The sequence below is a fragment of the Lissotriton helveticus genome, chromosome 3_1 (assembly GCF_964261635.1).
Source record: "Lissotriton helveticus chromosome 3_1, aLisHel1.1, whole genome shotgun sequence".
Classification (NCBI taxonomy): domain Eukaryota; kingdom Metazoa; phylum Chordata; class Amphibia; order Caudata; family Salamandridae; genus Lissotriton; species Lissotriton helveticus.
Genome location: NC_136061.1, coordinates 2,062,635,310 through 2,062,707,398, shown reverse-complemented (window position 1 = coordinate 2,062,707,398; position 72,089 = coordinate 2,062,635,310).

The following is a 72,089-nucleotide window of genomic DNA, read 5'->3' as shown; positions in this document are numbered from 1 at the left end:
CAAGGCTTGTTTGCTCCAAACCGGAAGCCGACTGCACCGACGGTGAGAGCCTGCGTGGGACAGATCGTGACCTGCTCCTGGACGTCGCAGATGCCCCAGAGCCCACGTGACAGCGAAGAGAAGCGCCTCGACGACCACCTGATTGCGCCCGACATTGCCTGGTTCCGTCCTGGTTCCACCCTGGTCACTGCTGAGTGACCCAGACTCTGTCCCCTCTGCTTTCAGGTACTCTACAACTTGAGTCCACCCTTGGACTCCACCGGACACTTCGTCTTCACCCTGCCTGCAGCCCTTTCAGCTTCAAGCACCAAGAGCCTGCGTGTCAAAACCCGACGCCACTTCGACCCTGTGCACCCACTTCCTGTGGGTGAGGTAACTTTGCTCCGCCGGTGTTCCCACACTGGTGCACACCTCTAGGGTCTGTGTGTTAAGTTTTGTTCCTCTAGGTTCAGCGGAAGTGTCCTTAAACTTTAACTATTTGACTTTTACGCACCATTGGTTAACATTGGTGCATGCGTGCGCTTTCCGCACATCTCCCGAATCCCGAGGGCCATTCCCGACTTCAGCATTGCTTGTCCTGACTGCTCCCAGCGATTCCCTAGGCCTTAGGCCTAACCACTGTTCGAGTGGCCGCTCTTATACCACTTGTTTAGTATATGGTTTGAGTGGCCCCCTGCCCTCATCCATAATTGTGCAACTTCGTATGTTTAAACAGTGCTTTTGATTTAACGCTTGTGCCCCTTTATTCATAAAGAATACTGGGGATTGTTTTTAGTAATAAACACATATATTTTTATAATATATACTTGTGTGGTGTCCTTTCATTTGGTATTACAGGATTGTATGTGGTAAAACAGCTCGCTTAACACGACCTCTTAAGTTAAGCCTTTAGGCTGCTTAGTCCATGCTACCACTAGGATAGCTTGTCTAATAAGGTTGACTTACAACCAGACACCATAAGGGGATTGTTTGGTCAGGTAGTAGGTGGTTCCAGAATTGGAAACATCCCCTACCAGGCCAACTTCTCACACTAACTCAGGGGTATATTAGGATGGCGGTCACAAAATCACCCTGACCGCCATGGTAGCGGGATATACCACCCGCTGGTTCCGCGGCAAAACCGGTGGTATGATTAGGATCAACCGCCCCAAAAATCTGACCACAGCGGAACGGGGCCACCAAAGACCACCCATAGCAGGCGGAGCAGGTGGAAATCCATCCACGGTGTTCGTAATCGCGGGAGAAACACACCAAACGTCTGCAAGGCCAGCAGAGAGACCGCACGTAAAATTAGGATTCCCCCGCTGTGACAGCTTGACAATCCGCTGTTTCCGACTGCCGCGGTCGCAAACAGTGATGAATGGGAGAGCCGGTGGAAGGGCTGTTGCAAAGCCACCGACGCAGACGCTCAGTGACAAATATGGCAGTCGTCCCAAAAACACACAACAAGGCCACCAAGTGCACACAGCAAACTAGCCCTGCCCGCAAAAACACCTAACACATCCCAATGACACACCCCGATGGCAACTTAAAAAATACAAATCCCAGGACAACCCACACAACACACCTGGCAGCAATATTCCATTTTGACACACCCACATTGCTGAGTATAAAACCAGCCCCTTCCCTGACCAGAATCCTTTGCACTACTCCAGCACTGAAGGAACCAAACCCTGCAGCCCATTGTATAGGCAAAACACCACAAATCTCACCTGTACAACAGCACACACCCCCCCACCTACACCACCCCCACCAACCCTCACAACTGCACCTCAACACATTAGCACATCACACACCATGGAACCACAGAAAATGCCCAAATTCACAGAGAGTGAGTTGTCAGTCATGGTAAAGGAGATAATCAGAGTAGAACCAAAAGTGTTTGGTCACCTGGTACAACAGACACCATTAACCCCAAGAGCACAAATGTGGGCAAGGATAGTCGACAAGGTCAATGCAGTAGGGAACACCCAGCGCTCCAGAAATGAAATCATGAAGTGGTGGCATGACCTGAAGAGGGTTGTGAAACAAAAGAGGAAAAAGAACTGTGAGCTGGCTCAGAGGACTGGTATTGCCCTCCCATCTCACCAAAAACATTCACTGTATGGGAGGAGAAGATACTTGCCATACTGCATCCATACAGTCTCACATGAATAACCAGGGGAGTGCAGGCTGGTAAGGAAAAACAAATGTCTACCATTAAAATGCCATGTACTGTCTTACACAACTCCAAAGCTACACCTCCTAGGCCCAAACCCATACATCTGAACCACCATACCCAACACAGGTCACACAGATATAACATTCACCCCATCTGATTCACCCCAAAGGTAGCCAGCTACATTTTCAGGGTTGTATATGTACAGGCAGCCAACACTACTACTCCCACCAGGCCCCCAGTCCCACACCATAGCAGAATGGAGTACTCCCTCACACCCAGAAGCATGTGGCAGCCATTGTACTGTTTACCTTCACCTAACAGGTAGGTAGCCATCTTCCCAGGGAGGGGTGTGTGTGTGTGGAAGGCCAGCACTTCAACTCCCACCAGGCACCCCTGTCCCACCCCTGAGCAGAATGGAGCACTCCCTCCCACCCAGAAGCTTGTGGCAGTGATTGCATTGTTCACCCTCATCTAACAGGTAGGTAGCCTTCTTCCCAGGTTGTGCTGTATGGGGTGGTAGGCCTACAATACTACTCCCACCATGCCCTCTTGTTCCCCATCTTACCAAGATGGAGCATTCCCCACCCACCCAGAAGCATGTGGTAGCAATTGCATTGTTCACCTTCACCTAACAGGTAGTTAGCCATTTTCACAAGGATGGCTGTTTGGGGTGGGAGGCCTGCACTACAACTCCCACCATGCACCCCTGTCTTACCCCTGAGCAGGATGGAGCACTCCATCACACCCAGAAGCATGTGGAAGCCATTGCATTGTTCACCTTCACCGAACAGGTAGGTAGCCATTTACACAAGAAGGGCTGTTTGGGGGTGGCAGGCCTACACTACAACTCCTACCAGGCCCCCTCGTTCCACAGCTCTGCACCATGGATCACTCCCCCCCAGCCAGAAGCATGTTGCAGCCAGTGTATTACAACAACCAAACTTACAGGTAGGTAGCCATCTACACAGGGAGGTACATTTGGGGGTAGGAGGCCTGCACTACAACTCTCGCCAGGCCCCCTTGTTCCACAGCTCTGCACCATGGAACTCTCTCCCCAGCCAGAAGCATGTTGCATCCATTGTATTACAACAGCCCAACTTACATGTAGGTAGCCATCTCCACAGGGAGCTGTGTTTGGGGGTGGAGGCCTGCACTACAACTCCCACCAGGACCCCTTGTTCTACAGCTCTGCACCATGGAGCACCCCCCCCCCACCCCCCAGCCAGAAGCATGGTGTAGCCATTATAGTACAACAACCAAACTTACATGTAGGCAGCCATCTACACAGGGAGGAACATTTGGGGGTAGGAGGCCTGCACTACAATTCCCACCAGGCACCCTTGTTCCACAGCTCTGCACCATGGAGCACTCCCCCCAGCCAGAAGCATGTTGCAGTCATTGTATTACAACAACCAAACTTACAGGTAGGTAGCCATCTCCACAGGGAGGTGTGTTTGGGGGTGGGAGGCCTGCATTACAACTCCCACCAGGCAGCCCTGTCCTGAGCAGGATGGAGCACTCAAACACACACACAGAAGCATGTGCCAGAAAGTCCACCCAAATGTGACAACAGAACAGGTAAGTAGACAGTGCATGCACCCCATCATTCCTCTAAAAAAGCATGAAGCCATATGACAACACAAGCCCTCACATCCCACCAAAATTGACACAGATACAATATCAATTTACAGTGTGCAGACAGTTAGGTGTATGTAACTTTCACAGAAACAGAAATTTGACTCACCAAATCCCAGGTTGCAGCAAATCAGGGCACACACATGCCCAGCACTGAATGCTATTTGTAACTTCCATGGGGGCTGCGCTTGAAGGACCATATGAAAACTAAACAAGCATGGCCTGTCAAACAAATAAATCAAAGCACAGGACAGGACAGGACATGACAAAGGTATGCATGAGATGACAATGGCTAGTTCATGCGCAGATGTAACGCCTGCCAGACAGAGTAATCAGCAAAGATACTTCACATCAAGTTGTATTGCTACGAGTTGTCAGATGACAACCTTTCATCATAATCACAAAATCTTCACGTGGGGCATGGTATCCATTGACATGTCACACCATGTAAAAATAATGTATGTATCTTCACATCATGTCGTGATGCACATTACTGTGCAGACATACAATGTACACAATAGTCAAATGTGTGTTGCATAACCTGTAAATAAGATACATCATATACCAAGCTTGAGGGGTGCACGTCAATGACCATTTCCCCTCTGTCCCACAGGAGACCAAAAACTGACTGCAGAGGACCACAACATCAACCTGCAGAGCCAGTCTCCACCCCCGGAAATTGGACTCTCTGATGAGGACTCCCAGGATTTTGAGGATGCAGAGGTTGAAGCCGGCCCATCTGGCATGCCAGGGCACAACAGGTCCCAGGACCCCACTGCCCCCCCCCCCATCACCACACCAGCAACAACAACAACTATGCTGACCCCAGCTGGAACAACCTGTGCAGCCTCCACCACCACCAGTGCTGCCTGCAAAACTCTTCCTGTCCCAGAGGATACTCACCCCATACCACCAACTGAGGAGGGCAGGGAGAGTAGGCAGGTCCGTGACAGCAGGGTAGGTGGAAGGGTAATGGGGAGTCGAAGCCAACAGGACACTGGGACCGAAGTCCTGGCCACCATCACCAGAGTCCTTGGAACCTATTAGCGGGTCCAGGGAAAAACGGGCCAGGCTCAGGAAGATGCCCATAAGCTCCGTCTGCTGCTGAGATCCATAGGCACCCGCATGGGCTAAATTTTGGACCTCTTGGGCCAGCTAGTGGCGGTTCTGAGGGACAGGCCCGCAGCACAAACAACACCTCCACCTCCCTCTGGTGGCAGAATGACATTTCCACATCCTCCCCTGTGGCCAATGAGAGGGGGGACTCCTCAGACCCCACTCGCCCCGTAGCAGAGGCCCCCCCTGCCAAATGACCAAGGGGCCGTCCAAAGAAATCCAAGGGAGGAACCCATGGCAAAGCACCTGCCAAATGCCAGTCTAGGAGCCAGCCATGATGGCAACCCTCTTCACCTTCCCATTGACTTTGTTGACTGTCCTTCAACACGCTGCCTTGTTGATGGCATCCGTCTGTTGGACTGGGTCACCACATCAATGTGGTGACTACTCGATTGTGAACAACAGCTAGTGGGGAAACCACTGGTATACCAAACGCACAGCAGAATTTAGAGTATGACAATGAAATCACATGAAACTTAGCTTATTGCTTTAACAAAAACCAATAAAGGATTCACTTTTGAGACCAACGTGATTCAACTTCTGTATTCATTTTCATTTTCATGAGATACAGGAGGAATTAGATAAACTGCAAGACCTTTCTTATACTACAAAAAAGTCTTCCCCGTATTGTTATTTATTGACAATATGAACATTACTGTCTATTTACAAAACAATCAATCTTGAATGCATTGTGTAAATTACACAACCAAAAATTCGATGAAAAAGCCCAATGCATTTCGGGTAGATCCCTTCTTCAGGGGCACTGTGGAAAGATAACAGTGGAAAACAAAGAAACAGCAATAAATAGTTTGCCCAAAGTTCATATGTGTAACTATTATCAATGACATGTAATTCACAAGAATATTTACAACAAGGGGTGGTGAGGGACAGAGTCTCTGAATTAAGCAGAATACTCTCACCCAGTCAAGTGATCAGGGCTAGATCCAACACCGTTTTTTAGCTCATTGCACCATCCCAGTTTCAGAACCTGGCTGTATGCAAATTAGTCTGTCCCTGGCCCAGTGCATCATGGGAACAGGGCAGACCAGACTACAAAAGCCAATTCTTACACTGGGAAGGTGTGGAAAAGTAAATTTTGCCATGTTCTGTGTCCCTACGTGTCATCCATCATATGTTATGTGTGCATGATTAAATATGCATATGCATTCCCCATGTTTGATTAAAGACGCAATTACAGTTGTGTCCATCTCTAGTATGCCAGTTTCCAGTCCTCGTGAATAATACGAATATCAGGCCTATGTAAAGCTACGTTGCCACGTTTCTCAGTGTGCACGTTATTCCATTATAAAGTCCCCGTTTCTAGGCCTCAAAAGGGCCCGGACACCAGATTCAGCTCCTGTCTCCTGAAGCCTCGCTGAGGAGGGATACAGCCCCCACCTGTATCCTCGACCCTTCACTTACTTCCTGCCTCGCAGTGCCCGGCCCAGCCTGGCTCAGTCTCTGAGTCTGCCAAGAATATGTTATAGTTCCAGTTATCAGTTCAGTCCTCCTTCTCTGCATTCCTAAGCTACTGAACTGTATCAATAGTTTCCGTCATTGTCTAGCCTTCACGTCTCCACGTTAGAGAAATACTGCATTTAATGGTCATTTAATATTCTTCATCACGCACTACATGTAGAATAATGCATGGTCCAGTCTCAGAATCACGTTAGCCTTTCCTCTCCTGACTTATAGTTTATATCAACATGTTCTCTAAACATCAGATACTAGATACTGTTTAGGTACATGTCGCCCTGACTCTCCAGACTTCAGTCTCTGCTCCTAGCACAGAGTTCATAGCCCCCAGCTTCTCCTAGTGATACGTCATTGCCAGTTTGCGCGCACCACTAGGTTAGAGGTCCCGGCTCCTTAGGTAGCCCCCTCCATGGTTTCCGCCCCATTCATGACATATCCTGTTACGTTTGCATCACATGTCTATGTATACGCCCAGTTACACCTACTTTTACCCTTATCTTTCGCGACTGCTACGCGTCACGCCTTCTGTTCCACCCACTGCTACGCCTACTGCAATGTAATGCTATGTGTTTGCGTTATGTATATATGCTCATGTATTGTTATTAAAAGGTTATCCTTCCTAGCGCGCTCATCCCAGATCCAGCCCCAGCAGCTGCTGGGTCCTGCCATTCTATTCCCATGCAGGTTGTCCTGTTCCTGTCCTTATGCTGTATTAAACCTGCAAAACTCCTACTACCTCGAATCTTGACTCTTATTTATTGAGCTATCTGTTACGATATATGTCTAGTCAAAAATAGGGTATTATTTATTTATTTACCACATAATGGCGCCCGAATAGGGACTTGCCCTTTCCCCACGCGTCGGTGAAGCCACGCCGACCCCCTGACCCTCTGCAGTCGTGACGGAACTCTTCTGCGCAGTGGCAGATATTTCTGCTCAAGTATCCCTCAGGCCCACGGAGGAGACCGAGGAGGCGGTCCAGCATCCAGACGAGACGGTGGAGGAACGCGGCGAGTCCCGACCAGAGCCCAAGCCAAGAGTCCAAGGTCCGAGGTATCCGGAGGTCCACCCGTAACTGAAGTCCGAAGTCCGAAGTTCGTCGTCCGTCGTCGTAGCAGTCCAGTCCAGTCTGAGGCTTTCCGTTCTTGCTGCCCGGTGAGTACCGTTACTGGGGTGGTATCTAGACAGGGTCAATTTAATTGACTCTGGTCTGTGGGTTGGTGGTACACAGTCCCACAAACGAAGTGTCCACTTCGGTGGATGCGGGTCCTGACGTGTCTCTTTATGAGACCGGTAAGTTTCGTACTGTTTCAGCAGTGCATCTAGTTTCTGTTCTAGTCAGTTTCTGTTCTCGAGAAAATTTATGTGTTCTGTTTTCAGTATTTCCAGGTAGTATTCTGTTCGAACTGTTATTTTTAAATGTTTTTCATGTATTTCAATGTTGTGGTATGAATGGGGAATAAGTATCGTGTTCATTGTGTATTGTATTGTGTCTAGATTACAGTTCAGTCATGCCCATATTTTCCAAGTTACGTCAGTTAAAAACTAGAAAGGGTCTGCTGGAAGCAGCAGTTCCCGTCCCGCCCAGGGACAGTCCAGGTCACTTTATGTATCAGAAACATGGCATAAGTGCCATATTGTATCTAGATTTATGGGTAGAGTATACCAAACAGTTAGAAGAAAAGTATAGATGGCCCGTATCGGGTACATGGGATGCTGAGTGCATCATGCGAGTAGAAGAAGCATTATGGAAAAAGAAAGCCAGACAGTCACAGAAAGATGCCATTGAGTTATGGCGCAAAGAAGCTCATAGAAGAACTGAAAAAGAAATCAGAAAGTCAGAATTAAGTAGAGAATCCTTAGAGCGAGCCCAAGAAAAAGAATTAATCGAGATAGGTGAACAAGTCAAAGCCGAACAGTCAGACAGACGGAGGCATGCCCTTATTAAGGGTATGTATCCTCTTCTTGCCGAGGGCTTGCCAAAAGCGACCCCAGAGGCATCCAGTAATTTCCCGCCACCACTAGTTCCGACCAAGCTACGTCACAAACCGACCGCAGCTGATATTTTTATTTCGTCCTATTTGGACGACACAGTCCCTGAATATGCAAATCCTGTTCGCGCTCCGCCAGTCCCTGTAAATCAGGCACATCCTGCTCCTCCAGACACCGGGGCACCCCATGCAGTACCTGCTACGGTACCCCCGGTCCAGCCAGCATTTCAATTTCCCGCTCCGCCACGAAGAATATCAGTCGACGATTCTAGTCTAGGGGCCGCAGGAGGAGGTCCTCCTCAAACCCCGCCGCCACGCAAGCGTTTATCAGCACTCGAATTACATGCTCAAGCATCACAGCGTACTCCTAAGAGTAATAAGTCTGTTGCAGAAATCAGGCAAGCCCTTGGCGAATGTGCCTATGACCCAGTCCCAGGCGAGAATAATATGGTTTTATATTCAGTACGCGTAAGGAGGGTGACCGAGTATCTAGTCACCCTACCCAATATGAAAGAAGATCTAGACAGAATATATCGTTTCATCCGTACAGGGGATGATCCAGAAAGTATTAGTGATGCCATGTCTCAAAGGAAAGCTGAGATCCAGCGTATGATATTAAAGTTTTTAATTAACTGTCTAATAAGAGAACAAGATTACCCGTCTAAAGATCAGGCCGAAATGAAAATCCTGACAAAGTGGAGTGATAATATAGCCGAGGGTAAGCACAATACCATTAGTGCCATGGAGAGTATGTACAAGAAAATCCGTAGAGAAATAATAAAGATACACGAACAACGTAAAGCAGCACAAGTAAGCGAGAAAGAAAGTAACTCTGATCCTGAAGAGATAGACGACGAGAATACCGCCAGAATAGCGTATGTAGGAAAATCTAGATTTCCAGATCGCCATTTACGCCTAGAACACAAGTCAATTTTCCATCATTCAGCACCAGAACAAGGTTCCCTAGAACAAGTGTTCCAAGCTACCGATTACATTCTGAAATCACGAATCGGTTACAGTGAGTTAAGTACCATGCATGAACAGGAACTAGCCCGATCAGCAGTCCGATGGATTACTGATTCTACCACTTTTCCAGACGAAATAGTGGCACAAATGTTTCTGAAATTGCCCCCAGCCGAGCAACGACTGGTGGGTATGTATATGATCCAGCACCTCATTGCTCTGTATGAGGGTCAGCACTCTGATCCAGGTCCGTTACATGATGTCCTGAGCGAGTTACTCCAGTATAGATGGAGAGGTTTAGGTACCGATTTAATTAGTGTCATTCTAGAACAGCGCCACAAATATAGAATGTTTCTGAACCCGCAATTTGTTCATGTCTCACCCCCAGAAAGTAAACCATTTTACATGGAAAGACAGAACCCGTTACGAGAAGTGCATCCAGTTAAGACAGAGGACGGTGAAATGCAACGAGTGTTTGTATACACTCCAATAACAAAGATGGAACTCCTCGAAATGAAGAAATTAATTCCCTGTCATGATAAAGATCCAGCAGGGTTCCATAGAGAATTAAAAGACATGCTCCGTATGGGAGAATACACTTACCCAGATATCATTAAAATGTTAAAGGTCCTGTTGCCCGCAGGGGTGTATGAAAAGCTAAAGGAAAAAGAATGGGAGGTAGGAGAGAAAAAGATCGATTGGGCAGTTCTAGAAGCTGAAGACAAGGCACGAGTACCAGGTACTGGTCTAGGAGAGAAATGTAAAGAATTACCAGAATTATTGATTCAAGTTTTACCCAGATTATTGACAACTAGAAAAGAAGACTGGGATGCAATCTCAGCCTGTAAACAAAAGCAAGATGAAGATATTAGTGATTTTTATTCTAGGTTTGAAAAATGCTTTAGCATCAATAGTGGCCTCAAGACAAGTAGTGAGTCATACCCTCATCTTTTTGTTACTAAATTAGTCGAGAATTCAAGCCCACAAATTAAAAATCGAGTTCTGAAAGTCGAAAGTACCTGGCAAGCTAATACCCCGTCCCAGATGCTCCAGATGCTCCAGTACCACCAGAATAGAATCAGGGAAGAACAAGAACACGAGAGAAAACGTATGAAAGACACGAAAATGAAAGTACTAGTTGCACAATCTGTTCCTCAAGACAGTCAGAAGAGGGGTCCGAATCAAGCCAGTCATCCTGCAGCTCCCGTTAAAGGGAACTGCAACTATTGTAAACAGCCAGGTCATTTTATAAACGAGTGTGCAGTTCTGAAACACAACATAGCTACCGGTAAAACAAAAGAAAGACCACGTCCGCCTAGACAAGAGCAAGTTTCACAGACTCCTCAGCCACAGAATGCACAACAGACAGTTACCGCACCGCAGCCCATCGCTGCAACACAGCATGTTACATCGCAGATGTACCAGTATGCACAGTCTGAGTATCCAGAGTACCAGCAGTATTCATGAAACAGCCTAGAGAGGGAGGTAGGCTTGCCTCTCATCGAGATACCTGTAGATCAAGAAGGTCCCTATGTTCACAGTCAAGTATTAGGGAAAGACAGAAAGTTTTTGATTGATACAGGGGCAAGTAGGACCACAATTAGTCATGCCGAAGTTCCAGGGGCTCCGCTCTCAGGCTCAAGAAATGTTTCCCTTGGATTTTCAGGAAAACCTATCGTAAATGAGATTTCAAAGCCAGTTACTCTAGAAGTAGGTCCATTGTCCCGTACTACTGATCTGTTACTTACTAAGTCATGTCCAGAAAATCTATTAGGCATTAAGACACTGAAAGAGTTAGGCGCAGTTATATGCTGTTCCCCAGAGGGAATACGATTGTTCCTACGTGACTTTAAGGGTCACTATGTATTACGTGATTTTGATCCAAGACTGTCTAATGTTCCACAGCATTTATGGGCGCAAGGTCCAACTGATGTAGGTTATATGCAAATCACACCCTATCGTGTGACTCTCAAACCAGGTGTAGTGTTACCACGAATCAGACAGTACAGATTGCCACCCGAGGCTGTAGCAGCCTTATCCAAAATTATTGACGAGCTCATCGCTCAAGGAGTAGTTGTAGAAACTGACTCCAATGTATGCAACTCTCCGATCATTCCAGTCATGAAACGTACTGATCCAAATGCACCCCCAGTATATCGATTAGTGATCGACCTACGAGAGCTTAATAAATGTATTATTCCGCAGTACCCAGTTGTCCCAGACATCTCTTCTCTATTGACAGCTATTGATTCCGAAGCCATGTTCTTTACTGTCATAGACCTCAAGAACGCATTTTTTAGTGTTCCAATTCATCCAGACAGCCAGTTTCTTTTCGGATTCTGTTTAAATGGAAGGAGCTATATGTTTACACGAGCTCCTCAAGGTTTCACAGAAAGTCCTAGTATTTACAGTCAAGCACTCAAGAGACAACTAGACAACATTCACATGCCAACTGACACTGCCCTGCTCCAGTATGTAGATGATCTACTGATCACAGCCCGTTCCGAACGTGCTTGCGAGCAAGCATCCCTTACAGTGTTGTATTTCCTAGCCGAGATGGGGCACAAGGTGTCCCCTTCGAAGCTTCAATTCTGTGTCCAGCAAGTGGTCTACTTAGGACACTTACTGTCCAAGAGGGGTAGGCAGTTGACACCCGATCGCATCCAGTTGATAGCGAGTCTTCCTCAGCCCAAGACCCAGAAGGAGGTACGTGCTTTTATCGGCCTTACTTCTTACTGTAGACAATGGATTCCTCAGTATGCATTTCTAGCCAAACCACTGATACAGTTAACGACACAGGAGGCAGCCGTATCGACTGTCCTCCCTTGGACATCTGAACATACACTTAGTTTCAACGAGTTAAAGAAAGCCTTATGTCAAGCTCCAGTTCTAGCAACACCGAACTACAGTAAGCCTTTTACACTTTTCGTCACAGAACGTGAAGGTACAGCATTATCTGTTCTCACACAAGATCAAGCAGGACAATACAAGCCCTGTGCTTATTTTTCGAGCACATTAGATCCAGTCGCCCAGGCGTTGCCTGCGTGCCTCAAGTCAGTTGCAGCCACAGCACTAGCTATCAGACAAAGTGATTCCATAGTTTTAGGACACTCTCTGACAGTACAAGTTCCACACTCTGTGGAAGTTCTTCTGAACCGAACACAAACTCAGCACTTGACAATTGCACGTTTAACAGGTCATGAATTGACACTGTTCCAGCCACACATAGAAATCAGACGCTGCAACATCCTGAACCCTGCTACACTGTTACCATCAGTTAATTCAAATTCTGCCACACATGATTGTGTGGAAGTAGTTAACATTACGACAAAGCCAAGACAAGATCTGACAGATATTCCGTTACCAGACCCCGACCTGACACTTTATGTGGATGGTTCATGTATGAGAACTAGTACAGGAGAACTAGTCGCCGCGTATGCAGTGACTACTGACACTGAAGTTATTGAAACACACCGTATTGATACCCTGTCCGCTCAAGCAGCAGAGCTAGTTGCTCTGACACAAGCCTGCATACACGCCAAGAACTTGAAAGTTAATGTTTACACAGATTCACGCTACGCATTTGGAGTTGTACACGACTTCGGAGTGCTCTGGCAGGAGAGAGGTTTCATGACTTCTCATGGAACCAAGATTCAGCATGGTCTCCTTATTCAAGCTCTGTTAGATGCCATACACTTACCGACATCTATTGCTATCATGAAATGCAAAGCACATACGAAAGTCACTGATATTATTTCCCAAGGTAATGATCTAGCAGATCGCACAGCCAAGCTTACAGCGCAGACTCCAGACATTCAAGTTAATCCGACACAGACACATACTCCAGATCCGATTACATGTATGACAGTTAAGGACCCTACACAAGATGTCATAGATATCCAGTTACATGCTACTCCCGATGAAATCAAGAAATGGTCCGAACAAGGAGGGGTCCAGACAGATCAAGGATGGTTAACGAAGGGTAGAGCCACATGGTTTCTCCCCGACTCTATGGTTCAAGTTATTATTAATACCGCACATAGTCCAGCACATTTAGGAGAAAAAGCTATGTTAGACAGTATCCAGAACATTTGGTTCAACAAGCATTTACGAGCTGCAGCTAAGCAGAAAGTCCGTACCTGTATGATATGTTGTCAGTTCAATCCAGGTAAAAGTGTCCCGGTGGATCAAGGTGGTTTCCAGCCCCCTGACCACCCTTTTGAAGTCCTCCAGATGGATTATATTCAGATGGAGCGATGTCGAGGTTTCAAGTATGTCCTTGTAGTTGTATGCGCTTCGTCCAGGTGGACAGAAGCATATCCAGTCCCAGATTACACAGCCGCGACCACTGCCAAGCAGTTGGTTCGTGAATTCTTCCCTCGTTATGGACTCCCTAGAGTCGTATATTCTGATAACGGCCAGCCATTCTCCTCAGAGTTAATGAAGCACGTTTCCCTTTTGTTAGGGTACCAGTGGAAGTTCCATTGTGTACGCCATCCTGAAGCAGCCGGTCTCGTTGAGAGACATAACCAAACCCTGAAAATCCGCATCGCCAAAGTCTGTCAAGACAAAGGTGTGGACTGGCTAGTAGCTCTACCAGTCGCTTTATTTTATATGCGCATGGTCGCACATTCCAGATCAGGTCTGTCCCCGTATGAGGTCGTTTTCGGCCGCCCCCCTAACATGTGGGGTACTCCCAGACCCCGAAGTATTACCGATGTTTCAAGTAATATGCTGACAGATTACCTAGCTTCCTTGATGTCTGCCCTCAACTCATGTCGTTCACAGGTTGCCGCCGCATTTCCAGACAATACCGAGGTGGCACCGCATGAAATCGTTCCAGGATCGATGGTGATGGTCCGCAACTTTGACAGATCAAGTCCGCTGGAGCCTCGTTGGAAAGAGCCCCGACAGGTCCTCCTCACCACCCGTACAGCCGTGAAGTTGGAAGGACGCAAGGGCTGGGTGCACCTTTCTCATGTTAAACTTTTTAAAGGACTGAAACCCGTCTTTAAGAACATTTCCCAGGATTTGAAGGATTGCCCGAATATTGTTCTCAAGGACTGTCCCGCAAAAGACATTGCTACAACCCCTCCCCTGTTAGAGAAAACTCCACAACAGGAGTATAAATTCAAGTTAAGGTCTAGTAAAATAAGTCAGCCAGTTTGATTGTCTAAGTCCTCCCCTAGGTGAAACGGTTAGACTGTTTCTGACATGTATAAAATAGACCCCCATAGTGAGAGAGTCAGTCAAAACTCAATCCGATGTATCGTTTTTCTATGTTTTATATTGTTTTCCAGCCTTATGATTTCCTGCACCAGTTATGCATTTTACCTATGTTTCCCAGTTTCACATGTAAATAAGTCTGCTAATGCTACAGTAGAGCACGCGTTTAGTGATCTGCCTCCTCATGAACTGTCCTACCGCCTCGCTATGCGTAATAACTCATTTATCCGCATGTTACATTACTCACACCAGACCAGCAATGCCACTAATTGTTGGGTGTGTGGTCGACTCCCCCCTTTCCAGACACCGAAGGGAGTTCTGCCACTTTTTCCTTATCCATTTTCACATAATGGTTCGTGTGGAGCATGGTCCACGTTAACGTCATCCTCAACAGATATGTCTTTTCTTAACAGTACATGTTTCCCAGACAAGCAAGGTTTCCCTCACCGAACAGGTTTAGATCTAGAAAATGAAGTGTATAATTTAGGTAATTATTCGTCGAATTTTATGGTCCTGAATGTTCAGTCTGATACTACTCCAGACTTACCTGCTATTTCAGTACTACCAGTCAAAGGCGAATTATGTGTCCGAAATAATGGTTCCGTACATGTAGGACATAGTGAATGTACTACTGTTGTCAAGTATAGTGACAGTGGGAAATCTATTTTCAAAGCTTCACGTCATTCATATTTTATTTGTGGTCAAACCGCATATGTTCGTCTGCCCCTCGATTGGGAGGGAACCTGTTACATTGCCTTCCTACTGCCACCAGTTTTCCTAGCCCCACCTGATTATCATAGAAACACACATCTAGTACACATTAGACATAGAAGGGAGTCCCCAATTGTCGATTATACTGAAACTACTCTAGAACAATATACCGATTTCAATAAAGGTTTCTTCTTCTTTATAGGCCCTGTCCAGAATAGTAAGTTAATCCGTAGATTAACCAGAACTCTTGAAGCTGTAGTAAATGAGACGGCCTCTGCTCTAGGTAACCTAACCGAAGAGCAATCTGCTATGAGATTTGTCGTTTTACAGAATCGTCTCGTCCTTGACGTCATACTGGCCGATAGGGGCGGGGCTTGTAGAGTCATCGGATCTAGTTGCTGCATTTTCATTCCAAATAACGCGCCGTCTGTTTATTCAGCTATAACCAGACTCCATAAAATTGCCCATCTGATACACCAAGATCCAGGCACCTGGACATGGTCCGGTTGGTTCTGGAATATAATTTCCGCATGGGGATGGAAAATATTGTCCTTTGTAGGTATTGCAGTAGCGATCATATTTAGCTGCTGCCTCTGTATACAATGTGGCCCTGCGATTTGCGGCATTTGTGCTACCTCTTGTATTCCTAGTCCCAAGCCCCGTTCTAAATCCCGTTCTAGGATAATTCGAGACGAGCAAATGATACTGTATGAAATGATAGATGGTATCATGAATATTGATGTTTCCTGATGGAAACGTAGTGACAAGGAGGGAATGTGGAAAAGTAAATTTTGCCATGTTCTGTGTCCCTACGTGTCATCCATCATATGTTATGTGTGCATGATTAAATATGCATATGCATTCCCCATGTTTGATTAAAGACGCAATTACAGTTGTGTCCATCTCTAGTATGCCAGTTTCCAGTCCTCGTGAATAATACGAATATCAGGCCTATGTAAAGCTACGTTGCCACGTTTCTCAGTGTGCACGTTATTCCATTATAAAGTCCCCGTTTCTAGGCCTCAAAAGGGCCCGGACACCAGATTCAGCTCCTGTCTCCTGAAGCCTCGCTGAGGAGGGATACAGCCCCCACCTGTATCCTCGACCCTTCACTTACTTCCTGCCTCGCAGTGCCCGGCCCAGCCTGGCTCAGTCTCTGAGTCTGCCAAGAATATGTTATAGTTCCAGTTATCAGTTCAGTCCTCCTTCTCTGCATTCCTAAGCTACTGAACTGTATCAATAGTTTCCGTCATTGTCTAGCCTTCACGTCTCCACGTTAGAGAAATACTGCATTTAATGGTCATTTAATATTCTTCATCACGCACTACATGTAGAATAATGCATGATCCAGTCTCAGAATCACGTTAGCCTTTCCTCTCCTGACTTATAGTTTATATCAACATGTTCTCTAAACATCAGATACTAGATACTGTTTAGGTACATGTCGCCCTGACTCTCCAGACTTCAGTCTCTGCTCCTAGCACAGAGTTCATAGCCCCCAGCTTCTCCTAGTGATACGTCATTGCCAGTTTGCGCGCACCACTAGGTTAGAGGTCCCGGCTCCTTAGGTAGCCCCCTCCATGGTTTCCGCCCCATTCATGACATATCCTGTTACGTTTGCATCACATGTCTATGTATACGCCCAGTTACACCTACTTTTACCCTTATCTTTCGCGACTGCTACGCGTCACGCCTTCTGTTCCACCCACTGCTACGCCTACTGCAATGTAATGCTATGTGTTTGCGTTATGTATATATGCTCATGTATTGTTATTAAAAGGTTATCCTTCCTAGCGCGCTCATCCCAGATCCAGCCCCAGCAGCTGCTGGGTCCTGCCATTCTATTCCCATGCAGGTTGTCCTGTTCCTGTCCTTATGCTGTATTAAACCTGCAAAACTCCTACTACCTCGAATCTTGACTCTTATTTATTGAGCTATCTGTTACGATATATGTCTAGTCAAAAATAGGGTATTATTTATTTATTTACCACAAAGGAAACAAGCTTCCGGGGACCGGTTTCTGGCATTACAGCCGTCTTCGGCCCGGCTTGCTTGAATCCTGATGGTGCAATGAGCAAGGGACTCATGTCTGAGTATACCCTTCCACGCTTAGGGTGGACAAAAATATTTACAACAAGGGGTGGTGAGGGACAGAGTCTCTGAATTAAGCAGAATACTCTCACCCAGTCAAGTGATCAGGGCTAGATCCAACACCGTTTTTTAGCTCATTGCACCATCCCAGTTTCAGAACCTGGCTGTATGCAAATTAGTCTGTCCCTGGCCCAGTGCATCATGGGAACAGGGCAGACCAGACTACAAAAGCCAATTCTTACACTGGGAAGGAAACAAGCTTCCGGGGACCGGTTTCTAGCATTACAGCCGTCTTCGGCCCGGCTTGCTTGAATCCTGATGGTGCAATGAGCAAGGGACTCATGTCTGAGTATACCCTTCCACGCTCAGGGTGGACAAAAATATTTACAACAAGGGGTGGTGAGGGACAGAGTCTCTGAATTAAGGAGAATACTCTCACCCAGTCAAGTGATCAGGGCTAGATCCAACACCGTTTTTTAGCTCATTGCACCATCCCAGTTTCAGAACCTGGCTGTATGCAAATTAGTCTGTCCCTGGCCCAGTGCATCATGGGAACAGGGCAGACAAGACTACAAAAGCCAATTCTTACACTGGGAAGGAAACAAGCTTCCGGGGACCGGTTTCTGGCATTACAGCCGTCTTCGGCCCGGCTTGCTTGAATCCTGATGGTGCAATGAGCAAGGGACTCATGTCTGAGTATACCCTTCCACGCTTAGGGTGGACAAAAATATTTACAACAAGGGGTGGTGAGGGACAGAGTCTCTGAATTAAGCAGAATACTCTCACCCAGTCAAGTGATCAGGGCTAGATCCAACACCGTTTTTTAGCTCATTGCACCATCCCAGTTTCAGAACCTGGCTGTATGCAAATTAGTCTGTCCCTGGCCCAGTGCATCATGGGAACAGGGCAGACCAGACTACAAAAGCCAATTCTTACACTGGGAAGGAAACAAGCTTCCGGGGACCGGTTTCTGGCATTACAGCCGTCTTCGGCCCGGCTTGCTTGAATCCTGATGGTGCAATGAGCAAGGGACTCATGTCTGAGTATACCCTTCCACGCTTAGGGTGGACAAAAATATTTACAACAAGGGGTGGTGAGGGACAGAGTCTCTGAATTAAGCAGAATACTCTCACCCAGTCAAGTGATCAGGGCTAGATCCAACACCGTTTTTTAGCTCATTGCACCATCCCAGTTTCAGAACCTGGCTGTATGCAAATTAGTCTGTCCCTGGCCCAGTGCATCATGGGAACAGGGCAGACCAGACTACAAAAGCCAATGACGCCTGAAATGGCAGAAATCGGTCCCCGGAAGCTTGTTTCCTTCCCAGTACAGAATTGGCTTGGTAGTTTGGTTTGCCCTGTTCCCATCATGCACTGGGACAGGAACAGACTAATTTGAATATAGCCAAGTTCTGAGCTGGGATGGTGCAGTGAGCTAAAAAACGGTGATGGATCAAGCCCTGATCTTTGGACTGGGTAAGAGTGGTCTGCTTAATTCAGGCACTCTGTTCATCACCACCCCCTTTTCTGAATCATTTTGTCCACCATAAGCGTGGAAGGGTATACTCAGATGTGAGTCCCTTGCTCATTGCACCATCAGGATTCAAGCAAGCCGGGCCGACGACGCCTGAAATGGCAGAAACCGGTCCCCGGAAGCTTGTTTCCTTCCCAGTACAAGAATTGGCTTGGTAGTTTGGTTTGCCCTGTTCCCATCATGCACTGGGACAGGAACAGACTAATTTGCATATAGCCAAGTTCTGAGCTGGGATGGTGCAGTGAGCTAAAAAACGGTTATGGATCAAGCCCTGATCTTTGGACTGGGTAAAAGTGGTCTGCTTAATTCAGGCACTCTGTTCATCACCACCCCCTTTTCTGAATCATGTAATTCACAAGAAGCGTACTCATACAATGTCCAGTAAGCGTATGGCAGTATAAAGCAAAAATATCTTATGTGTTATCTCAAGGTCAACAAAAAGGGAAACAAGGGTGCATCCAGAAAAGCCGCCACCGGATGTGTTTTTTGTAAAAAATGCTGGTTGTTGTCTATACATACAAAAACCTTATAAGTGATGCAGACCGTGCATTGTAAACCACTAAACTATCAACCACAACTTCTTGTTAAAAGAAAAAAGAAACTCACTGCGGTATTCAGTTGTGTAGTACCTATTTCAGAGAAAGCCTCAAAGAAAATGTAGGTCGCGTTACTCTGTGTGTACACGAAAATGAAGGTAGTGAGCTCTCTTAAACATTAGGGTTTCAAGACCTAAACCACCAGTCGATGTCTCTGAATAAACAACCAGGACATGAACACTTACGGTAATGAGTATGACTGAGGGGACCTTCATGTAGTAGTATGTATGTATGTATTGCATTCTTATATAGCGCAACATTGTCACCCAAAGGGTATCCTGGTGCTTTGACTGAACATAACTGACACACACTCACAGGGGTCACACTACTCTTGGAAATAAGTAGGTCTTTAAACTTCTCTTAAAAGATGGAAATTCGCCCTGGCTCCTCAGTGGGAATCGGAGCGAATTCCAGAGTGTAGCAGCGGAAAAGCTGAAAGAGCGACCTCCCATCCTTGCCCTCTGAAACCTGGGGACCGTTACCAAGCATGCAGAGGAGGAGCGCAGAGTTCGAGGAGTAGAATACCACGAAAAAAGATTCTGCAGCAGAGCAGGCCCCTGTCCATGCAAGGCTTTAAAAACCAAACACGATGCCTTAAAATAAATCCGTTGCTGGACAGGCAGCCAATGAAGATCAAGCAGCGCTGAGGTAGAAGAGGAAGAGCGCGGACGGGAGAGTGCCAGCTTGGCAGCCATATTTTGTATGCGTTGCAGCTTACCAACCAGAGTTTTAGGTGCTCCCAGAAGCAGTGCGTTGCAGTAATCCAACCTGCTTAGAATAATCCCCCGCACGACCTCAGGTCTAGCCTATACTGGGAGCATAGGAAGGACTTTGCGTAGCATACGAAGCAACATCATACATGTAGCTACGGTCTTATTAGCGAAGGCATCCAGTTGTAAATTGGGGCCAAACATGACCCCCAAGTTACGGGCAGACTCCGCTGCCGTCACTGCCCCCGAAAAGGAAGAGGGACAAAAACCCTCTGGCAAGGAGCGTGGAACGCGATCGTTAGAGCAGTACAACACCTCCGTTTTGGACCCATTGAACTGGAGTGAATTGGAGCACAACCAGTCCGCTGTAGCTGTCATACAGCGGTGAAAGGTCTCTAAGGAAACGGCCTCTTTACCTTCCAAAGAGAAGACTAATTGAGTGTCGTCGGCATAATTAAATACCGAGATACCAAAAGAACTTATCAATTGGATTAAGGGGCGGAGGTACAGATTGAATAGTATTGGGCTGATGGCCGAGCCCTGGGGCACCCCCTGCCCTACTTTCCGCACACCTGATCTAAAAGGTGGCAATGCCACCACCTGCTGCCTATTATGAAGGTACAAGACTAACCAGTCCCGTGCCAGCACCGTTACCCCAGCCTCCTCCAGTCTCCTAATGAGGGTCGAGTGGCTGACCGTGTCGAACGCGGCCGACATGTCGAGCAGCACTAAAAAGGCTGCCCGACCAGTGTCGACCCGCGAACGAAGTTTGGCCAACACGACCACCAGCGCGGACTCCGTACCATGCGCTGGCCGGAAACCGAACTGGGCCACGTCCAAACAGGTGTTATCTTCCAGACATCTGGACAGAGACTGGGTAACCAACTTCTCCATGATCTTAACCGGAAAAGGGAGCAGTGAAATAGGCCTGTAGTTCGCCGAGCAGGTGGGGTCTAGTGTGGGCTTCTTCAGGAAGGGGGACACCACCGCCAGCTTACAACACTCGGGAACCGTAGCGGTTTCAAAGGACTGGAGACAGATGGAATACAGTGGACGAAAGAGTTCCTCCTGGAAAAGTTTCCAGAATTTGTGAGGAAGAGGGTTCATTGGGGAACCCGAAGACACAGACTGTGCCAGTCTGCAAAAATCATCGAAAAGTGGAGCAGAAAAGCAACTCATCTGAGGCCGGTTCAGATAGAAGCTACTGTATTCTCAGATGCTGCGCTGTAGCTAACTCTACTCCAGACCTAAAACAACAACGTGGCTTTCCTTTAGTAAAGATGAAACATTCAGAAATACGAACCAGCTCTAAATAAATACAACCAGTTTTCAAAAAGCCACAGACTCACCGTATCTGAATACAATAAACGAGTAGCCGGTCCGTTTCGATTCAATCACAAGAGTGTTGTATCACTTTGTTCACAATCTGTAATGCAATAAATATGAAACCTTTAGCGTGTGCCTGCACACAGTAGATTGTAACATTCGTTATATCAACTACCATGTATCTTAACAAATACCATGAGATGTATGGAAGTTCGCCGCGTGGTGAGGGTGTATATAAAACCTTGAGCGTGTTGCCTACTTACTAGGTAGTAACGGTCGTTCTGTCATCTATCAGATGTCTAAGTAAATACACGGGGATGTTTAAAAACTCTCCACGTGGTGAGGATAAATGTGAAACCTTAGCGTGTGCCTAGACGAGATATGTTGTATCAATCGTACTAGCTTCTATAATACGTCTCAACAAAAACACGAAGGTGTTAGGAAGCTCACCATGTAGAGGGGAACCATGCACTTGTCATCCGTGAAACTTCCCAGGAACAGAAATTCAAACGCTGCTGAACGCCGCAGGATAGTAAATCGGTGAGGCAATACTGAGCATAAAAATAGGACTGGCAAGATCCGCCATATTGGAATGGTATAACCAACTCACTAACATACATACTCGGTAAATTAATGATTACCACGATAAATGCTGCTGCAAAACAGAAGAGAACTTGCCAACACGACAATGTGGTTTACCCAACACGTAAACAATGAAAACCACTTGTAAGAATTATAGTAATTAGCTGGACTAAGGTAACCCCGCGCCGTAGGCTAATAAACCGGCGAAGCAATACTAAACAGGAAATGTAGGCCTGGCAGGATCCGCCATGTAGCAATGCTGTAATCAACTCGCTCACTTACATGCTCGGCAAATTAATAATTGCCACAATAAATGCTGCTACAAAGCGGAAGAGAACTTGCCAACACCCCAAAGTGGTTTGACAAGCGCGTGTACAATGAAAAACACATGTAAAAAGTAGAGATTTAGTTGGACTGGCGTAACCCAATTGTTGACCAATCGCTGAGATTGTACTAAATCGAACTCACTCTCATGCATGTAGTGTGGATTGGTGATCGCCATAATAAAACGACAGCTGTCAAACACAATGAAGTTTATTACCACCGCGTGATGACGGGACTGGTGTGAACACGATAACCAGAGTGTCTAAAGTGTCTGAGGGACAGCTACCAGCGAATAGCTCTTGCTGTGTACGTAGACCATAAATCCCAGTTGTGCTCCTAGGAATAAATGTAAGTGTGAAAAAGAAGCACGACACTGCAAAAACATGAAAAATTGTCAAATCAGAAGGGAAAAAATGATCTAGAACACCCAAGAAAGAAGACCAGAGGGAAAGGAATAGTGATAGAGACGTTAACCAAAGAATTAGTAAAAACATACTGATGTAGTGAATGTGTTGACCAAAAGAAAACACATTTACAACACTGTATACAGTAGTAAGGAGCATTCATAAAAAACATTGAAGTTCAATCCTGTCATTGAGCCCACCTGGAACCAAAGTTTGCAAATACTTAATCCACCAAGCTTCTCTTTGTGCAAGTAGTGTAGTGTAATTCTGATCAGATCGCAGAGTTAAAGACTCCAAGATGGTAAATCTCATTTGAGCGTTAGTATGCTGATGTTCTAACCAATGTACAGAAAAATACGATTTGGTTGACTTAGTGCGGAACGTACTTTTGTGCTCAGTAATGAGTATTTTTATTTTTCTTGAGGTTTTGCCCACATATAGTAGTCCGCAGGGACATTTGATCGCATAAATAACATTGGTGGAATTGCAGTCCCCGTTATATCTCAGTGAAATTGCTTTTCCTGAGTGTGGGTGATGCATCGTATTGCCAGTCATCACATTGTTACAATGCACGCAGTTAAAGCATTTGCGCATTCCGTGAAATTGTTGTTCAGTCTCCGCTTTGGTTGCCAGGATTTCCTTGATATTTTCACTGAGAGTATAAGCAAACAATGGTTCCTCATCAAATAACCCTTTAAAGTCTGGTTCCTGTCTCAGTAATTCCCATCTTGATTTGATAATGCCTTTGATCGCGTGTGATCTGGTAGAGTACTTTGAAACAAAGACGTGACGTTTGGATTGGCTTTTGGTCTTGGGAATCAGTAGAGTCTCCCGTTCTTTTGTTTGCGTTTTATTTAATGCTTCAGTCAAAATCCCAGGGGGATAACCCCGCTCACTGAATTTGACTTGCTGTTTTTGTAAAGCCTCTAGCAAGGTAGTGTTGTTGGAGGTTATGCGTTTGACTCTCAACATCTGAGAGTATGGAAGGTTTCTGATTAGTGATGGTGGATGGAAACTTGAGTACAATAGAAGATTGTTTCTATCTGTAGGTTTCGTGAAAATTGACGTCTCAAGCATGTTATTTTGTTTGGTAATCAAGACATATAGGTAATTAATGCTTTGATGGCTGATGACATGCGTGAATTTGATTCGCTCGTGTTTGTTATTCAGATCAAAAATGACCTGTTCCAATGAATCTTTCGTATTATTCCATACAAGGAAAATGTCATCTATGAATCTTACATAGAATACCAGATTCTTGATTCATGTCTCCTGGCTGTAAATGTTGTTGTTTTCAAATTGCGCCATGAACGTATTAGCGTAGGCGGGAGCCCCCGAAAAACCCATGGAGGTTCCGCTTGCTTTCAGGTAGAAGTCTTCTTGCCATTTCAGGTAGCTGTGTTGGAGCTAAAAGATAAGTAACTCCAATAGTAGAACTTTATTTACTGCTAATTCTGGCAATTGTAATAGAGCCTATTCACAGGCCTCAACTCCCTCTTTTAGTGGAATAGATGTGTACAATGATGTGACATCAATAGTACACATCAGCCAGGCTGGGTTGCAATCATTTTGTACCTGTTGCAATAGGTTTAGAAAGTGCGTGGTATCTTTGACGTAGCTCCGCCATGATTGCACACATTTTTGGAGAAAATAATCAATGAGTTGTCCTGCTGGTGCAAAGATTGACTCACAGCCAGATACTATTGGTCGGAACGGAGGATTGATAAGGCTTTTGTGTACCTTTGAGAGCATGTACAGTCTGGGTCTTCTCGGGTATTGCACCGTCAGAAAATTGCGTAGTGGTAATGTAATCCAGGACATTTGTTCTGCTTTGTCAAGTATTTGATTGAGGGTACCCATGAATCTAGTTGTTGGATCCTCATCCAATTTGATGTATGTTGCAGTATCTGCTAGGTGTTCAATAACTTTATTGACATAAAAGCTTGTGTCCATTATAACCGGGGCTCCGCCCTTATCCGCCACTTGAAAGGTTATTTGTTCGTCAACACTTAATTGACGGAGAACGTCCATTTCATCTTTCCTCAGATTGGGTGTAACTCGAGGACATAGATTCAATTTAGAAAGGTCATGTCGTACCAATGACTCAAAGGTATCTAGGATTTTGTGTGATACCGGCGACATGAATATGCTTTTGGGTTTAAAAGCTCTTAATTCAGGGTCTTCTGGATCAAAATCAGGTGTAGATGTTTCTGAAGTGGGTACTACGTTTGTAAAAAAAAATGTTAACCTCAGGTTTCTTAAGAAACGAAAAGTTGATACTTCAACTTCTAGTTTGTTCGTGTGCTATACTGGTACAAACGAAGTTCCTTTGTTTAGCACAAGTTCTTGTGTTCTGGTTAATTGTTTGGTGGAGATATTGATTACGAGGGTTTGCCCTTGCTTCTCAAACTCAGCGCCTCTGCATCCCGTTTATTGGCTTCCTTTTCCTTTGCTTCCTTCTCTTTGTCTTTTGCCCCTCCTTGTTTTTAGGTCTCGCGACCTATCAATGCGCGCAAGCGCATTGAGCGGAGCGAGAATTCATGTCGGCAAAATCCTCTTCAAACCACGGGCTTTCAGCCGCGGTTTTCTTTACGTTGACGTGAATCACGTGATTAAACATGCACGCGCATCGGCAGCATTTCTCCAGCACAAGGCTCGCAAAAGGCTCTCCTCCCTCCCCACATCAAAGGCATCAATCACCCTCCCACAGGCTTCCCCAGCGCTGCCCCGCCCCCTGCTTCACGGCCAGGCCATCTGTTCCCTGCCAGACCTCTCACACCTCCGTCACAGCATGCCTTTCAGACACGCAACGCACATGCCTGTGTACTTCAAAGGCTTATCACTTCACACTGCCGCAGGCCGTGCAACCAGAGCACTTCAGTTGGTGCGCAGCCCCCCTCCCAGCACTGCCTTGTTACTCTCGGCAGCCGTGACTCCCTAAACACTTTTTATATTTAATTAGCAGCAGCAGCATTTCTCCTGCGCCAGGCCACATCAAAGGCTCTGTGCCACTTTCACCCACACAGCACCACTTTCAGACACGCAACGCCACTCACACCCACGCAAGCCCACTATCACCCACGCAACACCACACTCACCCATGCAACGCCACTCACCCAAGCAACACCACTCACACACGCAACGCAACTCATCCACGCAACCCCACTCATCCACGCAACCCCACTCATCCACGCAACCCCACTCATCCACGCAACGCCACTCATCCACGCAACGCCACTCACACATGCAACGCCACTCACCCACGCAACACCACTCACACATGCAACGCCACTCACACATGCAACGCCACTCACCCACGCAACGCCACTCACTCACTCACTCACGTAAAGCCACTCACACCCACGCAGTGCCACTTTCACCCACACAGCACCACTTTCAGACACGCAACGCCACTCACACCCACGCAAGCCCACTATCACCGACGCAATGCCACACTCACCCAAGCAACGCCACTCACCCAAGCAACACCACTCACACACGCAACACAACTCACCCACGCAACCCCACTCATCCACGCAACGCCACTCATCCACGCAACGCCACTCATCTATGCAACGCCACTCATCCACGCAACGCCACTCATCCATGTAATGCCACTCATCCACGCAATGCCACTCATCCACGCAACGCCACTCACACACGCAACGCCACTCACACATGCAACGCCACTCACACATGCAACGCCACTCACACATGGAACGCCACTCACACATGCAACGCCACTCACACATGCAACGCCACTCACACATGCAACACCACTCACCCACGCAACGCCACTCACCCACGCAATGCCACTCACCCACGCAACGCCACTCACCCATGCAACGCCACTCACCCACGCAACGCCACTCACCCACGCAATGCCACTCACTCACACAAATCCACTCACACCCACGCAGTGCCACTTTTACCCACACAGCACCACTTTCAGACACACAACGCCACTCACACCCACGCAACACCACTCACACATGCAACGCCACTCACACATGCAATGCAACTCACCCACGCAACGCCACTCACCCACGCAACGCCACTCACACATGCAACGCCAATCATCCACGCAACACCACTCACACATGCAACGCCACTCACACATGCAACGCAACTCACCCACGCAACCCCACTCATCCACGCAACGCCACTCACACATGCAACGCCACTCACACATGCAACGCCACTCACACATGCAACGCCACTCACACATGCAACACCACTCACACATGCAACGCCACTTACACATGCAACACCACTCACACATGCAACACCACTCACCCACGCAATGCCACTCACCCACGCAACGCCACTCACACATGCAACGCCACTCACCCACGCAACGCCACTCACTCAAAGCAACACCACTCACACGCGCAACGCAACTCACTCACGCAACACCACTCACACACGCAACGCCACTCATCCACGCAACCCCACTCATCCATGCAACGCCACTCACACACGCAACGCCACTCACACATGCAACGCCACTCACACATGCAACGCCACTCACACGCAACACCACTAACACATGCAACGCCACTCACACATGCAACGCCACTCACACATACAACGCCACTCACACATGCAACGCCACTCACACATGCAACGCCACTCACACATGCAACGCCACTCACTCAAAGCAACACCACTCACACACGCAACGCAACTCACTCACGCAACGCCACTCACACACGCAACGCCACTCATCCACGCAACCCCACTCATCCACGCAACACCACTCACACACGCAATGCCACTCACACATGCAACGCCACTCACACACGCAACCCCACTCACACATGCAACACCACTCACACATGCAACGCCACTCACACATGCAACGCCACTCACACATGCAACGCCACTCACACATGCAACGCCACTCACACATGCAACGCCACTCACTCAAAGCAACACCACTCACACACGCAACGCAACTCACTCACGCAACGCCACTCACACACGCAACGCCACTCATCCACGCAACCCCACTCATCCACGCAACACCACTCACACACGCAATGCCACTCACACATGCAACGCCACTCACACATGCAACGCCACTCACACATGCAACGCCACTCACACATGCAACGCCACTCACACATGCAACGCCACTCACACATGCAACGCCACTCACACATGCAACGCCACTCACACATGCAACGCCACTCGCACACGCAACGCCACTCACCCACGCAACGCCACTCACTCAAAGCAACACCACTCACACACGCAACGCAACTCACTCACGCAACACCACTCACACACGCAACGCCACTCATCCACGCAACCCCACTCATCCATGCAACGCCACTCACACACGCAACGCCACTCACACATGCAACGCCACTCACACATGCAACGCCACTCACACGCAACACCACTCACACATGCAACGCCACTCACACATGCAACGCCACTCACACATACAACACCACTCAAACATGCAACGCCACTCACACATGCAACGCCACTCACACATGCAACGCCACTCACACATGCAACGCCACTCACACATGCAACTCCACTCACACATGCAACGCCACTCACTCACTCACTCACGCAAAGCCACTCACACACACGCAGTGCCACTTTCACCCACACAGCACCACTTTCAGACACGCAACGCCACTCACACCCACGCAATGCCACTCACACCCACGCAAGCCCACTATCACCCACGCAATGCCACACTCACCCACGCAATGCCACACTCACCCACGCAACGCCACTCACCCAAGCAACACCACTCACACATGCAACACCACTCACACGCAACACCACTCACATGCAACGCCACTCATCCACGCAACGCCACTCACCCACGCAACGCCACTCACCCATGCAACACCACTCACCCACGCAACGCCACTCACCCATGCAACAACACTCACACATGCAACCCCACGCAATGCCACTCACTCAAAGCAACACCACTCACACACGCAACGCAACTCACTCACGCAACGCAACTCACTCACGCAACGCCACTCACACACGCAACCCCACTCATCCACGCAACGCCACTCACACATGCAACGCCACTCACACATGCAACACCACTCACACATGCAACGCCACTCACACATGCAATGCCACTCACACATGCAACGCCACTCACTCAAAGCAACGCCACTCACACATGCAACACAACTCACTCACGCAACGCCACTCACACACGCAACGCCACTCATCCACGCAACCCCACTCATCCACGCAACACCACTCACACACGCAATGCCACTCACACATGCAACGCCACTCACAAATGCAACGCCACTCACACATGCAACGCCACTCACACATGCAACGCCACTCACACATGCAACACCACTCACACATGCAACGCCACTCACACATGCAACGCCACTCACACATGCAATGCCACTCACACATGCAACGCCACTCGCACATGCAACGCCACTCGCACACGCAACGCCACTCACCCACGCAACGCCACTCACACACGCAATGCCACTCACCCACGCAACGCCACTCACACATGCACACCACTCATCCACGCAACCCCACTCATCCACGCAACGCCACTCACACACGCAACGCCACTCACACATGCAACGCCACTCACACAAGCAACGCCATTCACACATGCAACGCCACTCACACATGCAACGCCACTCACACATGCAATGCCACTCACACATGCAACGCCACTCACACATGCAACGCCACTCACACATGCAACGCCACTCACACATGCAACGCCACTCGCACATGCAACGCCACTTGCACATGCAACGCCACTCGCACATGCAAAGCCACTCGCACATGCAACGCCACTCGCACACGCAACGCCACTCACCCACGCAACGCCACTCACACACGCAACGCCACTCACCCACGCAACGCCACTCACTCATGCAAATCCACTCAAACCCACGCAGTGCCACTTTTACCCACACAGCACCACTTTCAGACACACAACGCCACTCACACCCACGCAAGCCCACTCTCACGCACGCAACGCCACACTCACCCATGCAATGCCACTCACACACGCAACGCAACTCACACACGCAACGCCACTCACCCACGCAACGCCACTCACCCACGCAACGCCACTCACCCACGCAACGCCACTCACCCACGCAACGCCACTCACCCACGCAACAACACTCACACATGCAACGCCACTCACCCACGCAATGCCACTCACTCAAAGCCACTCACACCCACGCAGTGCCACTTTCACCCACACTGTGCAGTGCACAATAGGTCTCGCAGGACGATGTTTGGCATACACCAGGTATGCCAAACGTCGTCCTTATCAGAAACCAAACAATTAACCAGAACACAAGAACTTGTGCTAAACAAAGGAACTTCGTTTGTACCAGTATACCACACGAACAAACTAGAAGTTGAAGTATCAACTTTTCATTTCTTAAGAAACCTGAGGTTAAAATTTTTTTTTACAAACGTAGTACCCACTTCAGAAACATCTACACCTGATTTTGATCCTGAAGACCCTGAATTAAGAGCTTTTAAACCTAAAAGCATATTCATGTCGCCGGTATCACACAAAATCCTAGATACCTTTGATTCATTGGTACGACATGACCTTTCTAAATTGAATCTACGTCGAGTTACACCCAATCTGAGGAAAGATGAAATGCACGTTCTCCGTCAATTAAGTGTTGATGAACAAATAACCTTTCAAGTGGCGGATAAGGGCGGAGCCCCGGTTATAATGGACACAAGCTTTTAAGTCAATAAAGTTATTGAACACCTAGCAGATACTACAACATACATCAAATTTGATGAGGATCTCATGGATACCCTCAATCAAATACTTGACAAAGCAGAACAAATGTCCTGGATTACATTACCACTACGCAATTTTCTGACGGTGCAATACCCGAGAAGGCCCAGACTGTACTTGCTCCCAAAGGTACACAAAAGCCTTATCAATCCTCCGTTCCGGCCAATAGTATCTGGCTGTGAGTCAATCTTTGCACCAGCAGGACAACTCATTGATTATTTTCTCCAAAAATGTGTGCAATCATGGCGGAGCTACGTCAAAGATACCACGCACTTTCTAAACCTATTGCAACAGGTACAAAATGATTGCAACCCAGCCTGGCTGATGTGTACTATTGATGTCACATCATTGTACACATCTATTCCACTAAAAGAGGGAGTTGAGGCCTGTGAATGGGCCCTATTACAATTGCCAGAATTAGCAGTAAATAAAGTTCTACTATTGGAGTTACTTATCTTTTGCCTCCAACACAGCTACCTGAAATGGCAAGAAGACTTCTACTTGCAAGTAAGCGGAACCTCCATGGGTTTTTCGGGAGCTCCCGCCTACGCTAATACGTTCATGGCGCAATTTGAAAACAACAACATTTACAGCCAGGAGACATGGAGCAAGAATCTGGTATTCTATGTAAGATTCATAGATGACATTTTCCTTATATGGAATATTACGAAAGATTCATTGGAACAGGTCATTTGTGATCTAAATAACAAACACGAGCGAATCAAATTCACGCATGTCATCAGCCATCAAAGCATTAATTACCTAGATGTCTTGATTACCAAACAAAATAATATGCTTGAGACGTCAATTTTCACGAAACCTACAGATAGAAACAATCTTCTATTGTACTCAAGTTTCCATCCACCATCACTAATCAGAAATCTTCCATACTCTCAGATGTTGAGAGTCAAACGCATAACCTCCAACAACACTACCTTGTTAGAGGCTTTACAAAAACAGCAAGTCAAATTCAGTGAGCGGGGTTATCCCCCTGGGATTTTGACTGAAGCATTAAATAAAACTCAAACAAAAGAACGGGAGACTCTACTGATTCCCAAGACCAAAAGCCAATCCAAACATCACGTCTTTGTTTCAAAGTACTCTACCAGATCACACGCGATCAAAGGCATTATCAAATCAAGATGGGAATTACTGAGACAGGAACCAGACTTTAAAGGGTTATTTGATGAGGAGCCATTGTTTGCGTATACTCGCAGTAAAAATATCAAGGAAATCCTGGCAACCAAAGCGGAGACTGAACAACAATTTCACAGAATGCGCAAATGCTTTAACTGCGTGCATTGTAACAATGTGATGACTGGCAATACGATGCATCACCCACACTCAGGAAAAGCAATTTCACTGAGATATAACAGGGACTGCAATTCCTCCAATGTTATTTATGCGATCAAATGTCCCTGCGGACTACTATATGTGGGAAAAACCTAAATAAAAATAAAAATAGGCATTACTGAGCACAAAAGTACGTTCCGCACTAAGTCAACCAAATCGTATTTTTCTTTACATTGGTTAGAACATCAGCATACTAACGCTCAAATGAGATTTACAATCTTGGAGTCTTTAACTCCGCGATCTGATCAGAATTACACTACACTACTTGCACAAAGAGAAGCTTGGTGGATTAAGTATTTGCAAACTTTGGTTCCAGGTGGGCTCAATCACAGGATTGAACTTCAATGTTTTTTATGAATGCTCCTTACTACTGTATACAGTGTTGTAAATGTGTTTTTTTTGGTCAAAACATTCACTACATCAGTATGTTTTTACTAATTCTTTGGTTAACGTCTATATCACTATTCCTTTCCCTCTGGTCTTCTTTCTTGGGTGTTCTAGATCATTTTTTCCCTTCTGATTTGACAATTTTTCATGTTTTTTCAGTGTTGTGCTTCTTTTTCACACTTACATTTATTCCTAGGAGCACAACTGGGATTTATGGTCTACGTACACAGCAAGAGCTATTCGATGGTAGCTGTCCCTCAGACACTTTAGACACTCTGGTTATCGTGTTCACGCCGGTCCCGTCATCACGCGGTGGTAATAAACGTCATTGTGTTTGACAGCTGTCGTTTTATTATGGCGATCACGAATCCACACTACATGCATGAGAGTGAGTTCGATTTAGCACAATCTCAGCGATTGGTCAACTATTGGGTTACGCCAGTCCAACTAAATCTCTACTTTTTACATGTGTTTTTCATTGTACACGCGCTGGTCAAACCACTTTGGGGTGTTGGCAAGTTCTCTTCCGCTTTGTAGCAGCATTTATTGTGGCAATTATTAATTTGCCGAGCATGTAAGTGAGCGAGTTGATTACACCATTCCTACATGGCGGATCCTGCCAGGCCTACATTTTCTGTTTAGTATTGCTTCGCCGGTTTATTAGCCTATGGCGCGGGGTTTCCTTAGTCCAGCTAATTACTATAATTCTTACAAGTGGTTTTCATTGTTTACGTGTTGGGTAAACCACAATTGTCGTGTTGGCACGTTCTCTTCTGTTTTGCAGCAGCATTTATCGTGGTAATCATTAATTTACCGAGTATGTATGTTAGGGAGTTGGTTATACCATTCCAATATGGCGGATCTCACCAGTCCTATTTTTATGCTCAGTATTGCCTCGCCGATTTACTAGCCTACGGCGTTCATCAGCGTTTGAATTTCTGTTACTGGGAAGTTTCACGGATGACAAGCGCATGGTTCCCCTCTATATGGTGAGCTTCCTAACACCCTCGTGTTTTTGTTGAGACGTATTATAGAAGCTAGTACGATTGATACAACATATCTCGTGTAGGCACACGCTAAGGTTTCACATTTATCCTCACCACGTGGAGAGTTTTTAAACATCCCCGTGTATTTACTTAGACATCTGATAGATGACAGAACGAACGTTACTACCTAGTGCGTTTAGGCAACACGCTCAAGGTTTTATATACACCCTCACCACGCGGCGAGCTTCCATACATCTCATGGTATTTGTTAAGACACATGGTAGTTGATATAACGAATGTTACGATCTACTGCGTGCAGGCACACGCTAAAGGTTTCATATTTATTGCATTACAGATTGTGAACAAAGTGATACAACACTCTTGTGATTGAATCGAAATGTTTAGGAGAGCTCACTACCTTCATTTTCGTGTACAGACAGAGTGACGCGACCTAGATTTTCTTTGAGGCTGTCTATGAAATAAGTACTGCACAACTGAATACCGCAGTGAGTTTATTTTTTCTTTTAACAAGAAGTTGTGGTTGATAGTTTAGGGGTTTACAATGCACGGTCTGCATCACTTATAAGGTTTTTGTATGTATAGACAACAACCAGCATTTTTTACAAAAAACACATCTGGTGGCGGCTTTTCTGGATGCACCCTTGTTTCCCTTTTTGTTGACCTTGAGATAACACACAAGATATTTTTGCTTTATACTGCCATACGCTTACTGGACATTGTATGAGTATGCTTCTTGTGAATTACATGTCATTGATAATAGTTACACATATGAACTTTGGGCAAACTATTTATTGCTGTTTCTTTGTTTTCCACTGTTATCTTTCCACAGTGCCCCTGAAGAAGGGATCTACCCGAAATGCATTGGGCTTTTTCATCGAGTTTTTGGTTGTGTAATTTACACAATGCATTCATGATTGATTGTTTTGTAAATAGACAGTAATGTTCATATTGTCTATAAATAAAAATATGGTGAAGACTTTTTTGTAGTATAAGAAAGGTCTTGCAGTTTATCTAATTCCTCATGTATCTCATGAAAATGAAAATGAATACAGAAGTTGAATCACGTTGGTCTCAAAAGTGAATCCTTTATTGGTTTTTGTTAAAGCAATAAGCTAAGTTTCATGTGATTTCATTGTCATACTCTAAATTCTGCTGTGCGTTTCGTATACCAGTGGTTTCCCCACTAGCTGTTGTTCATGTAACTGGGCTGGCTGCCCTTCCACCAAACAGCACGCATGCTTAGTTAAAGAAGCAGGCATTGTTTATTCAGTACTAAGTAGGGTGTGCACAGTTAAACATCTCGACTACTCGATTGTCTCGTCTACCATCATTGACAACTCATTGCTTCACAATTCACCTTTTTGTAAATATTCACTCCCCTCTTACATGTACCCATTGTAAATAAACACAACTTACACACCTATGTTGTTGTGTCTGCTCCCTGTTTATCAAAGGATGTGCAATGTTCACTATGATTACAGTGTACCAGGAGCACGGATTGTCTGTAGGCAAGGAGAGGCTGAAGGGACCTAGGAAAACACAGCAGAACAATATTCACAAGGCAGGCGGTGGCCTCACAGCCATCACACAACACATGTCATTAAGGTACTCCAATCTGCCCACATTACAATGAGCAACTGTACAGACATAGTCTTTCTGTATCTGTACCAAACTACCCTGTCCCAGAAACATTGGCAGCTAGCACTGAGTCAACAACGGGCTGCAGTCACAAAGCTCACATAGACCTTTTCACCAACAATGACATCAGCAGACAAGGGCCCTGTGGTACATTGTCACTCACCTTCAAGTTAAGTAGTGGTTGATGAGCTGTTGACACAGGTTGACACCTTCCTCCTCTCCACTTTCCTCGTCACTGGACATGGGTTTGTTTGTAGACGGGTACCTAGGCTGCTCATCAGATTCCAGGAGCATAGGGAACTCCTTGCGCAAGGACAGGTTGTGGAGAATGCAGCATGCAACTGCAATCTGACACACCTTTTTGCGTGAGTACATTAGTGCACCTCCGGTCTTGTCCAGGCAGCGGAAACATGACTTCAGGACACTGAAAGTACGCTCCACTACACGACAGGTCCTCCCATGGGCATCACTGTTGCGGACTTCCCTTTGGGTCCTGGGATTCCTCAGTGGGCTCAGCAACCAAGGACAGTTGGGATATGCAGATACGCAGACCAACTTTGTAATATAACTGTGGCAGAGGACAGCATGTCACACACACAGCACGCTATTTGACCCTGCGTACTCACCCACAATCCATGCATGCTCCAGAAGCAGATAAGCCATCGCCTGTGGCACATTGCTGTTACGCATGATATACAAGTCATGGGCCGAGTCAGGGAATTAGGCACAGACATGTGAGATGATCATATCCGCCTGGCACACCACTTGCACATTGATGGACTGGAAATGTTTTCTGTTCCTGTAGATGTGCTCACGTACTTGTGGTTGAACCAGGCCAACATGTGTGCAGTCAATGGCACCAACAACATTGAGGATATGCCCAAGGGGCATAAAAATCACTCTTCACACCCGCCAATTTATGTCCCCTGAGGAAATGGATATATCTGTCCTTGTAGATCATCATAGCGGACAAGACATCACATAGCACCATGCTGAACATAGGTTGCGACTAAGCATGGGCTGAAAATTCGTTCCGCTTGCGGAATTTGCGGATTTTCCGCGATTTTGCGACATGCAAATCTCACGAAATCGCGGTAAAATCCGTGAATCAGCGGGGACGAATTTTCAGCCAAGCACCTTCAGGGTTACAGCAGCTGGTGCAAAAGTTGAAGCTAATTTTTTGTAACCTTTTACAAAAGGGTTACAAAGAAATTAACTTCAACTTGGGCACCTGCTGCTGTAAGCCTGTAAGTGCTTCCTGGGGCCTTGTTGCCTACTTGCAACTATTCTCTGACCCTGCTCTGACCCTTGAAGCAGGGTCAGAGAATAGTTACAAGTAGGCAATGAGGCGCCTGTCACGAAAGTTAAACCTCAACAGGAAGCACTGACAGATATAAAAACAAGCATTCGCAATGCAATATGTCTCGCATTAGGAAAGTTTGAGCTATTGGTCTTGTAAATGACAATTTTTTTTATTTATGTGTTGGTTTTGAAAATAGCTAAATTAATAGCTTTGTCATTTTCAATGCCATTAGTTATAACTTTCGCAAATGTGACACCTATAGCATTTGTAATGCAACATGTTTTGTATTTACATGACTTAGATGTATTGATATTACTAATTACAATGGCTTTTAATTTTTTTAAATAATTAATACTTAAATAAAAGTGATTTCAATTTATAATGGCAATAGCTTAAACTTTTGTAAATAACTTTTGTGATGATTATGATCAGTGTATTTTATTGTGACGAAAATCCAAGAACAGAAGTGAAATATTAACAACTTTTTGTGACATTTGTAATAAAGCTTGAAACATTGAGAGAACATATTTGAACCAGTTGTTGAATGGTTGCGCAGATTGATGCTGGGGTGGCGCTGAGTGGTGCTGTGGTGGTGCTGAGTGGTGCTGTGGTGATGCTGAGTGGTGCTGTGGTGGTGCTGAGGGATACTGGGATGGTGCTGAGTGATGCTGGGGTGGTGCTGAGTGGTGATGTGGTGGTGCTGAGAGATGCTGTGGTGGTGCTGAGTGATGCTGTGGTGGTGCTGAGTGGTGCTGTGGTGGTGCTGAGTGATGCTGTGGTAGCGCTGAGTGGTGCTGTGGTGGTGCTGATTGGTGCTGTGGTGGTGCTGAGTGATGCTGTGGTGGTGCTGAGTGATGCTGTGGTGGTGCTGAGTGGTGCTGTGGTGGTGCTGAGTGATAATGTGGTGTCGCTGAGTGATGCTGTGGTGGCACTGAGTGATGCTGTGGTGGCACTGAGTGGTGCTGTGGTAGTGCTGAGTGGTGCTGTGGTGGTGCGGTGGCACTGAGTGATGCTGTGGTGGCACTGAGTGGTGCTGTGGTAGTGCTGAGTGGTGCTGTGGTGGTGCTGAGTGATGCTGTGGTGGTGCTGAGTGGTGCTGTGGTGGTGCTGAGTGATGCTGTGGTAGTGCTGAGTGATGCTGTGGTGGTGCTGAGTAGTGCTGTGGTGGTGCTGAGTGATAATGTGGTGGTGCTGAGTGATGCTGTGGCGGTGCTGAGTAAATTGATACTTGTATAGCGCACTACTCACACACAAGGGTCTCAAAGTGCTTGTACGAATACCGCTGTGGAACCCATCCTGGCTTTCCCTGTGAGGCGTCTACTCCTGGGCACCCCCAAGGTGGAGGCCAGGCATCCTTAGCATTGTGGGGGCCGTTGTGGAGATTAAGCAAGCTATTGCCCAGAGTTGCAGAGTGGGACTCCATGATTGGAATAGGCACCGAGGCGAGAATTATCAGGTCCGTGGAATTTTTGAGCCCAAGACCCGACGAGGTGGGGAATTGAACCCTGGTCCCGGGCTAGACCTCTGCATCAGTGTCTGCCGCTCTAACCATTGAGCCACACTTCTCCATCTCCATCTCTGAGTGATGCTGTGGTGGCACTGAGTGGTGCTGTGGTGGTGCTGAGTGGTGCTGTGGTGGTGCTGAGTGATGCTGTGGTGGTGCTGAGTGGTGCTGTGGTGGTGCTGAGTGATAATGTGGTGGTGCTGAGTGATGCTGGGGTGGTGCTGAGTGGTGCTGTGGTGGTGCTGAGTGATGCTGTGGTAGTGCTGAGTGGTGCTGTGGTGGTGCTGAGTGGTGCTGTGGTGGTGCTGAGTGATAATGTGGTGGCGCTGAGTGATGCTGTGGTGGCACTGAGTGATGCTGTGGTGGCACTGAGTGGTGCTGTGGTAGTGTTGAGTGGTGCTGTGGTGGTGCTGAGTGATGCTGTGGTGGTGCTGTGGTGGTGCTGAGTGATGCTGTGGTAGTGCTGAGTGATGCTGTGGTGGTGCTGAGTAGTGCTGTGTTGGTGCTGAGTGATAATGTGGTGGTGCTGAGTGATGCTGTGGTGGTGCTGAGTGGTGCTGTGGTGGCACTGAGTGGTGCTGTGGTGGTGCTGAGTGGTGCTGTGGTGGTGCTGAGTGATGCTGTGGTGGTGCTGTGGTGGTGCTGAGTGATAATGTGGTGGTGCTGAGTGATGCTGGGGTAGCGCTGAGTGATGATGTGGTGATGCAGAGGGCAGAAAGGCACAAAAAGCAGTCTAACAAAGAGAATAAGGGCAGAAAAACAAGGGAAAAACGAGTCTAGCAGAGGGCACAATGGCACAAAAAAACAGTCTAACAGAGGACAGAAGGGCAGAAAAACAAGGGAAAAACGAGTCTAATAGAGGGCAGAAGGGCACAAAAAACGAGTCCAACAGGGGGCAGAAAGGCACAAAAACGAGTCTAACAGAGGGCAGAAGGGCACAAATAACGAGTCTAACAGAGGGCAGAAGGGCACAAAAACAAGGGAATAACAGAGGGCAGAAGGGCACAAAAAACGAGTCTAACAGAGGGCAGAAGGGCAGAAACACAAGGGAAAAATTAGTCTAACAGGGGGCAGAAGGGCACAAAAAACGAGTCTAACAGGGGGCAGAAGGGCAGAAAACGAGGGAAAAACAAGTCTAACAGAGGGCAGAAAAACAAGGGAAAAACGAGTCTAACAGAGGGCAGAAGGGCACAAAAAACGAGTCTAACAGGGGGCAGAATGAATCCGGCCCTGCGTGTTTGTCCACGAAGATGCCACCTTTTTGTGCAATACCTCTACTAAACTGGAGTACTTTCTACTGTCTAATCAGTAAGTGCTCCCTCGTTGGCTAAATGTATAGGGGCAGATTTACAATAACTGGCGCATCCCCAGGGATGCGCCAGTTATTGTGCGCCGCAGCTCCGCCACCCATGGTGCGCCGCATTTACAATGCGGCGCACCATGTGGCAAAAACGGCACAGATGCATCACGCATCTGTGCCTTAAAAGCAGCGCATTGCTGGAGCTGCGTCGCAAGCCTCCAGCAATGCTCTGGGGTGCCCTATCTCCCCAATGCTGCATCAAGCCTTGCGCCTGCTTCAAGCAGGCGCAGGGTTTTGATGCAGCATTGGCCTAAAAGTGACTGAGTGAAATGTTGTAGATTTCACTCAGCCACTTTTAGGAGGCGTTCCTGCGCAGGAACACCCTCCCCTGCGCCTGAACGCCTCCTGATGGCGCAGGGCTTTACAACGTGACGCATCTCTCAGATGCGTCACGTTGTTAATACCCAGCACCATGGCGCGTCTTTTGTGCTGCCGCTGCGTCACAAAAGTGATGCAACTGCGGCGCAAAAGAGGCGCAAGCAGCTTGGAAATCTGCCCCATAGTGCTTTTACTACACTGTAGCTGCGTAAAGGGCCAGAAGATGTGTCTGCAGTGACCATGTGTGCCTGTGTTACAGGCAAACATGATCACTGGAGACCCATCTTCTGGCCCTTTACGCAGCTGCAGTGTAGTAAAAGCACTATACATTTACCCAAAGAGGGAGCACTTACTGGATTAGCCAGTAGAAAGTAATCCAGGGCAAATCGCAAAAAAATCCGCGATTTCGCGGGAAAATTTGCTAATTCGTGGATTTTTTTGCGATTTCGTGGGGAAAGTCTCGAATTCGCAGAACGCGAATTCGCAAATTTCGCCCATGCTTAGTTGCGACATCCCACCTGCGCTGGACACCGTGTACTGGAAAGATGCAGTAGCAACAAACATGCAGGGCTGCCATCACCTTAGACGTTGGTGTGAAAGCCGTCGGATATGTTCTGTGAGGCCGCAGGTGGGGCTTCAACATAGCACACAGGTCTTGTAGAGTGGGTCGATCCAGATGTAATTTCCGTATGACCTCCTCATCCTCAAAGTCTGCCTGCACTGAGAAGGGACGATGCACATTTGGTCTCCTCCTAGCTGAGATGAAAGGGGACACATGATAATGCAATCCACCATGCTATGTGTCCGACAGCTTACGATTTTACTGACACAAAGCCAACAATGACTGGCATCACTGTTAAGCTTACAGCCCAACTTACATGTAGGGACACCTTTAGCTACACCAGTCGTACACCAGTCCACTTTTCACACAGCTAGCACCTCCAAAACAAATCTGACCACGTGAATGCCCAAAGGGATATGGCCACATCTTGCACGGGCAGCCCTGAAGGTGGGATATACAACATATGTGTGAAACTGCAACACTACTGTCTCATACCTAGCTGCTGTACCTGCCACACCTTCTTGCGTAAGTCTAACAGGGCACACATCAACAACACAATGAGCACAGTCTGTGCGTTAACAACAAATATGTGCATGAGCAAAGAAAAGTAGACAGTGCATAATGTGTAGTCAGACATTCATCACTGTGTGAGTTGCTCAGCCCGATCACATATTGACATGTGTACCCATTGGAGAGTTCATCACAACACTGTTCTGTGTACATGCTCACTAATATCACAAGTGACATGGGAGGGAGAACATGCCAATGTTTCAAATCATATACACCAACATGGCATGTGCAGTCAGCAGTGGGCTAAATGTTACATTGGCAGTGTGTGCACAATCTTGTGCCATGAATCATGTGTCTACTGTGCACTGTTGAGAACTGGCCATTGGGCCATTCACACAGCATGGTGTGTCCATAGGTGCTGTCAAAGTGCTCCAGCACCCAAATCACGGTAATTCTTTGCAATGTATGGCACCCATATTGCGGTAGCGACCGCTTGGCCACACCGGTGTATCACTGCCAATGCCAAAGCCACACTTGGGGTAGTGATATATATACACACATGGTCAAATGGTGGTTGGCATGCTCTGCCACACAAATCACGGTCATTCTCTGCAATATATTACACCCATATCGCGGTAGTGACTACCTAGCCCCAGCTGTGTGTCACTGCCAAGGCCTAAGCCACACTCACTGGACTGATAGATACACAATCATGGTCAAATGACGGTTGGCATGCTCCGCCACACAAATCACAGTCCTTCTTAGCCATGTATGGCACCCATATCGCGATAGCGACCGCCTGGCCCCTGCAGTGTGTCACTGCCAATGCCTAAGCCACACTCGTGGTAGTGATAGATATACACTCATGGGCAAATGGCGGTTGGCATGCTCCGCCACACATAAATCACGGACATTCTTAGCAATGTATGGCACCCATATCGCGGTAGCGACCGCCTGGCCACCGCCAATGCCCAAGCCCTTACAGCCAACGCAGTAGCCTAATGCAATTTTTAAAATCGTGGTAGGCGTGCTCCGCCACCGCGGAGCCGGTCATTGGATGCAATAGAAAAATGCACGATCGAGGTAGTGACCGACTGGCCCCTGCGGTGTGTCACCGCCAATGCCCAAGACCTTACAGACAATGGGAACCACAATCACTGTAGCCTAATAAAATTTTGAAAACCGCGGTTAGTGTGCTCGCCACCGTGGAGCTGGTAATTGGATACATTTGAAAAAGGCTGACCTGGAACACCAATTGCAGCAGCTTAGAACCACTGAAACTACCCCTGTGGGCTATATATGTGTGTGAGAGAACCTCACATTTCCACTGCTTCCAGAGCCTTCTGCCTGACACCACTCACCACCAACTACTGCTGCTCCTGTCTCCAGAGCGTGCTCCCTGACACCCCTCACCAACAACTGCTGCTGCTCCTGACTCCAGACCCTGCTGCCTGACTCCCCCACCACCAACTGCTGCTGCTCTTGTTTCCTGAGTCCAGTGATGTCGAGGACTGAGAAGATCAGAGCCCGTTCCTTCACCACCGAGTAGCCGGAGGTCCTGGTGGACGAGGTGCTCACACAGTATGGGAGGCTATATGGTGCTCCAGATGTCATGGTAAGTGTTTCAGAGTGGATGTGAGAGTGCAGGAAGTGCACACATGACGTGGATCTGCTAGAGTATGTGCCTGAGAGTGTGGGTTTGTGTCATACACTGCCTAGCATCATCATGCTAGGCAGTGTATGACACAAACCCACACTCTCCAGGGGAAAGGGGCGTGTAGACTATTTCACACATTTCCCTGCCTGCACATCAAAATTGGAGGCACGTGTATTGTTTTTTTCAGTCATACAGTGATGCAGCAAGTTGGTTATGCAGGAGCCAGGACACATATTGTGTGGGTCCCTGATGTTCTTCACAGGCTCATCTGTGGCTTTACCAAGGGTTTACGTCCAAAGGGTACTGATGGAAGTGTGTTTGAGTCAAAATTGCCATCATATATGGGTCAGCACTATACTCAGGACTTAAATGCCAGAGGGTGACACTCATATTGTTGTACATTTGGAAAGAGCCACTTCCATTTCCACCAGCATGTGTAATAACTCGCATGTGTGGGCACTGTTTAATCTTTCAATTTGTCCCTTCATGTGACATTTCTGATGCCCCATGTTGGACCTCAGTGTGAGCCCACCTGGCCTGCACAGTCACTGCCCACTCTGACAAGGACACATCACTGAATGTACAGAGTGAAACATATGGGTTGTCTGCTAGACTTCCCATCAAAGAGCCATCTCAGCCCTGTACATTGCACACAACAGGCCTTGTGAGAAGGGTGTGACATTGTAAGATCCTGTCCCCAAATGTGACCTCCATGGCACAGTGAGCCACAGTGAAAGAGACAACATATGCTGCATAGTTTTGATGTGTGTTGCACGGGGAGCTGCTAATGAATTTCATCTTGCGCTTTTTACACATAGCCTAGGAAAATCATTTTTAATTACCAGATATTTTTAAAATTGTAGTGCATGTTTCATAAGTGTGCTACTTACTATTAGACCTCGGTTTTGCCCTGATTCTAGCCCAAAGCTACAAAGGGGGCAATTAAGTATAAGTTTTAGTCATATAGCACAGAAAGGGACAAGGGAGACCCAGGCGTGGTGGAAGTGTTGTTATTCGCAAATAGAAGCACAAAATACAGCTAAATTGCAGTAACCATGCCAACCAGATGTGCACTGGTAGTGACGTGATTGGTGAACGGCGCAGTAACACATGTGATTAAGCAACAACGTGGAGCGGCGAAGAAACAATATACAGTGGGGGTCAAACAAAAGTATTTACAATCACAAACATAGTTCCATTATTTGTGAATGACCCTTTGGATGCCGCAATTGGCGTTCTAGACCTCTATAGCTTGAGGTCATCATCAGGACAATGGTTGCTTGATTCAAAAAGTGCTCTATAAGATCGGGAGGGAAGGGGTGGGGAAAAAAGATCAGTAGGAGTGGGACCCGGAGGAACCTGAATGAAGCAGAAGGAAAGGAAGGAAAACATCGGGAGGGTAGGGTGAAAGTTACCTGGTGCAATAGATTTGGGGAGGGATGAAGGTGTCCAGAGCATGGGCTTGCTGGTGGTGGGCGCGGAGAGGCTTAGCTGGAGTGTGCAGACAGGTTGCAGGAAGCAGCCTTGGCAGGGAAGGAAGGATGAAGGAAGATTAAGTTAACATGAACACGGGCCCTGGTCAAGGTGGAGGACAAGGGAGACAAGCGGCGTGAGGATCTTACCGCTAATGGTGGTTCTTGTGGTGTGGGACTGCCGCGCAGGACCGAATTGGTAGCTCTCTGAAAGGAGAAGGAATGGGCATGATTAGACCTGGGGTGGAGGGCCGGTATGATGAGCAGTTGATAAGCGGTGGAAATCAGACTGTGAGGGCGGCATTGAGCTTACCTGAAGCGTAGGTCGGAAGGCTTGTGGGAGTAGGGTCCGGCTGTAATAGGTAAATGGTACAATCCAGGACAGGATTCCGGGGCAAGTCCGGCCGTGGGAACGAGTGAATCTTCAAAACCCTGATAACGAGTGAAGCATCTCAGGCGTGCTGCTCTGTATAACCCAGATTAATGTTAACCTGCAGTATCACGTGAGAGTGCGGGGACCGGTCAAGCCCAGAGGAACCAAGTGCGAGGACTAGAGCGGGGAGGCGTGGGGCGGGTGCCCCGGGGGGACGATGAAGAATATAACGTCACTACAGTAATGGCCGAAGGGGAAAAAAAATACCGAAAGGTGCACAGTTCAATTACAATCGGGATAACACTTCGATTGTTAAGTGCAAGGAAAAACATATGAATAATTTAGGAAAACAATGAGCAGTCAACACAAGACTAACATCCAGAACTGGTACATGTATCGAATAAACATGGATAAGGAATAAAAAGAAGACATACAGTTACGTTGTAACAAACACAGAGCAGTTGCGTGATAATGTAATTGGGTAGTGTCATTAATCATCAAGGGATCAACAGTGCATGATAATGTAATTGGGTAGTGTCATGATACATCAAGGGACCAAGGGCACAACAATTGAAAATAATTGGATATGCATGGTGACGGCAATCCAGGACAGGAAAAGGTGAAGTCATCAGTACACGGTGGTTAGATGGTTGGAGGTTAAAAACAATTTAAACAAGAACATAAATGGTTGAAGGTTGGAGGTTAAAAACTTACACAACAACATTCATGGCTGAGGAAGTTCTACGTGTTAGTGATTACTGTATTCCACTCATCGAGCGAGTTGAGTCCCTCGGCCACGAAGTTACAGCCAAAGAAAGAAATGACCAATCAGTGACATCCATGTGGGGTCTCCCACCCATCATAGGCCATTTCAAATGCCAGAATTGTAATGTCTGCAACCTTACCAACAACACCAGAGTGTTTGTTACCACTGACCGTACCTACCACCTCAAACAATTTTCGAACTGTCGCACCAACAATGTCATCTACACTATCCTTTGTCCTTGTGATTTACTTTACATAGGACAGACCACCCAAATGGTCAAGCAACGCATTTCACAGCACAAGTGTCGCATCAGATGCAATGTGATTACCGCACCACTGGTAACACATTACAAAGAACACAACCACTCTTAGACCGGCATGACATTGCAGGATATCGACCGCCCACAACTCCCCATCCGTGGTGGGAATCTTCAACTCCTACTAAACAAATGCGAATGTAGATGGATAACACGCTGCAACTCTGTGGCTAAGGGACTCAACTAGCTCGATGAGTGGAATACAGTAATCACTAACACGTAGATCTTCCTCAGCCATGAATGTTGTTGTTTAGGTTTTTAACCTCCAACCTTCAGCCATTTATGTTCTTGTTTAAATTGTTTTTAACCTCCAACCCTCTTTCCACAGTGACTTGACCTATTCCTGACCTGGATTGCCGTCACCATGTATATCCAAATATTTTCAATTGTTGTGCCCTTGGTCCCTTGATGTATCATGACACTACCCAATTACATTATCTTGCAACTGTTGATCCCTTGATGTGTAATGACACTACCCAATTACATATTCACGCAACTGATATGTGTTTGTTACAACGTAACTGTATGTCTTCTTTTCATTCCTTATCCATGTTTATTCGATACATGTACCAGTTCCAGACGTTATTCTTGTATTGACTGCTCATGGTTTTCCGATATTGTTCATATGTATTAAAACCTTGCACTTTACAATCTAAGTGCTATCCCAATTGTAACTGAACTGTGCACCTTTTGGTGTTTTCTTTCCTCTTCTGGAGTGCCATTATATTCTTCATCATCCCCCCAGGGCACCCGCCCCACGCCTCCCCGCTCTAGTCCTCGCCCTTTGTTCCTCTGGGCTTGACCTGCCCCTGCACTCTCACGTGATACTGCTGGTTAACATTAATCCGGGTTGTACCGAGCAGCACGCTTGAGAAGCTTCACTCGTTATCAGGGTGTTGAAGATTCACTTGTTTTCACCGCCGGACTTGCCCCGGAATCCTGTTTTGGATTGTACCATTTACCTATCACAGCCGGACCCTACTCCCACGAGCCTTCCGACCTACGCTACAGGTAAGCTCAATGCTGCCCTCGCAGTCTGATTTCCACCGCTTATCGACGGCTCATCATACCGGCCCTCCACCCCAGGTCTAATCATGCCCATTCCTTCTCCTTTCAGAACGCTACCAATTCGGTCGTATGCCGCAGTCCCACACCACAAGAACCATCATTAGAGGTAAGATCCTCACACCGCTTGTCTCCCTTGTCCTCCACCTTGACCAGGGCCCGTGTTCATGTTAACTTAATCTTCCTTCATCCTTCCTTCCCCGCCAAGGATGCTTCCTGCAACCTGTCTGCATGCTCGAGCTATGCCTCTCTGCGCCCACCACCAGCAAGCCCATGCTCCGGACACTTCATCCCTCCCCAAATCTATTGCATCAGGTAACTTTCACCCTACCCTCCCGATGTTTTCCTTCCTTTCCGTCTGCTTCATTCAGGTTCCTCCGGGTCCCACTCCTACTGATCTTTTTTCCCCATCCCCTTCCCTCCCAATCTTATAGAGCACTTTTTGAATCAAGTAACCATTGTCCTGATGATGACCTCAAGCTGTAGAGGTTGAAACACCGTCGACTCTACAACGCCAATGGCGGCATCCAAAGGGTCATTCACAAATAATGGAACTATGTTTTTGATTGTAAATACTTTTGTTTGACCCCCACGGTATATTGTTTCTTTGCCGCTCCACGTTGTTGCTTCATCACATGTGTCACTGCGCCATTCACCAATCACGTCACTACCAGTGCGCATCTTGTTGTTATGGTTACTGCAATTTAGCTGTATTTTGTGCTTCTATTTGCGAATAACAACCCTTCCACCACACCTGGGTCTCCCTTGTCCCTTTCTGTGCTATATGACTATAACATACTTAAGTGTCCCCCTACATGAATGACCAGTTGAGACATTGTTCTTTTGTTGCTACGCTTACCCGGCCTCAACTGGGTTGACGGGTTTACTCCTGTTTTCTGTTTCCACAGCTACAAAGGGACACGCTGGCATGGACGCGCAGCGGAGGCGCTCAGTGGGTGCGCGGCCGGCCTCTAAGCTATTCTAGTATAGAACTCTGTAAGATATGTGAGTCTGGAAAGGGGAGGGGAGAGGTTTAAATTGAGGAGACTGTGATTCTTAAATCAGATTTCGCAAAACAAGATCACCTTACATGTGGGCTATTAAATGTTAGATCTCTGCCCAAGCATTGTGTGGAGATTCAGCTGACTCTGGAATCCCACAAATTGGATGTGTTATTCATGACGAAAACTTGGACATATGTAGAATGTGATTTAAAACCAGGATTGGCATGTCCTCCCGGGTATAAAGTTTGTCATAAACCCAGAATGAGTAGGAGGGGGGGAGGAGTAGGAGTGATCTTCAAAGAAATATGGAATGTGGTTACAATGGATATTGATGTGATAGAGGGTTTTGAAATACTAGGATTTGCGATAAAAGATTCTAATGGTCATGTACTGACTGGGATTGTTTGTTATAGACCTCCAGGGGCTATCAGTTTTCAGCAACAGCAGTCTCTGATTGAGACTATTAGCAATATGGCTGCTAGACATGCCAGATTAGTAATTCTGGGTGATTTCAATCTTTGGCTTAATGGAACCTTAGACTCTGGTTTTAGTAATCTACTCCAATCATGTGAAGGCTTTAACCTCAGTGGGTTGCTGAATCAACACACAAGGGAGGACATACGGTTGATTGAATTTTCTCAGAGGAACATGTATTAGGAATCTTGGATATTTTGCCTGTGGGTTGGTCCGATCATTATTTGATTACATTTCAGGTATATAGCCTTAAATGTAATAGTCATGCAGCCAGAAAAACAAGAAACTATGTCAGCAGTGATTTAGAAGTCCCTTCTAAGAAAGGGAAGTACCTCCCCAGTGTTTGATCTTGCAGGCTGTTTTTTGACTGATAAACATGTGGAGGAGAATGATGTGACTTTATGCACACAGGTCACATCTACACTGGACCTTGTTGCTTTTCTAAAAAATCACAAGAAAGCGGGCAGACCTTCGGTCCTCTGGTTTAATGACAAATTTAAAAATCTGAAACTAGAATGCAAGCAGGCAGAGAGGAAGCGGAGAAGGGCATACTAAGATCAGGATAAATCTGCCTGGAAAGTAGTAATTACCAGTTATAAAAAAGAAAGAAATACTGCAAAAGCTGAGTACTTCTCCAATTCTATTTTGAACGTTCCTAATAATACCAGAAGCATTTTCAAAATACTGAATAATTTGATTAGCCCTGATTGAGCTAAGAACCAGACGCCTTCTACCCAAGACCTCTGTGATAGTCTTGCGATATTTTTCAATGATAACATTTAAACCATTATTGAGGGCCTCGGTAAGGACACCATGTAAGAGGAGGTAGAAGGCCCCGGGGTTAGTGGTCATAATAGTTTGAGAAGTAGGGGACCCCTATATAATAATTGTACACTTGCTATACATAGGGAAAGAAATTTACTTTGAAAAAGGTCTATAGCCAAGTGAAGAAAAAACTCAATAGAGGAAAAATTGTCTAAGGAAGACAATGATTAAATATATATTCAAAAGCCCACAGGACAGAGACTAATTACCCAGTTGATGGATCAATTCTTTGTTGTAATCTAATTTATCTTAGTACATCCTCTCAGACAGCTGCTCAGCAAGGATGAATGAGTTGCGTGTGTAGAATGTTAGAATGCTTGATGACGGTGTGGTTGGAATGTGTGAGAGTGCTTGCTTGTGAGGGAGAATGACAGCTGGAGAGAGTGGGCTGAGCAGCAGTCGTGCAGCTCCTGGTGGGATTCCCTTTACCAACTAAGTTACCTTCTTAAGATCTTCTGTGGAACAACTATGGACTACAAATAAACCTCTACATGATTATACCACTTGGCTACACCTTGTCATCTATCCAGATTATAAGTTTCAACATTTTGGCGACGAGGATGGGATTCTTTCTGGCATTCTGTACTCTAAGCTGTGCTAATCCTTTTTAGCTTTTGCAGCTTCTAAATTCTCATCTATCTTGCCTTCTGTACTTTAAGCTTTGCAAATTCTCTCTTAGCTTTTGCTGAGTTTAATTTTTCATCTATATATTTAGATGTATAATGCACTATGTATCTTGTTCATCAATTACCTTGGTTTTGGTGCATTATTGCAATCATCATTGTTTGTTCTCTCTAAGGGAAGAGGATGTGTTGTAATCTAATTTATCTTAGTACATCCTCTCAGACAGCTGCTCAGCAAGGATGAATGAGTTGTGTGTGTAGAATGTTAGAATGCTTGATGACGGTGTGATTGGAATGTGTGAGAGTGCTTGCTTGTGAGGGAGAATGACAGTTGGAGAGAGTGGGCTGAGCAGCAGTCGTGCAGCTCCTGGTGGGATTCCCTTTACCAACTAAGTTACCTTCTTAAGATCTTCTGTGGAACAACTATGGACTACAAATAAACCTCTACATGATTATACCACTTGGCTACACCTTGTCATCTATCCAGATTATAAGTTTCAACATTCTTCTTATTTTATTGTTCAAAATATATAATCCTTTTTATCATCTTTTCTCTTTTCTTTCCTTAGTTTTAAATAATTTTCAATTCATATACAAAAATTCATTAAAAAACATGTAACAAACAGACATATAGCTTTTAGACATGACAGGTGATTGAGGCAATGTGGTAGATGGGCACTACGCGCGTTTCGGCTTGGCAGCCTTCCTCAGGTGACCGTCTATTGCAAATCTCAAACCGGGCTATAGAGGGAAGTTATAAGTACAGCCAGTCGCCAGACACTCACTTTACAATTGATGATAATGATGTATTAAGATTGGCCCAACAGTATATGCATAAGGCGATGATACCTTAGAAAGAAAGAAAATATGACTCAAACGTAGTCTTAATCATGATTCTTATGCAAAAACAGAGGAGGATGTCTGATAGCACTGATTCTTCTGGTATGAGACTTGGATGAGCGAGGTCCGCCAATCTAGTTATGACGAATAGCGGCTGACCGAGAGCCAGAGGTATGGTGATGATGCATGGTGTGTGAGTCCCAGAGTGGATGAACGATCGCGGGATAGGGCTCTCGGCAAATTCGACACCGTAATGAGACCGGCGTCCGTTGATAGCCTGGATATCCAGGCTATCGACGGACGCCGGTCTCATACCAGAAGAATCAGTGCTATCAGACATCCTCCTCTGTTTTTGAGATACCATCGGTGGAGGAATTTGGTAAAGTGGCCTTAGGCATCTCCTCAGGATCACCTCTGGACCCTCTGGACACTTTGTCACATAAAATCTGGAAGGAGTTGGGAGCAGAGTTGTTCCCTACACTCCGCCTTATTTGTAATCAATCCCTTCTTAGTGGCATGGTCCCGACCTGCTGGAAACAGGCATTGGTGACACCTCTTCTAAAAAAGGCAACATTGGATCCAGCCTGCCCTAAAAGTTATAGGCCGATCTCCTTAACTCCCTTTCCAGCAAAGATTGTAGAATGTCTGGTTAGTAGATTGCTTTCAAAATATTTGGAAACTAATAGGATCTTAGGGGATGTGCAATTTGGGTTTCGTCCTGCTCATGGTACAGAGACTGCCCTGGTGACCGTGATGGACGAGCTTCAGATGCGTGCAGACAGAGATCAAGCAGTGGTTCTTATCCTCCTTGACCTGTCTGCCGCATTCGATACGGTCAACCATGTCATCCTCTTGTGGAGACTTAAGGAGGTGGGAATAGCAGGCATGGCTTTGAGATAGTTTCAATCCTTCCTTTCGGATAGGAGACAGGCAGTGGCTCTTCCTCCCTATCAGTCTGACTTTATCAATATCTGCCATGGCGTTCCTCAGGGCTCTGCGATCAGCCCTATTTTATTTAACATCTATATGAGACCTCTGATTGCTGTTATAAGGGCGCATAATATTAATATCGTAAATTATGCGGATGACACTCAATTGATTCTCTCCTTAGAGGGAGAACAGTCTACATCTCTTGAAGTGAAAACAAAGTCCTGCGCACTCAAAGAAAGTAAAAACAGCAATGTGACAATAAACGAAATCGAAAAGAAATCTGTCCAACGTCGGTTCTTGAAGTTTTATGTATTTCTCCTTTTTATTAGGTCATCAGATCATGGATAATTTACAGCCAGCCGACACGTGTTTCGTTGTAGGACTGTACATACACAGTTAATCTAAAAAAGAAGGAGGACCCCACACAGGCTTATAAGGGACTGGGGGGAAGAGATTAATGTCAAAAGCAGAAGCGTCCCAGTTAAACTATGGACATCCGATAGTATATCCAGGTACAGTATCACTACTATGGGTATATAACTCTAAACAGCATGCTTGTTACATAGGCGGGAAAGGCAAAGAAATAACAGGACATAGGGGACAAATGATCATCGGTGTGTATTCAACTGCAAAAAATATCTGGGGCATATCACAATACAGAATATTAGGGCTATAAACACATTTAGGGCAAATAGTGACACATGTTTGGCAAAACTCTCGTTTCAAAGAATTATTTATTCACAAAAACAATTTACACAATCAATTGCAATATATGTACACAATTAAAAAACAAAATTAAAAAACCATGATCAATTCGGGCAATGTTTTCTCATATTAAAAGTTTTTGACTTTTATACAACATAATTAAAAAGCGAAAAGAATCACAAGATTCTTTTCGCTTTTTAATTATGTTGTATAAAAGTTTTTGACATACACAGTTAATGCAACTCTTCAGGGCTCAATGGCTGAATCCTGAGTAGTTAGGCCCAGTTCCGGTGATTCTTCCAACCCGGAAGGGTAACCCCGTGGTGTGGTGTGAGCGGTATAATGTTTCCTGATATATGTTAAGACAATCCAAAGACGCCAGCTAATCCAAAAACCTTCAAATTCAAGTATGGTTCGGAAGTGTCAATATAATCAAACCAAGTTATTTGTCCGGGACACACGGGTACGTGTGGCACATTTTTCTGTGGCTGAATCGCCCTCGCTTCACTGGCGTGCTCTACCCGGAAGTCCATCTCTTGAAGTATTTCATGATTGCCTGTGAGATACAGCTCAGTGGTTGAGGGAGAACTCACTGCAATTTAATGCTGATAAAACCGAGGTTCTCTACTGTCCAGTGGGGAAGGCCCCGCCTGTGCTTCCCTCGAACGTCTGGTCATTAGCTACAGCTAGCCCACTGATGCCTGTCGAGAAGGTTCGAAATTTGGGTATCATGTTTAATAATAAGCTGACGCTTGAATCACAGGTTAATAAAACCGTGGGGAGTTGCTTCACTATTATTAGAGTCCTGCGGAAAAAAAATTCTGCTCTTGCCAACACATGCTCGAGCATTGGTAGTACAAAGCACCATCTTAAGTAGATTTGACTATTGCAATGCCTTGTTGTTGGAATCCCCGAGATATCTAATAGATAGGCTCCAGAGGATTCAAACAATAGAAGCCAAACTAGCCTTGGGGAGGACAAGACGCTCCTCTACCTCGTCGGCTCTGTTGGAGCTGCATTGGCTCCCGATAATGCAAAGATTCAAGTTTAAATCCCTCTGCCTAGTTTTCAAGGCCCTACACGGGTCAGGACCAGAACTTATGTAGAGGAAATTTGCTTAGTATGTACCTGAGAGAAGCCTCCGCTCCTCCTCAGCCAGAATGGTGAAGGTGCCAAGATTAAAAAAAATAAAAATCAGTTGGTAGAGCTTTCAGGATTTCTGCTGCCTATTGGAGCTGAGACAACTGGAAGATCTCCTCCCATTTAGGAAGAGACTTAAAAACTTGACTCTTCCCCAGTGCATAATATGGTTATTCTGACATTTCCCCGGAACACTAGTCTTACTGTGCACTTATATGTTAGCGCTAGTAGCGCCAGTATGCCTGTTAGGTGATAGAGCGCTTTATAAATTCTGAAAATAAATAAATAAATTCACAGAGCAAGGATATTGAGGGCGGCGCAATGTTGGACACAGTGAGTCTGCCACAAAACATAATTTCCAATGTAATATATGTCTTGCTCACCCACAAACTGGAGGGTGGATGTGGGCAATCTACACATAGCTTTCTGTGCTGGCATCCTGCATGTGTATGAGATGAGCAGGTACTGTGTCCACCCTCATACCTGCATGCATTTTTGAATGATTCTCCCATGGTAATGTACTATGTGAGATGCTGTATTGTCTCTGCTAGACATATCTATAAAGTAGTGCTGAGTTTGTATCATGCTCCTGTACTGAGAGATAGTGGTACATAACCCAGTGTCACTGATTTTCCCCCCTCTTGTGTCCCATGCCTGCAGCTCAAAGTCTACCAGTGTAAGGCCGTGTGGAGGGCCATTGCACACAAGGTGCGGGCTCTGGGTGTCTCTAACCGACGGCACCCACATTGTCACAAGAGGTGGGATGAAATCTGCTCGCTGAGCAAAAACGTGGCAGAGATAATGCTGGGGCTGCTCCCTCGGAATTGAAGGTAGGCGTGCAGGAGCATGACACCACTAATGGCCCGCATCTTAGCTGTGACACAGCCTGAGCTGGATGCACGTTCGAAGGAGCATTAGCAGAAATCTGGGGGTGAGCATTGTGGGAAGGGGGTACTTTGGTTGTGAGTGGCTGCATGTGTTCCAAACCTGGGCCAGTGATGGGCTCTGTGATGTTGCTAGTGTGATTCAATGGCTTGTAAATGGCCTTTGAGTTGTGTGCAGCTGTATTTTACCTACCAGTACTTTCTCATGTCATTGGAGTAATGGCCTTGACATTGCATTCTGAGTTGTGACCTTCTGGTATCGTCTACATTGGGGTAGTCAGGGACATCTCATGGTAGGGAACGGCAGTGTGCATCATCTGAGTATGCTTTCATCAATGTGTGCATTGCTGACATCAGAATTGTGAGGACTACACATATGACACAAATGTGCAACTGTAGTTGTGCCCCAAAGTACGACATGGTGGATGGCATGAGCTCATGGCCATTGTGGTCTGTAATGTTCGAGTCTGTATCTGTGTTGTCCCCTTCTGCTACCTCCAGATGTGACTGTGGCAACATGTTGGAAGGTACATCTTTTCCCTCCTCAGGGCCCTTGGTGTGCTCAGAGGGATCTGATTACACGGAGCCACGGGCAGGCTATCTGGCTGTGTGGACATCACATGGGTCACCTATGCCAAGTTTGCATGATGACAGCAAAAATCGAGTTTTGAATTAAGGTTGCATGGTGTTACTGCATAGGGTGGTGTGCAACATGGGGATATCATAATCTTGTTTTGTGCTTTGCTTGCATATGATGTTGGTGTTAATGATACAGAACTGACCCTACGTCTCTGTCTCCAGCATCTACCATGGCCAGAAGAAGGACAGGGAACTGACACCAGTGATGAGGCATCAAGCACGACTGCTACACACGAGCACACTGACACTGATGTGAACAGCGCCTTGGAGGGAGAGAGGAGTCTGCTTGAAGAATCACAGCCAGAGACACCAACCTCAATGTCATCAGACACCAATGGTGACACATCTATGTTGGCGGGCACAGGGAGCGGGAACTCGGCCTCCTCTTCCACCACACAGTGTCCAGTACCCAGCCTCCCAGCTACTTCCACTAGTGCTGCAAGTGTTTGCACCAGTAAGAAGAGTGTAATTCACCCCAGGCACGCTGCCCCTGCCCCTGTTTCCCCTGCAGCCATCAGTGTTGAGTCTGTGGACCTTTTGTGCCAGCTGTATGTGGGCCAGACAATTCTCATCAATGCCTTCTTAGACCACGACAAAACACTGGCACGGGTAGTTGCTTTCATGGAGGGCATTCATTCAGATGTGGGTGGGCTACGCCGGACTGTCCAGTCTTTGTCCTCCGCAGTGACAGCGTCCATTCAGCTGGCACAGTCTCAGAGTCCAGCTCCAGTCCCTTTGGCCACCCCCCTGCCAGTGGCTACATCTGATGATAGTGACCACACACCTCAGACCTCAGGCTCAAGATACAGCACACGCAGCACACAACAGCAGCAGCCGAAGAGGGCCAGAGCGTAGACACCATCCACCCAGAAGAACCAAAGCCAACACAGAGCGCAAAGGCAAAAGCCCTTCAGATTACACTCAGGGGCATAAAGCCTAGAAGCAGGCCTCAGATTCACATGCCTCAGAGGCATCCCCAGCCAAGGACTCTCCTGTCCCAAAAGCATCTCACAAAGAAAAGCAGTCAGTTCCCGTTCCTGCTTTTGAAGCTGGTGCCAGCTAAGGGTCCACAGAAAAAGCCTGCTAAGGCAGATTCACTACAACCTCAACTCCCATCCAGAGCCCTGTGAAGCAGGAGAATGTGGTCTGTGTAGGGGGTTCACCTGTTCAACAGGTGATGGGGAGAATAGGCAAGGCCAGGCCAAGAGTACCTCCGGGATTCAGCAGGTCCCCAGAGAGAGGGCCACCGGCTGCACCTGGTGCAGCTTTGGTGGAGAGTGTGCCTATTGTGGCCGCAACACCTACCACTCCTCCCATGAACACACCTCCATTTAGATTCCCCAAGAAGTGGAAAGGCTCCCCTCCACAATCTCCCACCCACACTGTGTTTCACAGCAGCATTGTGCCACTACACCACCCGGTCCAAACAGCCCTCAGGTTACCAAAGCCACTGAAGCCTCTACCTCAGCTGGTCCTCTCCCTACCAGATCCAGTCCTCCAACTGGCCTGACACTCAGACACCTCCCAGTCCGACTGACAGGCAAGTCTAAGTGAAAGTCCCCCTCACACACCTGTCTCTCCCACAGTGGTACCTGTACTGCTCATTTGTTTCCCACCAACTGTGTTGCTGACCATGGCAGTGTACAGTCTCACCCATTCCCTGTGAAGCTTCACATGTACCTACTCTACACTTTGGACTGGCCACTGTCCTGGATGTGCCTTACTGTGTTTGCCCATTCCCGGTACAGCTTCTCATGTACCTACTCTGCACTTTGGACTGGCCACTGGCCTTGATGTTCATTGCTGTGTTTGCCCATTCCCTGTGCAGCTTCCCATGTACCTACTCTGCACTTTGGACTGGCCACTGGCCTTGCTGTGTTTGCCCAGTCCCTGTGCAGCTTCTCATGTACCCACTCTGCACTTTGGACTGGCCACTGGCCTTGATGTGCCTTGATGTGTTTGCCCATTCCCTGTGCAGCTTCTCATGTACCTACTCTGCACTTTGGACTGGCCACTGGCCTTGATGTTCATTGCTGTGTTTCCCCATTCCCTGTGCAGCTTCTCATGTACCTACTTTGCACTTTGGACTGGCCACTGGCCTTGCTGTGTTTGACCATTTCCTTTGCAGCTTCTCATACACCTACTCTGCACTTTGGACTGGCCACTGGCCTTGATTTACCTTTCTGTGTTTGCCCATTCCCTGTGCAGCTTCTCATGTATCTACTCTGCACTTTGGACTGGCCACTGGCCTTGATGTTCATTGCTGTGTTTGCCCATTCCCTGTGCAGCTTCTCATGTAACTACTCTGCACTTTGGACTGGCCACTGGCCTTGATGTGTTTACCCATTCCCACTGCAGCTTCTGGTGTACCTCCTCTGCACTTTGGACTGGCCACTGGCCTTGATTTTCATTGCTGTGTTTGCCCATTCCCTGTGCTTCTTCTCATGTACCTACCCTGCACTTTGGACTGGCCACTAGCCTTGCTGTGTTTGCCCATTCGCTGTGCAGCTTCGCATGTACCTACTTTGCACTTCGGACTGGCCACTGGTCTTGCTCTTTTCTACTTTTGATGCCTATCTGTGTAATATGTGAACAAAGACAGTTACTCCTGTTGTCTGATTTGTCAGTGTCCTTGCTAAATAAAGGGTTTATATGTGGGTATGCTTTAATGTTGAAACTGTGGAGTGAGAAAGGCAGTTTCTCACAAAGATGTGCGCTCTCAATAAACACGAAACTATCAAGTTTCTAAATAGTTCATGAATCTCAATTTATCCAAAATAAATGTTTGTCATTCAAAGAAGTTGATTGCTTCCAAAATTTATTCCAAGCGTTTTCATTTCAAATGTTTTCATTCACATTTTGTTGGGATGCATTTCAAATAGTGGAAAACGTCTTCAATTTCAAATACCCAATGCATTTCGGGTCATAAAAGGGAGACCCTTCGTCAGGGGTCTAGGGAAAGAAGGAAATACAGGACCAGGGTAAGTATATACCGTCATTGGCTAACAGCGCGTGTTGCATGCTTTAAAACGAAGGTGAAGAGATGAAAGAAAAAGAGGCTCAAAGTTCATGCGTTTCAGAGACCCGAGTGCGATGGAATATTACGTGGCGGTAGTTTAAGAAGCGTGATTAGGAAATGTGAAAAACAATATCACGTGGATATGAACAGAAATAGATCACACCACCATCAACGTGTACCCAAAAGCCAAATACGAAAGGAGTGAAAACTTACATTAAGGCGGACGGCGAACCGTCTCGAAAGTGTGCTCGACTCGACTGCAGTCAAAAAACACCCGGGGAAGTGCAAAGTCAATAGAGTTTGGCGTGTGACGTAGTGTCACGTGATCGGAGTCACCAGGGAACGAACACAAACGTAGGACTACACATGCCTAGTGCATCACGGAGCGTCTAAAGCGCATCAAATACCAACGTTGCTTGCAGCATTCATTCATGTAGTATATAGTACTGTAACATGCAGTAATACAACAGATCAAAAACGAGGACAATATGGAAAATCATAATCAAGATGCAGGTCAGCATACATATAAAATTGGCATTAACATTCACATGCACAATAAATGTACTACCAAGGGGGGTAGCAGATTAGACCAAAAAAGGCAAGGCTGCATATTATAAAAAACAAGAATATTCAACCCTATCATTAATTCCGAACGGTTGTAAAGCATTCAGTTTTTTTATCCAAAAATATTCGGCCTGCAATCTTTGTTTGACCGGATCAATGTCTCTGCGTTGTGTGAGAACCTCAAGGATAGTACAACGCAATTGGGCAATTTTATGACCAGCTTCTTTCCAGTGGTTGGCCACTGTGGATTTGGTGTTCAACAATCTGATATTACTCTTATGTTCGGTTATGCGTACTTTGAATTTGCGCTCGGTCTGTCCCACATACACTTTGCCACATGGGCATTTGATGGCATACACTGTGTTAACCGTATCGCATGTGCTAGAGTGGTGTAGTTGGATGGGATATCCTTTGGTTGGGTGGGTGAAAATGTTGCCAACTATGACATTTCCGCAGTGAACACAATTGTGGCATTTGGCCATCCCTCTATGTTTGAGTTTGTCTTTTTTTGGTGTGTTTAGAATTTCTTTGAGATTCCTTGATCTCTGAAATGCAAAGGTGACTTTTTCATTGTAGAGATCTTTCAGATCAGGTTCCATTTGGATAAGGTTCCAATGTCTGTTGATGATGCTTTTAATCCTCAAGGCCTCAGTGGAAAATTTCAATACACACACTGTTTGTTTTGATTTAGGGTTGGTTCTTGCTTTGAGAAGCGATTCTCTAGGTCTTGCTCGTACTTTCTCCATGGCTACTTGTAAGATTTCTTCCGGATAATGTCTCAGACGATACTTATTGGTAAGCGTGTCCCATGCAGCATTTAAATCATCCTCTTGTGAAATTATTCTTTTAAGTCGAATGTACTGGGAAGTGGGCAAATGTTTTTTTAAAGGCTCAGGATGGAAACTGTGGAATAACAGGCTAGAGTTCCTGTCTGTGGCTTTGATGTGCACTTGAGTAGTGATCATATTGTTGTGTAATGATATCGACACATCCAAAAATGCAATGGTAGATTTCTCGATGGTGTGAGTGAATTTAATCCGGTCATTCTTGGTATTCAGAGAAATGATGTTATTTTCAAGTGTGGTTCTGTTACCTTTCCAAATCAAAAAGATGTCATCGATGTACCGTTTGAAAAGCACTAGATTGGATATCCATTCTGGATTCTGTAGAATGTAGTCTGACTCGAATTTGTGCATGAAAATATTAGCGTAAGAGGGCGCCCCCCCAAAGCCCATGCTGGTACCGTTACATTGATTAAAAAAATTATTTTGCCACTCAAAATAGCTATGATCCAGCGAGAACTGCATCAATTGTAGTATGAAAAGTTGTTGGGATTCCTCGAGTTCACTGTTCAGCAGGCTCCATTCTAACGCTTCTATGCCCTCTTTGTGCGGGATCGAAGTGTACAAAGATACTACATCAATAGTACAAAGCCAGTATACCTCATTGGAGTCTAGCTCAATCTCATGCAGCATGTTGAGGAAAGCAGTGGAATCTCTGATGTATGTTGCGCTAGTCTGGACAATTGGTTGAAGAAATTTATCGACAAATTTGCCAATAGGTTCGGAGATGGAACCACACGCAGAGACAATCGGTCTGAAGGGAGGTGTAATGGGATCTTTGTGTATTTTTGGCAGCATATAAAGTTTTGGTCTTCTTGGAAACTTTATTTCAAAAAATCTTCTAGTTTTTTTCATTAATCCAGTTCATTTCAAGAGCATGGTCAAGAATTTGATGTAGGGTCATTTGATATTCGTTTGTGGGATCTTGGTCTAGTGGTAGATAAATATCTTCATTGGATACGTGATCATTGACACTTTTAAGATAGAACTCCATGTCCATTACTATTAATGCTCCTCCTTTATCGGCCTTTTGAAACATCAGATTTTTGTCTTGACTCAGATTTTTCAGAGTGTTCCATTCTTTATTTGTGAGATTAGTGTGTTTGGGTTTAGAAAAAGAAATTTTCTGAACGTCAGCTAAGACTGCACGTTCAAATGCCTCAATCGTTTTGTGGGAGAAAGGTGCACAAAAGGTACTCTTTGGTTTAAATTCTTTGTCCCATGTGTCCATTAGTGGTATTTGCGCAACATCTTTAAAGAAAAATCTTAGTTTCAACACCCGGAAAAATTTGAACAGGGCAATTTCGGATTCGCCTAAACTAGATCTATAGGTCGGAACAAAGGTGGTGCCTTTGTTGAGTAGTTTCGTTTGAGTATCAGTTAACGTAGTTGACGAAATATTAATCACTAGGTTGTTTTCGCCAGCTGGCTGCGGGTTCTTTTGGCAATCTCTTCTGCGGTTTCTCTTGCCTCTCCTTGTTTTTCTATGTGTGGTGGGGCATTTGCTGCCGGGCTGATCTCTAAAAAAGACGCCTGTTGGGTGGTGGATTTTTCTAATTGGATTTGGACACTTTTGGCCGGAGCTCTTGATTGGGCCAGCTCAGAGTCTGAAACGACACTTTCTTGGGATGATGCAACGTTGGTTTTCTTAGGTTGAGATTGTGGTTGCCACTTTTTTTGGTTATAAATCTCGGCCCACGTGTAGACCTCTTCGAGCTTATAATCAATTGTGTCACGGCGGTACTTGCGTACCTTTCTTTCATTAACCTCCTTTGTGTATCTTTCAAGTTTGGCTTCAATATTTTGAAGGGTTGTTTGGAGATCAGGAATCTTATCAATTTCAGATTTCAAGGTTTTGATTTCTTCTTCTAATTCGAGTAATACTTTAGAGAGTTCTTCTACGATTAAAATGATCAAGTCCAATGAACATTTGTTGAGTATCTGGTACCATTTTTCAACGAACTTCTTGTTAGTTTTACACAGCATTGGTTTTAAGGCTATTCTGAGCCCTCTTGGAATCCTTTGATTCTTGTGGTAGTGTATGAGCGTGGTGGCGTGGAGCCTCTGGTTAATTTCTTTCTTACATGTATACTCTAGCTGCCTTAGTAATTGAGCGGTGGTGGTTTTTTGAGGATTGAATGTCCTGGTATCCTGTATTAGCCCGTAGATTTCACGAGCAGCTTCCTGTGTGAAAACAAGGGTTTCAGCTTTGTTTGAAGTTAGCAGGGCTATATCATCGAATTGCATGTTGAATTTATGGTGCAAATCACGGGATAGGGTAGACTGGATGGTTGCACTGCAAAATTGTGGAATCCCGGTGCACACTTTTTATGGTTGATTCCTCAATATTTCAACAAATTCTAGAGTCGTCCGCCTTAATGTAAGTTTTCACTCCTTTCGTATTTGGCTTTTGGGTACACGTTGATGGTGGTGTGATCTATTTCTGTTCATATCCACGTGATATTGTTTTTCACATTTCCTAATCACGCTTCTTAAACTACCGCCACGTAATATTCCATCGCACTCGGGTCTCTGAAACGCATGAACTTTGAGCCTCTTTTTCTTTCATCTCTTCACCTTCGTTTTAAAGCATGCAACACGCGCTGTTAGCCAATGACGGTATATACTTACCCTGGTCCTGTATTTCCTTCTTTCCCTAGACCCCTGACGAAGGGTCTCCCTTTTATGACCCGAAATGCATTGGGTATTTGAAATTGAAGACGTTTTCCACTATTTGAAATGCATCCCAACAAAATGTGAATGAAAACATTTGAAATGAAAACGCTTGGAATAAATTTTGGAAGCAATCAACTTCTTTGAATGACAAACATTTATTTTGGATAAATTGAGATTCATGAACTATTTAGAAACTTGATAGTTTCGTGTTTATTGAGAGCGCACATCTTTGTGAGAAACTGCCTTTCTCACTCCACAGTTTCAGTATTTCTAAGGCACGTTTGGACGACGTGCGTCAGATGTGGCGCCCACTCTAGAATTTGTTGAAATATTGAGGAATCAACCATAAAAAGTGTGCACCGGGATTCCACAATTTTGGTATGCTTTAATGTGACACATGCTCTGTATGCCACTTTAACATTGCCAATGTTTTACAGAGGTGACAGGCCCATCAGTTCTTCTTGACTCTGAGGCTTGGGGGTGCAATGATGGTTGTTTTTGATGAGCTACTGTTATCTGTTATCCTACTGCTACTGTTATCCTAAACAATCTATTGTGATGTTGGCTAAATTATACACATGGCATGTTTGAATGCACTGCCAGCACAGAGTGGGATTCTATCCACAGTATTGCTGGCAGGCTTGCCAGGGTCAATCATGTCTGTGTGATCTTTCTTGATGTGTGACCAGCAGTGTTGGTGTATGGTCATCATGTGATGGTCAGTCATCACAGTCACATGGGTAGATTTTGTTGTGTGCACTTGTGTTTCATGAAGTGTGCAGAGTGAAGGGGGTGACTTTGTCAGTAGTGTTGAAGTGTGTGTGCCCCTAAGATGGCAATTGCATGCATGTGTCAACCTGGATTTGAGTGCCTGTTAGTTTGATTTGTCAGCCCTGTGCTTGTGATTATGTGCACATGTAGGAGTTGTAGGTTGTGCACTGTGTGGTGAGTTGGTGTGTCCTTTCACTTCTGGGGGACACCTACTCGTTGTTGGTTGCAATTGTGAGTATGCAGAGTGTGTGACTGGCAAGTCAGTGTTGTGTATTGTTGATCAGCCATGTGTCTTGTTACTGTTTGTGTTCACTGTGCAGACCTGCTCAGCCACACTGACATTGTGGTTGTGTTTTCTCATGCATTGCCGTCACTTGAGGCATTTATGGCTCCAGTATGGCATGTGGGATGTGAAGTTATAACATCCCCTATCTGTGCTTCTGATGCCTACCCATTGTGAGTCAGCACTCCATCTATTTGTGTATGGTGCACTCCAGACAGGTCCGGTGTGTGTACCTCCCCACCACTTTATCTGTTACACTATGCTTTGTGGTGCTGATCTGTGAACAAGACCAATCTGCAACTCAGGACAGTTTCCCCATTGGTTATATGTGATTTTCATGTACTGGTATGCAGTCATTGTTGCTCATAAGCAGTTCAACTGCTTGTGCTGCACAGTCCTCTGGTCATGTTGTTTTCACCTGGGTGTCCCAGATTTGTGCACCTGTGGGTGATGGGTGAGCTGTATGTGTGTTTGCTGATGTACTTCTTCCCTTCCTGAGTGCGATGTTGTCTGTGTGCTATGGTGGTTTGGGTTTTGGGGGTTCATGGTGCGGCACTCATATCTGTGTGGAACTGGTATGTTTAGTGTGCACACATTGCTTGTCGTGCATGCAGTGCTGTGAGTGTATGTTGCCTTGTACTTGCCTGGTGTGCATCCCCTGATGTCCAGCTGTGTTTGAAATGTGATGGATTGGCATGTGCACCTGTTGTGTGTTTGATGTGGATGTGGGCAGTGTTGTCTCTTTCAGCTGACAGATGCGCTGTGTGTGATGTTCTATTTGCATGTCATTGTGTGTGATTTGTTTGTGCATTGTGATACATTCAGATGTGTGTTGCAAGTGTAGTGTGCATTACTTGTGTGTCTGTCACATGCACTTAGTGCTATTCTTGTTCCTGGACTTGTTTTAAGTGCATCCTTGGGGTTTTTTCCTCATATATTTGACTTGTCACTTGTCAGGATTGTGCATGTGCAAGCATGTGGTACACTATGACACCATGTTGACTTGATGGGTGGTGTGGTATGTCTGTCTGTGTTTTCTTATTGTCCAATTGCTCCCAGCTTGTGTCCATGATTGTTTTGAGACGATGCACTTCTTGTCTGCGTTGGAGTATGTTGTCTGTGCATTGTTCTTGAGTGATGATGGTGTGTACTCCTGTTCTGTCTGGGCTCCCTTTGCCTTTCCACTGTTTTACTGCACAGGTCTGGGCTTGTTGTACTTATTGTTGTCCAACAAGAGACATCTGTAGGATTGGTTTCAGTAATGACAGGTAAAAAATTATAATCTGATTTGAAAGAAACAGTGAGCACAGAAGTATGGGATTCAAAGGAAAAGAAATTGGATTAATAAAAAGTGCAGAACTTGTCTGAATTACATTAGAACAAGATGCTGTTCATTCAAGAACACCATTATACAATTGGAAACAAGAGACAGTTGCAGGAATTACAACCATATTTAAAGATAAACTGAGCATAGGACTTTTGAGGGAATTTATTGGAAGCTTATGTAACTCTCCGATCATGAGTTTACAGAAACCCAATCAGAAGTACAGAATAGTCCAGGACCTTAGCATAATTGCTCCATGTTGTCCTGTGGTACCGAATCTAGCCAACATACTTTTTCAAATTCTGTGTACTGAAGAATGAATTACTGTTGTTGACACAAAATGGAAAAAGGAGCTAGAAAGGTATTACCAGAGAGAGTGGAAGCAATTCATCGAATGAATCCACCTCGAACACAGAGAGAAGTCAGGATGCTTTTGGGAATGGCTGGTGTCTGTAGACAGTGGAAACCAAGATTTTCCCTAGTGGCTAAGTCTTTACTTAGGCTGACACACAAAGATGTGTCTGATCTGCTTCCATGGGACAACAATTGCACAAAAGTGAAAGAGAAATTGCGTTATGCCCGGCGCTAGGAATGTGTTGTATTCTACCTATTGCATATTCCCATGTATGCCTTTACCCACTTAATGCCCTTCTTGTGGAATGTCTCTGCACTGTGATGCACTACGGAATGTTGGGTGCTGGTTGAAGATAAGCACAGTTATGATGGGGCTGAGCTGACTGCTAGTTGCTCCTGGTGGGGCTTATTCCAGGATACTTAACATCTTACAATAAATCTTCATGAAATACCTCAATCAGCCTGAAGTCAATTACTACAGAATGTCAGATTATTCAAAAGAATTTGCACTAATTTGCAGTGAGAGGAACGGCTGCTCTCTCAGTGCCTTCTCAAAACATGATGATTTTCAAATGTTTGTGGCATATTTCCCAACAACCCTTGATTGTATCGCCATTAAATTAGTAGCTGCGATTGATGTCATTCACAAAAAGAGTGAGAACATAATGATGGAATGACCAGTAATTGAAATGGTCCCTTACTTTGTGGAGTTTTTATTGAATATCATTATGATCAAAAGCTGTCAAATTTCAAATGTACCAAGGCTACTGCCAGAAAATGTTTGTGATGAAGTTGAACATGAATGTATAGGTGTCACAGATCTATGCATGAAGCCAAGATCAGACGTTAATGTTGAACTACTGATTGAGCCCGACCGTGTACATTTTGTAGAGGGCTCATCTTTAAGAGGTAACAAAGGCACATTAAGAGCAGCATGTGCATAATAAATGCTGTTTATTTAATTTATCTATTTATCTATGCATTTTTATATATCACACACTTTACCCTAAGGTGTCAAAGTGCGTTACAATAGAACAAGTTACATTAAAAAAGGTCTTCCGAGTTCATGACTTGCATATAAGATACAAAACATATACATGCCTCTAAACACTAAAAGAAAATGTTACTATAGTGTGCACAAGCGATGTGCAATTTTAGACTAATAGCGGAGATATAATCTGTCAATATTGGCAGGAACTGAGCACAAAGAATATCGAAATAGCTTAATGTTATTATATAGCATAGCATTATGATACTGACAGCTTGGTCAGTTCGTATATCCAAAAAGTATCCGAGGGCCCCAGCCGCTAGCCCTATCCCTGCAATCCAACCGCATGATGGGCTCACGCTACATAGGGGGGAGCAAAAGAACATATGATAAAACAAAATAGATTAATAGTGAGGACAAAAGGTACAAGCTACTCGCAGAATGGAAGTATGCCCACACAGTAGCAAGTTCTATATAACGAGTTCCAGAGGTGGAGTGCAGCAGTTTCATGTAGAACACACTAAGCGTGGGGACGATGTCGAAGTCTCCTGTGGCATCAAGAGCATCTCTAAGGCAGCAGCAGAGATCCCCTATCACCTGTAGTGTCGGTTATGGGAGTTTTGTTTTATATTGTTCGACCCAGCACATGGACTGGGGATCGAGACCGGGGGGGTGAGGGCCGGCTGAGTGGGATGGTGTGCTGGGATATCAAAGTCTGAGGGGCTACCGGCTCACCATTAGTGATGACTTGATGTCTCTGTGTCAGTTGTGGCAGTCTCCAGATTACCAGTCAGCTGGGCACAGAGGGTTATCAGCAGTGGACCCGGGGCCACACGCCACAAGATTCTTGGAAGACACCCGAGCAACACTCAGCTCTCCATGGCTGAGGACCAGCAACGGACCTGGGACCAGCACGTCGGACGAGACGGGGTTGGGCTGCAGAGTGGACATCACCCTCTTGCCAGAGCACGGCTTGCCGCTAAGATGGTGTTCTCTGGCATCAACCTGTAAATCCTGGCACCCTGGCCATTCACCTGGACAGCCCACACAGATGATGAATGGCAGTCTCCCAACCACCAGTCGCCAGGTATGTCGGAGCACATCAGCAAACCCGGGACCACATGTCAGGCACAGTGTACAGCAGCAGCGGCTTCAGTTGCCCTGTCTCGATGGGGTCAGTATGGGAGCAGAAACTGAACAAGACCCTCCTGCAGCTCGGGAGCTGCTCGGGAGCCACCTGGGCTGGGTCAAATGCAGGATGGCTGGACCATCGCCCCCTCAGCTGCAAAGATGGCTGACTTGCTTCTTCACTACTGACATGGCACCAGCTCTCAGGAGTGCAAGGGACGCTGTGTTGCCCTGGATGTTGTTCTGGGCTCTGTTAACAGCTATTATCAGCTGTACAGGATTGCAAGATCATTGCCTTCAGTTCCAGAAAGGCAATGAACTCGATGGGGGGCTTTTCTGGGGATTTACGCAAAAATGGCATTCCATAGTCCCAGGAGCTCCCGGCAGGCAGCTCCATGGATTCAAGGGGTTACCTCAGCACAAGATACAAAATTGATTGCCCTTACCATAGCATTCAGTATAACTGCTCAAATGGGAGTCACTACTGTCATGGGAATGAGAGATGCTAATTCAGTTGCACAGTATTGTGTGCTGTTAGCCTGCACATTTAATGGAATTTTAACATGTGTATCTGAGTAGGACACTGTCTATTCAATGTTGAGGGCTGCAAGAAAATGTTTCTGTTTCAGAACAACAAGGTTGTATCACAGGGGGTTTTGAGAAAAACACAAATGACATCCAAATGTCGACTGATGGGAGACTGGTGTTACCCGATAGTTTGCGGTTTGCAATAAAACTAAACTTTCACGATCACACACACTTAAACAGAGACATATCTCTTTAGACAGATTAGGCACAGAAGTGTGTCATCGATTTGTGACATGTCAACAAATGAAAGTAGGAAAAAGAACACATGTTACACTGAGTCACATAGAGAGATCAGGAGGTCCTTTCAATAGAATGCAAATGCACATCATCAAAATGCCTGGTTACAATGTGCTTAGATATGTGCTAGTCATAGTGTGTGTTAGAAATGGGGGTCTCTAGTTGGCAAGGGCTTGCACCTTTGTCCAAGTAGAGACCCTTCTTCCTAGTCAGGATAAGGGAGTTAAACTCCTAAAATAACCCCTGCTCACCCCTTTGGTAGCTTGGCACAAGCAGTCAGGCTTATCTTAAAGGCAGTGTGTAAAGCATTTGCACATAACCGACAGTAATACAGTTTAAGCACTAAAAAAGGACACCACACCAGTTTAGAAAAATAGCCAATAATTTTATATACAAGACCAAAAACGATGAGAATCCACTATACAGTACTTAAAAATCTACAGTTATCAAAATACGCTTTAAAAACAGTTCCTTGATGTCCATAGCTCCGTCCGGGGCTATCACGGCGTCGTGAGCAAACAAATCCCAACAGTTCAGGCTGGTCGCCATGTTGCGGACCAGCTACGGTGTCGGGAAGATCCGCAAACAGTACCTGTTAGAAATGCAGGGCCCTGAGGCCCTTGAAGTCACTTGCGTTGTCGCATCTGTTGGGATCAGGAGCGCTGGCGTCAGCAGGCGTTGGGTGCTGCAGTGCGAACTGCAGCAGTGCGGCTTTGGGTGCCCGCAGGTCACGGTGCGGGCAGCGGTTCAGTGGTGGCGTCAGATGGCATCATCGGTGAGACCAGGGTCGCGGTGCAGAGGTGAAGGCGGTGCTCGTCACGGTGCTGGAAGGTCACGGTGCAAGCAGCGGCAGCGTCATTGCTGAAGCGCTGTTGTCGGCTGACGAACGGGAGTCAATGGTGCCGGCGTCGGTAGGAAACTGGCACTTTTTCTCGCCGTGCCTGGAACTACGTCTACGGAGACATCTGCCCTGAGGAAGGTGAGACCTGTAATAGGTTACACACCGAAACGCGCGTCGGCACCGCTACAAAGAAAATTCTTTGAGTGACCACATACATACATATACTTGCATTAATTGTTTTTATGTCTGTATTTTGTTTATATTTATTCAGTATTCTGGACTCTATAATTTTCATTGAATGAATTCTAGGGTTATTCTTGAAAACTGATTTCTCTTTAATATCCTGATAAAATGACATATGTGTAGGATACAAAGTTCCCCAAGGAAAACGAAGAAGTGTGTGTAGGGAGTGGAGGGTATCTGCACAGGCAACTGGGGGGTTCCCTTATTGGAACTAGAAGACCTCACACACCCAGCAAGCTAGATGTCATGCTTCAGCACTGGCCTTCTGCTCCTCGTCAGACTGGCGCTGCAATGTCTGACGGGCACCTTGTAGGTGCTCTTTGTCGGAGTTCTTCTGTTCCGGCCAATTGGTGAGTGCGTGTAAGGTGTTCAATGATAGTGCAGTCGTGCGGAAGTGGTGAATTAAAAAAGGTAAAACAGTCCACAGTGACCTTTATTGATGTGGCTGGTTCCCTTAGTTAAAAAGTGGGAGGGGAGATAGAAAACCGGGGAGGGTTGTAGTTAGCTACCTCGACCCTCTGGTCAGGTCGACATGTTTCTTGCCTATCTGGCAATTCTTCAGAACCTATAGTGACAGTACTACACAGTGAACAAACAAGTGTAAGAAAAAAGAAGAAAATTACAACCTCACTAGGTCGGTAATTGGTAGGCTAGAGGTCCTACTCTGGTATGGTGACCCTAGAGGGATGAAAATAAAACATGTTCAGGGTAATGTTGGCAGAAAGCCAGGGTCAACACACTCCACAGAAAACACACACATATTTACATAATTAAGATAGTTGAAGCAACCAAAAAGGTAGTTGAAGCAACCAAAAAAGGTTACACCCCAATATAGTGGACCCTAGTAGTAGTCCAGACTGATTACAATAATATGTTGAATCAGCGTGGGAAAGGGGGGTGCAGCCTGATTAAAAATGACGAAGGCACAGCCAAGGTAAAATAAACAAGTGGGTTCTTACCCTAGGAAAAACCCTATCGGGCCCCGCAGACTGTTCCTGTGGGACCTGCACGGTCTGGTTAGGTACCTAGGGGGAAGAATGAAATATACAGGGAGCCATGTTCAGAGGGGTGTAGTGCGCCAACAGGTAATACGCTGAGCCAAGACCGTCCGGGTGGTCAGAGTCACTAATCACTGTCCCAATCACTAGAGGATGCCGCCAGGAAAAGAGAGGGCCGAGCCTTGTATACAGATTCACATAGATCAGCGCAAAAACACAGGGGAATAAACCAGGTGTAAATGGCTCAGGCAGCGCTATCGCAGAAGACCAAGTTGTCCCCCACTCGGCAATCACCATGAGGGTTGCGTGGTTAGGGGCGGAAGCTATAGTCCTATGTCGCGCTACTGAACTGCCAACAAAAAGTGACCTCCTGTGACTGTCTCCTCGTTGAAACAGTGAATCGACCCGGCTCGGACATTCCCGGCAAGTAATCTCTAAAGGGGTTTGAGAGGTCAATGGGAGTCATGACTCTCCCGCGTCTGACTCGCGGGCAATACCAAATAACCAAGTGTCCACAAAGTCACAACACTCGAAGCTTACCTTAGCGGCGTGCGGTCATCGCCTCTCACACCTACCCCCACAAACGCGAAACCCGGTGTATGGAACAGCTGGTGCCGGATAAGCGGGAACCCCAGCGTTATATGGGCAGCGCGTTCAATCCACCGCGAGGATGCCGCCTGTGGGCATGGTTGATGACGTCAGCTCGAGCGCATGCGTCTCGGCAGTCCGAGAGTGCGCAATGTGAACACTCACAGGGGAGGAGGAAACAGTGCACGTAGTGGCGGCCATACTGGTAGAGGAAATGGCGCTTATGTAACCAGCCACAGGGAATGGAGTCGCTAGAATCGGTAGGCCAAGGGGAATGAGCACATGGCTCGTGTATTGGATGTACGGCATTACAACGCGGGCTTTTACACCACGTGCCGTTACAGCGCTGTTTTTACAACGCAAGTCGTTACAACGACTTGCGCTGTAAGGGCTGGATAGTGGAATAGTTTAATTTTCTATTCCAACTCCAGCCCACGTTACAGTAGGGAAGGTGTTGGAATAGAAAATTAACTATTCCCTATCCAATAGCGCCCTCCAGCGCAAGTCGTCGTAACGACTTGCGTTGTAAAGGCAGCGTCGTAATAGCAGCGCGGGGTAATGCCCGCGTTGTTAAGGATGTTTCCCCTCGTGTATATGTGTAGTCAAAGAGGATTTGCAACAGCGATAAAACGATGTGAGCCAGAGTGCAGCCCATATCCGTATAACGCAGTCACATGGCAGGACTTGGACAGGGATTGGTATGAAGTGGGGTCCGGGTACCTGTGATGGAACTATAGTTTTGACAGGACTAATACATCACATGAGAAGGCTCATGTACGTTTGTCCTAATCTAATATGAAGTAGGAGCTAACAGGTGACCCCAAACCAGCTCTATCTTGACAGGATGGCCCAAGGGACTGCATCATTTAGGCCAACAGTGTCCAAACGTAGGTGGTGGACCCAACGCTGTTCAATCCTGAACAGGGCTTGTTGTGTAATGGCCGGGTGGGATTCCAGAACTATCCATTTGATGTTGTCTGGTTGGTGGGTATGCGTGGCATAATGCTTATACAGTCTTGTGTGTGTTTTGGAACACCGGATGTTGCTTTTGTGTTCCATTATCCTGAGTTTCACCTGTCTCATCATCATCCCAACATAGTACGTGCCGCAGGGGCAGATGAGTAGGTAGACGCACTTGATACTATTACAGTTGGTGTGTTTGCGAAGGTGCCATGTGAAGGTGTCAGTCAACCTCACCTCTTTACACTGTACAGTTTGAGGGCACACGGCGCAGCCGCCGAATGGGTAGTGACCAACCACTGGTGGGAGCCTCCACAGTGTACTTTGGCTGCTAGTGTTTTGTTTCCTCGGCCGTGTGTGTATCAGTGTGTCCTTTAGGTTGGGTGTTCTTCTGAACGCAAAACGGGGCCTCGGGATGTTAAGGCCCCCGTGTTCAGTATATTCCAGTGTTTGTTAAGGGTTTTCTTAAGGAAAGCTGAGTTTTTAGTAAAGCAGGTGACACAGGTAATGATGTCCTCATGTTCCTTAGTGTGTGTTTCTAAAAGGCCTCCCTTGGGTTGTTCAAGGCCCTTTTGCTGGAATTTTTGATTAGCCTGGTTGGATACCCTCTGTCTAGTAGTTTATGTTGGAGTTGGCCTGCCTCCTGTTTGTAGTCTGACGCAGTTGTGCAGTTTCTGAGTACCCTGAGGAACTGCCCAAAGGGTAGGTTGTCCCTCAGGGCTTTAGGATGGTGGCTGCCATACAGGAGGAGGCTATTCCTGTCAGTGTTCTTTCTGAACAAGGTGGTGCTTAAGCCTGTGGGACCCAGATGTATGGATAGATCTAGGAACGGAATTGTTGTAGCAGATATGGTGCCTGTAAACTTTAGAAAGGGGTTCTGGAGATTGATCCATGCACAGAAGGCCTCACAACTGTCACGGTCACCCTTCCATAGGACTAGAATGTCATCTATGTAGCGCCGCCAGAGAGTCACATGGTGGCTGAATGGGTTCTGCGTAGAGTAAATGCATTGCTCCTCGAAGGTAGCCATGTAGATGCAAGCTAGACTGGGGGCAAAGGTCGAGCCCATCGAAGTCCCCCTGATCTGATGATATAGTTGGGACCCATACTGAAAAAAGTTCTCCGTGAGTGCTATGGTGGCACAGGCCATGATGAAAGAAATGGGAGTCGGGGAAACCAACTCCTCCATCCGGAGGGTGGATTCCACTGCTTCCAGTGTTGCTGTCTGGGGGATATTGGTATATAACGCCTCTACATCCAATGGGAGGAGCAGGTCAACACTTTCCCTCACCTCGATGGAATCAATGAGGCGGAGAACATCCCTGGTGTCCTGTAGGAAGGATGGTATTTTTTTCACTACTGGTTGGAGAAAGGCATCGCA